This window comes from Humulus lupulus, chromosome 2, assembly GCF_963169125.1.
Source record: "Humulus lupulus chromosome 2, drHumLupu1.1, whole genome shotgun sequence".
Lineage (NCBI taxonomy): Eukaryota > Viridiplantae > Streptophyta > Magnoliopsida > Rosales > Cannabaceae > Humulus > Humulus lupulus.
In genome coordinates this window covers 14,046,626-14,118,139 of record NC_084794.1, presented here as the reverse complement: position 1 = coordinate 14,118,139, position 71,514 = coordinate 14,046,626, and the positions used below count along the sequence as shown (strand labels likewise).

General features: G+C 33.8%; 7 protein-coding genes and 2 long non-coding RNA genes across 13 annotated transcripts in view; 4 read left to right on the top strand and 5 right to left on the bottom strand.

The window, feature by feature from the left end:
- Nucleotides 1-3,138, top strand: part of LOC133813940 (uncharacterized) — a 3,229-nt gene extending 91 nt beyond the window's left edge. The window contains exons 1-4 of the mRNA XM_062246967.1: nt 1-2,290; nt 2,365-2,464; nt 2,553-2,864; nt 3,043-3,138. The exon at nt 1-2,290 is cut by the window's left edge and continues 91 nt beyond it. Coding sequence (XP_062102951.1) covers nt 1-2,290; nt 2,365-2,464; nt 2,553-2,864; nt 3,043-3,138 — 2,798 coding nt within the window. The remainder of the gene's footprint in view (nt 2,291-2,364; nt 2,465-2,552; nt 2,865-3,042) is intronic.
- LOC133817343 (uncharacterized) lies at nt 2,738-5,155 on the top strand. Its single transcript, XM_062249838.1, has 7 exons — nt 2,738-3,179; nt 3,377-3,716; nt 3,796-4,026; nt 4,108-4,200; nt 4,278-4,394; nt 4,479-4,953; nt 5,043-5,155. The coding sequence occupies exons 1-6, from the start codon at nt 3,148-3,150 to the stop codon at nt 4,728-4,730; spliced, it is 1,065 nt and encodes a 354-aa protein (XP_062105822.1). The 5' UTR covers nt 2,738-3,147; the 3' UTR covers nt 4,731-4,953; nt 5,043-5,155.
- Nucleotides 5,103-6,820, top strand: LOC133817342 (uncharacterized). The gene is made up of 6 exons (XM_062249837.1): nt 5,103-5,294; nt 5,372-5,715; nt 5,796-5,966; nt 6,044-6,148; nt 6,232-6,400; nt 6,488-6,820. Exons 1-6 carry the CDS (start codon nt 5,103-5,105, stop codon nt 6,578-6,580), a joined length of 1,074 nt encoding a protein of 357 aa, XP_062105821.1. The 3' UTR covers nt 6,581-6,820.
- A 31,147-nt stretch (nt 6,821-37,967) lies between these two features.
- LOC133815851 (uncharacterized) lies at nt 37,968-39,694 on the bottom strand. Its single transcript, XR_009884862.1, has 3 exons — nt 39,599-39,694; nt 38,769-38,805; nt 37,968-38,312 (listed from the first exon to the last, which is right to left on the bottom strand). It is a non-coding gene; the product is annotated as an uncharacterized LOC133815851 (long non-coding RNA).
- Nucleotides 39,695-41,424: 1,730 nt separating this feature from the next.
- LOC133813939 (probable pectinesterase/pectinesterase inhibitor 20) lies at nt 41,425-42,221 on the bottom strand. The gene has a single exon (XM_062246966.1). The coding sequence runs from the start codon at nt 42,219-42,221 to the stop codon at nt 41,490-41,492; it is 732 nt and encodes a 243-aa protein (XP_062102950.1). The 3' UTR covers nt 41,425-41,489.
- A 55-nt stretch (nt 42,222-42,276) lies between these two features.
- On the bottom strand, nt 42,277-43,702 carry LOC133813938 (probable pectinesterase/pectinesterase inhibitor 7). Its single transcript, XM_062246965.1, has 2 exons — nt 42,366-43,702; nt 42,277-42,291 (listed from the first exon to the last, which is right to left on the bottom strand). Exons 1-2 carry the CDS (start codon nt 43,422-43,424, stop codon nt 42,277-42,279), a joined length of 1,074 nt encoding a protein of 357 aa, XP_062102949.1. The 5' UTR covers nt 43,425-43,702.
- Nucleotides 43,703-44,114: 412 nt separating this feature from the next.
- Nucleotides 44,115-47,462, top strand: LOC133815850 (uncharacterized). The gene is made up of 7 exons (XR_009884861.1): nt 44,115-44,448; nt 44,527-44,585; nt 46,246-46,299; nt 46,384-46,591; nt 46,696-46,788; nt 46,871-46,975; nt 47,054-47,462. It is a non-coding gene; the product is annotated as an uncharacterized LOC133815850 (long non-coding RNA).
- A 937-nt stretch (nt 47,463-48,399) lies between these two features.
- On the bottom strand, nt 48,400-50,816 carry LOC133815849 (uncharacterized). The gene is made up of 4 exons (XM_062248636.1): nt 50,726-50,816; nt 50,413-50,553; nt 50,013-50,189; nt 48,400-49,051 (listed from the first exon to the last, which is right to left on the bottom strand). The coding sequence occupies exons 1-4, from the start codon at nt 50,773-50,775 to the stop codon at nt 48,739-48,741; spliced, it is 681 nt and encodes a 226-aa protein (XP_062104620.1). The 5' UTR covers nt 50,776-50,816; the 3' UTR covers nt 48,400-48,738.
- Nucleotides 50,817-53,573: 2,757 nt separating this feature from the next.
- Nucleotides 53,574-58,055, bottom strand: LOC133817340 (pentatricopeptide repeat-containing protein At4g31850, chloroplastic-like). 5 transcript variants are annotated; one of them, XM_062249835.1, is made up of 6 exons: nt 57,866-58,054; nt 55,572-57,646; nt 55,113-55,398; nt 54,661-54,718; nt 54,092-54,233; nt 53,574-54,006 (listed from the first exon to the last, which is right to left on the bottom strand). In XM_062249835.1, exon 2 carries the CDS (start codon nt 57,528-57,530, stop codon nt 55,632-55,634), a length of 1,899 nt encoding a protein of 632 aa, XP_062105819.1. In that variant the 5' UTR covers nt 57,531-57,646; nt 57,866-58,054; the 3' UTR covers nt 53,574-54,006; nt 54,092-54,233; nt 54,661-54,718; nt 55,113-55,398; nt 55,572-55,631. The 5 variants fall into 5 exon arrangements, with proteins under 5 accessions (XP_062105819.1, XP_062105820.1, XP_062105816.1 ...); XM_062249836.1 differs by having other exon boundaries at nt 57,905-58,046; XM_062249832.1 differs by having other exon boundaries at nt 55,572-58,055.
- Between the last annotated feature and the right edge of the window lie 13,459 nt (nt 58,056-71,514).

Here is a 71,514-nt window from a genome sequence, read left to right as displayed (position 1 = left end):
ATGTTCCTAATGAAAGAAAGCAATTTGATCAAGTATTTGATGACCCTATAGAGATGGTGAGAGATGCAGATGAACGTTTTGTTGATAAGCCTGAAGAATTTTTGAAATTTTTAGAAGATGCGGAGAAACCAATATTCTCAGGGGCACCTTTGTCAAAATTGGTTGTTTTAGTAAAACTATACAACTTAAAAGCTGGTAGTGGTTGGAGTGACACAAGTTTCACAAAGTTATTAACTTTATTAAAAGAAATTTTACCAAAAGACAATGAATTGCCTTCCTCGCTTTATGAAGCAAAAAAAACATTGTGCACATTAGGAATGGAGTATAGCAAGATTCACGCTTGTCCAAATGATTGCATTCTATATCGAAATCAATATGAGAGTGCAACTGAGTGCCCTGTATGTAAAACATCTAGATGGAAAAAAAATAAGAACAACAAAGAATGTAAGAAAGGGATTCCAGCAAAAGTATTGTGGTATTTGCCGCCAATACCTAGGTTTATACGTTTGTTTCGAAATCCTGAACATGCCGAAAGTCTGCGATGGCATGAGGATGGAAGGATCAAAGATGACAAATTGCGCCATCCAGCTGATTCCCCAGCTTGGAAAGAGGTGGATGAACTATGGCCTCAAATAAGAGAAGATCCTAGAAACCTTCGACTTGGTCTTTCTGCTGATGGCATCAATCCATTCAGCAATATGAGCTCATCTTACAGTTGTTGGCCAGTGATTCTATGTATTTACAATCTTCCTCCTTTGTTGTGTATGAAAAGAAGATTCACAATGTTAACTTTGTTGATATCAGGTCCCAAGCAATCCGGAAATGATATAGATATCTATTTAGCACCATTGATAGATGACTTGAAGGTGTTGTGGAACGGAATTGATTGTTATGATTCTTTTAAAAAAGAAAATTTTATACTTAGAGGTGTACTCTTATGGACAATCAATGATTTTCCTGCTTATGGTAATTTATCAGGATGTTTTGTGAAAGGATATAAAGGATGTCCAATATGCGGTGAACAAACAAGCGCCACAAGATTAGAACATTGTAGGAAGATGTGTTATATGGGTCATAGAAGGTTTCTACCAGAAAAGCATTATTACCGAAAGCAAAAATTAGCATTTAATGGTGAGCAAGAGTTGCGAGAAGCGCCTACACCAATGACTGGAGAAGCTATCTACGAAGAGATTCATTTTGTTGAAAATAAATTTGGTAAGCCTGTGGAAAAGGTCGATGAAAATGTAGAGACAAAGGGGAAAAAGAAAGGCAAATGTAAAACAAACATCAAACGAAAGCGCAATAAGAAAGACCAATTAGCCGAAGATTCAAAGAATACTACATGTTGGAAAAAGAAGTCAATTTTCTTTGAATTGGAGTATTGGAGACATTTGTTAGTAAGACATAATCTTGACGTCATGCACATTGAGAAAAACATATGTGATAGTTTGATCGGAACCTTACTTAATATTCCTGGGAAAACTAAGGACAGTATCTATGCTCGTAAAGACCTTGTGTTAATGTCTGAATCAAAAAAAGATTTGGCACCTGAAACAGGTGAAAGAAGAACATATTTACCTCCTGCTTGTTACACCTTGAAGAAAGATGAGAAGCGTAAACTTTGTGAAACTTTGGCAAATGTTAAGGTTCCAGATGGGTATTCATCAAATATTCGTAATTTAGTATCTTTGAAAGATTGTAGACTAATCAGTCTTAAATCTCATGATTGTCATGTATTAATGCAACAGTTACTTCCAATTGCTATTCGGGGATCACTAAACAAACATGTTAGAAATGCTATAATACGAATGTGTTTGTTTTTTAATGCCATATGTTGTAAGGTTGTTGATGTGTCTAAGTTAGACAAGATTCAAATAGAAATTGCCAAGACCTTGTGCTTATTTGAGCAATACTTTCCTCCATCTTTTTTTGATATCATGGTTCATTTGGCGGTGCATCTTGTTAGAGAAGTAAAACTATGTGGGCCTGTATGTTTTCGTTGGATGTATCCATTTGAAAGATTGATGAAAGTTTACAAAGGTTATGTTAGAAATCGAAATCGTCCAGAGGGTTGTATAGTTGAGGCTTACATAGCAGAAGAAGCGGTTGAATTTTGTACTGAGTATATTACTGATGCAGAAGCGATTGGTATTCCCAGAAAGACAATGAGTGAAGATGTTATTGGAAGAGGCATCAACAATGGAAGGCTCACCTTAATCAAAAAAGAAGACTGGGATGTTGCTCATCGAAATGTTCTAGAGAATACAATTGAAGTTCAAGCTTACATAGAGTAAGTATTAATATAATGTGAAATGATATCTTAGCAATGATTTATTGTCATAATAACAATATTCTTAATTTCAGAGAACACTTGGAATATCTTCATCGTGAGAATCGAAGTAAATCAAGAAAGTGGATTCAAGATTACCACCATCGAACTTTTCATCAATGGTTTCGTGATAGGGTAGCTTATTATAATTACTTCAATATAATTATACTTAGATTTTAAAAATAACTATTTCAAAATCTATAATTTATTTTACATTATGCAGATTCAATCTGAATTGAGTATGGAGTTTCACAAAGTATCTGAAAACTTAAGATGGATTTCATTAGGTCCGACTACAATGGCAATTAAGCATGATGGATTTTTCGTAAATGGTTATAGATTTAGTACAAAAGCTCGTGATGATGTTAGAGTGACACAAAATAGCAGTGTATGTATTGTTGCAAAAACTCTTCAATTTGCTTCAGCTCGTGATAAGAAACCATTTTATGGAGATATGAAATTTTATGGAGTCATTGAAGAAATATGGGAGCTTGATTATCGTGATTTTAGGATGGCAATGTTTAAATGCAATTGGGTAGAAGACAAGTATGTTATATCAGATGAGTTAGGATGTACTTTAGTGGATCTCAATAAAATAAGCCATAAGGAAGAATCATTTATATTAGCAAGTCAAGCAAAACAAGTATTCTATATTCAAGATCCATCAGATTCAAGATGGTCAATTGTACTTGCATCACAACCAAAATTCATAGGTGATGATGATGATGATGATTATGAGATTGGCGAACTTCAAACTTTTGAGAAAGAAATTGGAGATATCAATGAATTTGAGGGAATTGAATCAATAGTTGGACCATATGTTCGAAGAGATTGTGATGGAATTTGGATTGTAAGTTTGTATTTAAAATATATTTTCTTTTATCATTAGCACACTTGGTGCGTAATTGAGACTAAAAGCCTTAATAACAAGAGATCCTAGGTTCGAACCTTCGAACCTGAGTCTCACCCTAGTGGCTTTGTATTTAAAATATTCTTATCAATTGTTTATTTTATGTACTAATCTTTATACTTGTTTTTTCTTAATAGGATCATGGACCATCATGAAGAGCATCCCGAAGAGGAACTTGAAGACAATGCAGACGAAGGTATCAATTTAGAAGAGGCTGGTAATGAAGATCTTACAACAAAGAAGAAGAAAAGTAGGCAGACTAAGGGGATAGTGCGATTGGCAAAAATAATTGCTGACAAGATCAAAGGGATTAAGATAAATTTAAGGTTTAACAAGAGAGGGCAATCAATTAGAACTCCGGAGAGAGCGTTACAATGCTATTTGGGGATGCAAGCAAAGTCAATGGTGTCAATTACATATGATAATTGGCATGATGTTCCTGCTGCAACTTTAGAGAATATTTGGAAAGATGTAAATGTAAGGTTTATAGATTGAAGGTAATCTTTTAAACTTGTATATTATTATTTACACTGACTTGTATTGTTAAACTTTGTAGCTAGCTTTTCATCTTAATGAGGGAATGAGAAAGGAAGTGATGAGTTCAGTAGGCATCAAGTGGAGGACATTCAAAACATTTTTGACTAGAAGATTTGTAGCTCCTTACCTTAACAACCAAGATTTATTGGAAGCAAATCCCACTGCATTAGATGTGCCTCCAAAAAGATATAACATTCCTGAGGAGGAATGGAAAAACTTCGTCACCAAAAGAAAAAGTAAAGAATTTCAAGTAAGTGTACAATACTAAGTTTCAATTTTTTTTATTCATATATTAATTTATTGAAAAGTTAAATTATTCCAATTGAATTAGGAATTTAGTAAAAAACAAAAAGAGAGGCGTGCTGCTTTGGAGTATCCTCATCGTTCATCACGACACAGTTATAAAGAAATAGAAATTGACCTTGTAAGTGAGCTTTTACTATTGATTTTAATTTTTGTAGTGGTTTAATATATAACTAATTGAGTTTTATTTTGTTATAGCAAACTAAACTAGGCACAGATGAGCCAATAGATCGATCTATACTTTGGAAGGAGGCAAGGAAAGATGCATCAGGAAATTATGTAAATGAACGTGACAAGCTTATAGGAGATGCCATTGTATGTTGTAAACTATGTGAACTTGGATTTTTTTTTATCCTTCATTATATTGTATTACTAAATTTATGAAATTAAATATTGCAGGATGACCTTCTAGATAAGAGAAATGAGGGGACACTTGTAGAAGTTGGGACAAACGATATATTGACACAAGTGTTAGGAACAAAGGAGCATCCTGGTAGAGTAAGAGGCCAAAGTCGTGGAGTTACACAAAGAGACTACTTTTTGAAGCCAGCAGGAGGTTTTAGTGGACTTCAACAATATCAATTTCAATTTCAGCAACACCAACCGCAAAAATACTTAGATGACTTTAAAAAGTTTAAAACAATCCTTTGAGCAAAGACTACGTAGTCAAGCTGAACAATTTGAAGTAGAACGAAAACGAGAAAGAGAAGAACGAGAACAAGAACGAGAGTTATTTTTGACAAAGTTTACAGAATTAGCAAACAAAATTTCATCATTAAAAGGAAGTGAAGTGAGTTTGCCTACGATAGTTTCACGAACAAGTGAGACCCCTACGCCAATGGAGGTGGTAAATGAGTCTTTAGTTTCATCAAAGGTATTTTATTCTTCACCTATTCATATTATTATTTTAGAAAATATCTATTATAACATAAATATTATTTTGTCCTCGTCTTGAGCTTGTAGGATAATCAGAAGTCTAGATTATTGACAGAAAATGGTGATACTGTTGCTATTGGACAAATAATGGCAACAAGCGGAAAAATTCATTGTGTTGACTTAAGAAAGGGTAACTATCGTGTGCAAGTGGATGAATGCTGCAATGATGAGGCTAAACTTATTTTTCCTATTGGAGATGAGATTTCTTTAGTACGTCATGCTGTCGGCCACTATGTTGAGTGGCCATCTCATCTGATCATTCCTTACGATTCAGATTTGGTAAGACATTGACAAGAAACTATATTTAGTGATTAAATTATTTTTCATGACTAACATGTGTTACTTTCATGTTGAAGCTACCTAAGAAGACAAAGAAGCAAAAAAAGAATGGTTCACCAATACCTAATGCCCCAATGACACAAGAGAAATCTCATCCTTCCCAAAAACTTCCTAGTCAAAATGAAGTAGTGTCAATTAAAGCTAGTGCCCCGATACTCTTCAAGATTCCTAGTGGGGTTCCTCGCTTTCTCAAGTGTCTATTAACTACCGTGAAGTATGTGGAGCCAAGTTTCATGATCAAAATTACGATGGATTTTGAGATATTCGGCCATGAGAATGATTTATATATCTCACAAGAAGATATAGTCCATGTTGGCTTAATGGAAGAGATTGGAGCATCATGTGTATCGTTATATATCAGGTATCAAAGATTTTTAAAATAATTATAAGTTTGTTCATAACTTATTTTATAAATTTAACAGAGATATATTTTTTATGTAGGATTTTATACTTCCAATTAGTGAAAAGAGAGATCAGTCACTTTTTTCGTTTTGTTGAGCCAATTTGGTTATCAAATGTTGGATCCACTGAAGAAGAACGAGTTGAATGGGTATCAAAGCGCATGCTTGATTCAAATCCGGGTCAGATGTGGTTGTTGCCATATCATAAGGGGTAAGTTTTTTACTTTTAGTATTTTGTTAGTGAATATATATAATATTAATAATGAAATATTTTTGTGTTTTTGTTAGAAAGCATTGGATGCTTATAATAATTGATTTTGATCGCCAATTGTGCTATTTCCTGGATTCTCTTCACAATTTTCCACCAGATGAAATCAAATCTCTCATTTCTCGGTAAAAATCTAACCAATTAACTGCATACTCTTTAATTCATTTAAAATTAAGAACATCTAAATGTTTATGTTATTATTATTTAGTGTCTTTCAACATTTACGCACAAATAATGCAAAAACTAAGGAAGTCGCTTGGAGAACAATTAAGTGTCCTCGTCAACCATTACAATCAGTACAATGTGGGTTCTATGTTATGAGGATGATGAAGGACTTCGTGACAAATGAGTTTTCAATGCGTTGGCTAACTAGTAATGTAAGTGAAAATATTCATAATTAAAGTTCTAGCTTTACCTTAAGATTAAATATATTAATTCAACTCATGCAATGAATTTTGTTTTAGTGTGGCGGGAAGAACTATTACACAAAGGATGAGATCAATGAAGTACGTGAAGAATGGGCACAATGCGTCATGGATTTGATGAGTACTACATAGGTCCACTCACTTTTGTTAACTTAGACTTTTAATGAGATATACTTACAATGTTAACTTAGACTTTCTTGAAGATATACACACTTTTGTTGCCTAACTATAGTTTACAATGCTTATGTGAGTCATTTTGTAATTAACTTAAGACTCGTTATTTTAGATACTTAGTTCAAATTCTAGTATTTTATATTATTGTGATATATGTTTTGTTTTGTTCAGTTTGTTTGTATAAAAAAACATGATTTGTTTTGGACATAATACACTTTTTAAGAGAAAAAAAACACCATAAGTCGGTTCTACTAAAACTGACAATAGATGTCTACACCATAAGTCGGCTGTGAACTGACATATCATGTTTTACACCAGAGGTCGGTGTACAACCGACCTACCATGTCTTACACCAGAGGTCAATTTGCAACCGACGTACCATGTCTTACACCAGATGTCAGTTTTCCACCGACGTACCATGTCTTACACCAGATGTCGGTTTGGCGCCAACTGACCTACCATGTTTTTACATCATAAGTCACTGCATGGGAAGTCAGTTCCCAACCGACTTATGAACATTCAGATGTCAGTTTTTAACCGACTTATCATGTAATTTTTGTAGTAGTGATCCTACAATCCAAATTGGAGAAACCATCCGAACTTTTCATGGAGACAAAAACAACCTCAAATGAATCAAGGGCACCAATAAAACACGCAAAACCAAACTCATGCCCCACAAAATCAATCATATCCTCAACAAAGGAAACCTTCCTTAGAAGATACTTTACAACAATTTATGCAATCCACTCAACAAATCCTAGAAAATCAATCTCAATCAATTACCAAACTCGAGACACAAGTAGGACAACTCACTATTGCTTTAGCAGATAAAGAAAAAGGAACATTCCCTAGTCAACCTATCCCTAATCCAAAAGGTCAATATGAGATTGGAAAGTCTAGTCATAAAGGAGAAATCAAATCAATTTCAACTCTTAAGTCCAGAAAGAACATTGTCAAACTCAATTACATACCCGAGGTTGAAAAAGAAAAAGAAAAGAGTCAGCCTTCTAGTTCTAATGCCAATGATTCTTCAAACAAGGAAACTCCAATCCATCCTTTCAGTCCAAAAGTCTCATTCCCACAAAGATTACTTCCAATTAAAAAATACGGTCAATATAATGAAATCTTAGAAGTTTTTAAACAAGTTAGTATCAATATCCCTTTCATAGAAGACATTAAACAAATTCCCGCCCACTCAAAATTTTGAAAGGATCTTTGTCCTGTTAAAAGAAACACTAATGTTCCTAAAAAGATGTTTTTAAACTGAACAAGCTAGTTCTATTATTCAATATAAGAGTCTTGTTAAATATAAAGATCCTGGGTGTCCCACAATTTCATGCATGATTGGTGATCATTTTATTAACAAGGTTTTACTTAATTTGGGTGCTAGTGTGAATTTATTGCCTTATTCTGTTTATAAGCAACTTGGTCTTGGTTGTAGAGTCCAAGAACTTTACTTAACTAGTTAGATAGTAGTAGCAATAGTAATAGTAGTAGTATTTTTATGACTGTGGATTTTGGTTCAGACCGAGATTTAATTGGACACTCATAGTAACACTTGTAGATTTTCTAAGTTTAACCTATAGCTTAAGAATATTAATTTTAACCTAAGGTTTGATTATTATGACTGATATTGATGATGATATTTATTATACTATAAGGTTTAGATAGACCTAATAAGAAAGTAACACTTGTCATGTGTATGTTTAATGATAATTAAGTATTTTTGAGGAATAAGTTTATTAAGAGTAATATTTGAATATCCTAGGGTCTGTCAGCAGCTTTGAAAACGTTAGAGGACTTAGTCAAGGTTGTTTACTCAATTCAAATTAAGCTTAAAATGTGCAATTTCGTGTTTAAATATTCTGCGTATGCCGATATATCGCAGCTATAAAGGGCGATATATCGCAATACGGGGATACAAAAAACACGTAACTTCGCACGAGCACCTCGACAAGCCTCGGGCATGCTGTCCCAGGCGATATATTGCCTACAAGGGGTGATATATCGGCTCCCTTAGTATAATTTTGAAATTTTTTGAAAACATTCCCATTTTAATCTTTAACCTCTTGATAAGTCCAGCATCTTTCTGACCGAGTCTTCAGCCTCTGCTGAACGATAATTCAAATATTTTTCACTTAAAAAGCCATTATTTTATTCAAGTTAAATGAAGATCTTTTCATCCTTAAGCTCTATAAATAGGACCTAGTACCCAGCCATTTATTCATTCATCAAGCTAAGTTCAGAGGCTGCAAGTTGCTAGGTTATTTTGAGAGTGTAAACACTTAGGTTGGGGATTATAAGCTTGATCATTATAAGCTTACCAAACACTTGGGAAGTAAGGTTTATAGCACATTTTGATTCAAGGTTTAGATTGGTCATAGAAGCATTCAAGGTATTCCAAACTCTAGTTCATTTTGGTATTGATTTCATTAAGTTCCTATAGTTTTCTACTCAGCACCCTAACTTTATTCTTTATTCTTGGATAGGAAATCTAAGATCTGAACATAAGGTTTTTGGTAAGTATATTCTTAATGATATAGTTCTTTCATCACTTTCATCTTTTGTAGAGTCCAAGAACTTTACTTAGCTAATTGTTTAGTAGTATTATAGTATGTTTAGTGTTATCATTGTTACTTTGGATTTTCGGTTCAGACCGGGAGTTATTTGGACACTCATAGTAGTACTTATAGATTTTCTAAGTTTAACCTATAGTTTAAGAATATTAAGTATAACCTAAGGTTTGATTAATGTGTCTGATATTAAGGATTATATTATTATATTATAAGGTTTAGACATCAACCAATAGGATTTTAAGCACATGTTTTGAATGGTAATTAAGGATTAAGTATTTTTTGAGGATTAAATTAAATAAGGGTAAAAGTTTGAATGTATAGGGTCAGTCAGCAGCTTTGAGCACGTTGAGGGCTTAGTCAAGGCTGTTTACTCCATTCAAACTCAGCTAAAAATGTGTAAATTCGTGTTTAAATATTCAGCGTATGCCGATATATCGCAGCTATAGGGGGCGATATGTCGCAGCACGTAGATACGGAAAACACGAATCGATGCACGGTCGCCTCGGGAACAAAGGTCCAGGCGATATATCGCCTATAGGGGGCGATATATCGCCTCCACCAGCATGAATTCAAATACATTTGAATTCTTTTCCCTTCAGCCATTCAAACTCCTTCAACAGTCCAGCATCTTCTGAACGAGTCTTCAGCCTCTGCTGAACGATTATTCAAATGATTTTCACCTAAAAAGCCATTATTTTTATTCAAGTAAAATCAAGATATTTTCATTCCCAAACTCTATAAATAGGACCTAGTACCCAGCCATTATTCACCATTTGCTCTAAGTTCAGAGGCTGCTAGTGTTAAGTGAGTGTGAGAGTGTAAACACTTGGTTTGGGGAAAAACTATAAGCTTAAACATCATAAGCTTATCAAACACTTTGGGAAGTAAGTGAGTGCTATAGTATTTCGGTGGATGTTAGATTGATCTTGCAATCTTTGAGGTAAACCCAAAACTCTAGTTCTTTTCTGTATTTTATGTTATTTCCTTTCTCAAAACCTTCTACTCAGTCCCCTAACCTTATTCTTATTTTGGTTAGGGAATCCAAGCTTTTAAGCATATAAGTTGGTAAGTATGTTTTCTATGGTTTAGTCTTTCCATCTCTTTCACTTCATCTCCTTTCTTTAGACTTACTCTTTTTTTTATGGTTTTAGGAGTGTTCCAACAATCCCAACTCAGTCCATAATCTCGGTAACTTTGGTAAGGAAAATAGGCTAGAATCTACATGTTTATGATTATGCTATTTTATGTGTTATGTTTTCATATGTTATATGTTATTGATGTGTATGTTGTAGGCTTGGGCATATGCCTATTTGACTAACAAGACCCCAAAAGGATTGTGGGCATAAGCCTATTTAGCTGGTAGGACCCCACTAATCTCATGGGCATAAGCTTGTTTAGTCTATGGGACCCCAAGTAATAATGGCCATTATAATAAGTGAATTATGTGTTATGATATGTCTTTATGTTTTCTTATGAAATTATGTATATGACTATGTGTTAGGTTTTCCTTGCTGGGCATTAGGCTCACTCCTTTCTGTTTATGTGCAGGAAAATAAGTTTAGAGGCGGTAAGATTCGTGACGCTTGGAGGATGTGTATCGATGATGAATGGAGTCAAGGGGCCGAGCGTTATTCGATTCGAGGATATAGTCTCCTTTTATGTTTTTATGGTTTTTATGTGTATTTTCCGCATTATTATGTAATGTCTTTTATTTTAAATCTTGTTTTGTTTTAAAGACAATGGGATCCCAAAATCCTTCTTAGTATTCTGTTTATTTGTAAATAACTCTTATTTTCAAGTTACTCAATAAATTATGGTATTTTCGTAAAAATGTAAGTTTTATGTATAGTTTCGATAATGGTCCAGTTAGTTTAGATTAGTGGGTCATTACATCTTTCTTTTCTTTAGTATACTCAACCTTTCATTTATGGTTTTTAGGAGTGTTTCCAAAGTCCCAAACCTGTTCTCATATCCCGGTACTTTTGGTAAGGAAAATAGGATAGGATTCTATATGTTATGTTATGTGTTATCTTATGATTATGTGTTATGTTAACCTATGATTTATGTGATGTTATGTATGTTTGTAGACTTGGGCATATGACCTGTACAACTAACAAGCCCCAATAAATTTATGGGCATATGACTTGCTTAGCTAGTAAGCCCCACAAATCTAATGGGCATATGACTTGTTTAGTTTATGGGACCCCAAGTAATAATGGCCATTATAGTATGTGTGACATATGTTTATGATATGTTTATTATATGTTACATTATGAATTTTATGTATATGATTTATGTGTTAGATTTTTCCTTGCTGGGCAGGCTCACTCCTTTCTGTTTATATGTGCAGGAAAATAGCTTTGGTGGTGGGAAATGTTCTTGGTAGCTTGGGGATGTGTATTGAGGCGGAATGGAATCGAAGGACCGAGAGTTCGATTCGAGGATGAAGTTTCTTTAATTATGGTTTTATATGTATTTTCCGCACTTTATTATGTAATCAATTTTATTTACAATTATGTTATGTTTTTCTTTTAAAACAATGGGATCCCATATCCTACTTTACGTTTTGTGTAGTTTAAAATTTGTTTTTACAAGTTTTTAATGAAGTAATGATTATTTCACTTGTAAGTTTTATTAAAGATTAGTGTCTATGTATAGTTGTCGTTAATGGTCCAAAGTCTAGAGTAGTTGGGTCATTACATTGGTGAACTAAAACCTACCTCTATAAATTTTCAATTAGACAACCGTTCTGTGAAAATTCCTAGAGGCATTATAGAGGATGTTTTGATAAAAGTTGACAAATTTTACTTTCCTGTTGACTTCATTGTTCTTGATACTCAACCCGTGGAAAATATGCATGCTCAAATTCCTATCATTTCAGATAGACCATTCTTAGCTACATCTAATGCAATCATAAATTGTCGTAATGGTGTTTTGAAATTATCTTTTGGAAATATGACTGTTGAATTGAATGTATTTAATGTTGTTAAGTCTGTTGAGTGTGAGGAAGTGTATGAAGTTAACATGATAGATAATAATTGTGAAGATGATGGAAATGACTTACTTGTTTTATGTGAAAAATACTTTGGTATGAACTTCAATGTTGATGACTCTAATGATGATGTGAATTCTTTGCTAGAGTCTATACCCTTAAATGAAACCAAAGTTGAACATTTTTCATCCTTAGATCACGTTCAATCAATTTTCAATTCTCTAAAATTAGACCTTAAACCTTTGCCAGAAAATTAAAAATATGCTTTTCTAGGAGAGTCTGAAACCCTACCTGTTATCATAGCATCCGCTTTAGATAAAGAACAAGAAAATAAATTATTAGATGTCCTTAGAAAACATAAAAAAGTCATAGGTTGAACCTGTAACGACCCAACTATTCTAGACCTTGGACCATTAATAACTACTATACTAATCTTAAGAAAATGTACATATGAAAACACCATAACTTTATTATGTAAAGAACATGTTTAAATACATAAATATTTCACTTAGGATATGGGATCCCATTGTTTTGAAAATAAAACAAAACATAACTTAAATAAATTGGTTACAAAATTAAGTGCAAAAAAATAATACATAGAAATCATAACTAAAAGACTAAAAAAAAACTTCATCCTCTAATCGAACGCTCAGTCCATCAATTCCATCCTGCCTTAATACACATCCCCAAGCTGCCAAGAATCTTTCCGCCACCATAACTATTTTCCTGCACATATAAAACATAAAGGAATGAGCCTAATGCCCAGCAAGGAAAATCTACTACAAGCATGAAACATAATCATACACATAACTATAAGCTATAAACATATAACATATATCTATAAAGATGTACATCATATAAGACTATACTATTAATGGCCATTAAAACATGTGATAAACCATCTACGTCCCCTTTCTAATATCTGAGGTAGGTTAGATGACATGGTAGGTTTATGATAACCCATCTACGTCCCCTGTCTAATATCTGAGGTAGGGTAAATCATAACCATGAAACATAAGAAAACATAACATAACATACTATAGCATAACTTATCATAACATATCAACATAACATATAAGCATATAAAACTATCCTATTTTCCTTACCAATATACCGGGATGATGAGAACAAAGTCGGGATTTTGGAACACTCCTAAAACCATTAATATAGAGAGGTGAGTTTTCTAAAAGAAAGAGATGAAGAGGAATGAACTAAACCATCGAGAAGATACTTACCAACAAGAATCTTACATTCAAGATCTTAGATGCCTAACCAAGAATAGAGAAGATTGAGTTAGGATTTGAGTAGAGAAGAACTATAAGAATCTATACAGAAAGGAACTAGAATTAGGAATACCTCGAATGCTTCTATGACTGAACTATACCTCGAAATTGAAATACACTATAACCTTACTTCCCAAGTATTTATTAAGCTTATAATGATTAAGCTTATAACCCCAACCCAAGTGTTTATCACTCTATAGTCTCACTAGCACCTGGAAGGCTCTGATTAATGCTTGAAGAATGAATGAAAAGGCTTGGTGCTAGGTCCTATTTATAGAGTTCTAGGAATAAAAATCTTCTTTTTGGCTTTGAATAAAAATAATGAATTTAATTGAAAATATTTGAATATCCTTCAGCCAAAGGCTTAGGACTTGGTCAAATTGTTCAGAGATATTTAAGGAGTCAAAGCTTGATTTTTAAAACAAAATAATAAAACACAAATAGAATCCTAATTTCTAACTCCCTAAATCTCGTAACTCTAAACTACCCTGCAGTAAAATCCACATATCTGAAGTTTTAGGACTCCGATTTAAACTCTCTTTATACTGTTAGAAAGCTAATTAAATTATCTACAACTTTTTAGAAATACTATTTTTCGAAATTCATAACATAACTGGGTCAAAAATAGGTCGGAAGTTACAGTACCCTAAAGTTACGAAAAATCTATTTAATTATCTAAATAACAACCTAATCCACAAATAAATAAAATTGTGATAAATGTCATGCTCCTAACAAATTCTGGTGAAGACTAAGTCTTATATTTCCCTTATTTTATCATTAAAATAATAATTCCTTAATAATCATACATATCACAAGTGTCATATTCCTATTGGCTCTATCTAAACCTTAGGAATAATCAATGCTCATGACAAGTGTCATATTCTTATTAGCTCTATCTAAACCTTAGGTTATAATAATTATCATATTAATAACCAGAAATATTAATCAAACCTTATGTTATAATTAATATTCTTAAACTATAGGTTAAACTTATAAAATCCATAACTATTGCTAGAAGTTTCCAACTAAGTCCTGGTTTGAACCAAAATCCACAGTCATGAACATACTATAACTAATACTAGCTATTACTACTACTACTATCTAACTAGCTAAGTAAATTCTGGGACTCTACAGGACCATTGGAGACATTAAAGGAATTATCTCATCCATATGTATGCATAGAATCCATCTAGAAGAGAATGCTAAAACCTCTCAGGAATGTCAAAGAAGGTTAATTCCAAATATGAAAGAAGTGGTTAGAGAAGAGGTCATAAAATTATTAGACGTAGGTATCATTTACCCTATTTCTGATAATCAATGGGTTAATCTAGTTCAAGTTGTACCTAAGAAGTCTGGGATCACAGTTGTTGAAAATGAGAAAAATAAATTAATCCCTACTAGAGTACAAACGGGGTGGAGAGTGTGCATAGACTATAGAAACCTGAATAATGTTACTAGAAAAGATCATTTTCCATTACCCTTTATTGATCAAATGCTTGAACGTTTAACTGGCCATGCATATTATTGCTTTCTTGATGGGTATTCGGGATATAACCAAATCCCTATTTCTCCAGAAGATCAAGAAAAGACTACTTTTACATGCCCTTTTGGAACTTTTGCCTATCGTCGCATGCCTTTTGGATTATGCAATGCACCTGCGACTTTTCAAAGGTGTATGATTTCAATTTTTTCTAACATGGTTGAAAGATTTCATGAAGTGTTTATGGATGATTTTTCTGTGTTTGGTTCCTCCTTTGATGAATGTTTGCACCATCTTTCACTTGTTTTGATTCGTTGCAAAGAGAAAAACCTTGTTCTTAACTGGGAAAAATGTCATTTTAAGGTTAAAAAATGAATTGTTTTAGGTCATGTAATCTCATTTGAAGGAATAGAGGTTGATAAAGCTAAAGTTGATCTTATTTCAAAACTTCCCCCACCTAAAACTGTGAAAGAAATTAGATCATTCTTAGGCCATGCCGGTTTCTATAGAAGATTTATAAAAGACTTTAGCAAAATTTCTTGGCCTTTATGCCATTTATTTGGAAGAGATAATGCTTTTTTCTTTGATAATAATTTCCATGTTGCCTTTGAAAAACTAAAAAATTTGTTGACTACTACACCCATTATTCGATCCTCTGATTGGAAAATACCTTTTGAAATAATTGTTAGGAAAGATTAGATTGCCTCAATGGAAATGGGTAAGAATATTACAACTCTATGCAATAATATTACAAATAAATAATGATTGATTAAAAGAGTGTTACAACTCTATAACTGAAAATACAAATAAATATAGAGAAAGAAGAAGAAGAGGATTGAAATAGAAAATACAACTTTTGACAAAAAGATACAAATAAACTTGAGGTAGTAAAAAGAAAGATGTAGATGAGATTACAACTCTTAAGCAAAGATACAAGTAAATATAGCAAGAATGATAAGAAGAAAATAAGAACAAGAACAAAATAATAAGGTACTCTCACTCACACAACCAAAGTGAAGAGTATTGGGGATCACCAACTTGAACAAGGTTTGAAACCTTTGTCCAAAAGCTTATTTCCCCCTAACTCAAGCACTAAGGGATCTCTCTCAGATTTTGGAAATGCTTTCTGGAATTATCAAGCCTTAAGGTGTTTCTAGTCAAGTGCTCTAATGGATAGAAATGTTGTGTCTTTCAAGTGAGCTATATGCTCCTATTTATAGAGTTTAGAGACACCCTTTGAATTTCAAATTCCACCAACCCCCATGGCTATTACCAATGTTTAATTGGATTAATATGGAATTAAAAATGAGATTTGGGAGTTATTTGGGTTTTTTGAGCCGTTCAACAAAGATTGAAAAAACTGAAAGAAAAAAATGGTCAGTTTTGGTCTGTGGCCGCGGCCACTACTCTCTGTCCCACTGGCCGCGGCCACTGACCATTTTCAGCACTTAAAAATGTGTTGTTTTTTCCAAACGGTTCCTCCCAAATGATTTTGTAACTCCCAAAACACATTATTGGGGTTAAAATCATATCTCTAACAGTCATTTCACATATGGCTTTATGAAATTCATCTCAATATTGTGTAACGCCAAATTTACACAATAAAGGGTAATATTTGGAAGTTATAAATTTGTAACACCAAATATGTTACATTATTTGGATATATTTCATATATCTAAATATTGTAACTCTCTATTATATGTTACAATATGTGACACTCTTTGTCACATTTATTTAATCTAAAACATTATATTATAATATAATATAATATTACATTATATTATAAAATAATATAATATTTCATTATATTATATTATAAAATAATATAACAATAATGTGTGATGCTTCTGATTATGCTATAGGTGTTGTCTTAGGACAAAGACTTTACAAAATACCTCATGTAATTTACTATGCTAGAAAAACTTTAAATGACGCTCAATTAAATTATTCCACAACCGAGAAAGAATTGCTTGTTGTTGTTTTTGCATTAGAGAAATTCAGATCTCATTTGTTAGGGTCTAAAATTATTGTTTATTCTGATCATGCTGCATTAAAATATCTCATATCGAAAAAAGATGCCAAGTCTCGTTTGATCCGTTGGATCCTACTTTTACAAGAATTCGACTTAGAAATACGTGATAAAAAGGGATCTGAAAATGTTGTTTCTGATCATTTATCTAGACTAGTTGTTGAAACTATACATGACTCCACTCCTATCACTGAAACTTTTCCTGATGAACAATTGATGCATATTTCTTCCTTGCCTTGGTATGCTGATATTGTTAATTATTTGGTCACTAAAGAAATACCATCTCATTGGTCTAAGCATGATAAATTTTAATTTTATTCTGAGGTGATTTTTTTTTTTTTGGATGATCCGTACTTGTTTAAATATTTCCCTGATCAAATAATTAGAAAATGCCTTCCAAATAATGATCAATCTAAAATCATATCTTTTTTACACGATCATGCATGTGGAGGACATTTTAGTGGTAAGAAAACAGCTGCTAAAGTTTTACAATGTAGTTTTTATTGGCTTACTATCTTTCATGATACATATGTTTATTGTAAAGCTTGTGAACATTGCCAAAAGTTAGGAAGTTTAAATAAAGAAACATGATGCCTTTAAATCCTATTCTTATTATTGACAAATTTGATGTTTGGGACATTAATTTTATGGGACCATTTCCTAATTCTTTTGGTAATCTTTATATTCTTGTTGGAGTTGATTTTGTGTCTAAATGGGTTGAAGCTATGGCATGCCACACTAATGACCACAAAGTTGTGCTTCGGTTTTTGAAAGAAAATATATTTTCCTGTTTTGGTTCACCACGTGCTATCATTAGTGATAACGGTAAACACTTTTGTAATAAGCCATTTGAACATTTGATGAAACAATATGGCATTACACATAAAGTCTCAACACCATATCACCCACAAAGTGGTGGTCAAGTTGAAGTGTCTAATAGGGAAGTTAAGCACATTTTAGAAAAAACTGTGAATCCAACTAGGAAAGATTGATCCTTAAGACTCACTGATGCATTATGGGCGTATCGTACCGCGTACAAAACGCCCATTGGCATGTCACTCTACAGACTTATGTATGGGAAGGCATGCCACTTACATGTTGAGTTAGAACATAGAGCCTTTTGGGCAATTAAGCAGTTAAACTTTACTTTAGACAAGGCAGGTGAGAAAAGAAAACATCAATTGAATGAGCTAGACGAAATTAGAAATGATGCATATGATTATTCAAAAAAATATAAGGAACGTATGAAATTTTACCATGACAAAAATATTTTGAGAAAAGATTTTTCTCCAGGTCAGAAAGTCCTTTTATACAACTCTCATTTGCATTTATTCCCGGGAAAGTTACGCTCTAGGTGGTCCGATCCATACATTGTTCGTATTGTTTTTCCACATGGAGCTATTGAAATTGAAAATCCTAAAAATGGTGATATATTTAAAGTTAATAGATAAAAATTAAAACCATTTTTAGAACTAAAAACCGATGAAGTGGATGAGATCCTCCTTATGAGGACCTTGTTTACCGAGCTCTTTGATTCCTATTGATCTTGATAACTTGTGTTTTATTTGTTTTGTTGTTTTATGTGTGATTTAATTTTTGTTTGTTGTTTATTTTACTCTCTTGGCAATGCACCATATCAAGGTATAACTATTCTAAATTCTAGCCTCTTTTACTTTTCAAATTATAATGGTGTTTTAACACATTGAGAACAATGTTTAAATTAAGTTTGGGGGTATCAAGTTTTTATGGTTATTATCATTAAGGAGAGTATATTTTATTGTGTTTATGTTGTTGTGTTGTTTTTATTGTTTATGGTTTGTGTTAATTTTTGTTTTATTGTGTTTTGTGTGGTTTGTTTGAAAAAAAAACTTTATCAATTTGTGTGTTGTTTTATAAATATATATATATATATATTGTTGTCTTGTAAAAAAAAATCAAAATTTTTCATTTTCATAAAACGTCAAAAAAAAAATGGTGATATTTTTTCATTTTCAATGATAAAAATCTTGATTAAGTTTGAATTTAATTCTCTCAAAAATATGAATAATTTTTAAGCTTTGTCTTTAATTATTGGGTCAATTTTGCTTGTAACAAAAATTACATTTTTCATAACAAGAACACTTTTTCCTATAATTTTAAGTGAAAAATAATTTTAATGAAAATCTTTTTTTTTAAAAAAAGCAAAATGGACAATTTAATTAATTACATAAGCTTAACTTTTATTCATAATAATTTTTTAGAATTATTTTCATTGTGCAATTTTTGAGAAAATCCTTTTTATATCACCAATAAATAAATAAAAAATGTGTTTTAATTTTCTTTTGCTTGAGGACTAGGAAAACTTTAAGTTTTGGTGTGTGATAACTCTACAAAATAGAGTTATTTTACCACATTTTTTATACTAATTGTTGCTTAGTCTTTGAGTTTTTAAGTAATTTATTAAGTTTTTAAGTAATTTTTAATTTATTAGTCTTATTGTATTTTTTTTTTAGATTTTTATATGTTTTTATAGATATTTTATTATAATATATTGTAGTTTAATTATTTGAAATTAATATTGTTAAGTTAGGAGTAAAAAGATACAATTTTGAGCTTAAATATTTAAGTAAATTAAGTTTTAATTAATATTTTCATGGAACTTATATTGTATATTTTATTATTAAAAATATTTAGTTTTAATTTACTTTATGTTATTTTTGTAGAGAATTTGTTACATTTTTTTTTATCTTGAAAAGCAAGAATAATTAAGGAAAAGAAATGGCATTTTCAAGGAAAGAAAGGAAAAAATTGGCAATAGTAATGCACCCAGCCAGCCCGCAGGAAGCCCAGCCCGCCTCTGCTTTGCCTCAGCTGCCTCTCACCCAGCCATACACCACGTGGGCCCGCTCCTGCCCAACAGCCTAGCCCTTCGGCCCACCACGCCAACTGCTGCTCGTAGGCCCATATCGCAGCCAACCTTCCTCAGCTGCCAGCATGCCAGCCACCACAGGCCCAAGCACCAAAAGCTCCTCCCTGCCTTCACCCAACCGAAGCCTCCAACTTCTCTCCACACGGCCCAACCTGAAGTAGCCACACCCAGCCGCCTGGGCCAGCCACACCTGCAGCCTTGCTGTCAGCCTAGCACAAATGTGTGTACAATTCTTCTTGAGCCCAACAAATGCCTAAATGTCCTTCTGTCCCCTATGTCCAAAAATGTCAACTTTTACCCAAACTTTTCTACACATTTTACCCAAAATCATCATTACACCCTAAAATTTACCCCTATTTGCTATATTATTATTAATTTAATCAATTTAATTAATTTAAATTGATTATTTTAATACTCTCATTTTGGCTATAAATAGGGAATTTTCAAGACCATTTTGGGGAGTGCTTATTTTAGGAGGTTTTACACTTAAATTTCTACACTTTCAAGACCCTCCATTCTCTTCATCTTTTTCTTCTTTTTGGTCATTTTTCTATGAGTTTTTAGAGGAAAAATTTGGGGGTTCCTCCTCCAAATTTTCCTATTTATATTTGTAATTTTTAGGTTTGTAATTTCTATTCTAGTTATGAGTTTCTAATCTTTTTGAGATTATTAAGGTGATGATGAAACAACATGTAACTAGATAGTATTTATGTTGTGTGTTGATTTCCCATTTTGTGCAATAAAGTTTATGTAATGACCCAACTACTCTAGACTTTGGACCATTAATGAAAACTACACGTAGACCCTAATCCTTAATAGAACTTACAAGTGAAAAGAACATAACTTTATTAAAACGTGTAAAAACAAATGTTAAACTTACATAAAATTTAAGTTAGGATATGGGATCTCATTGTTTTAAAATCAAAACATAACATAATTGTATTTAAAAGAGATTACATAAATAAGTGCGGAAAAATACACATAAACCATAAATAAAGACTTCATCCTCGAATCGAAACTCTCGGCTCTTTGAATCCATTCCGCCTCAATACACATTCCCCAAGCTTCCAAGAACCTTTCCCGCCACTAAAGTTATTTTCATGCACATATAAACAAAAAGGAGTGAGCCTAATGCCCAGCAAGGAAAATCTAACACATAACCATATACATAAATTTCATAAAGAAACATAAAACATATCATAACACTTATGTCACATACATACTATAATGGCCATTATTACTTGGGGTCCCATAAACTAAACAAGTCATATGCCCATTAGATTAGTGGGGCTTGCTAGCTAAGAAAGTCATATGCCCATAATCTATTTGGGGCTTGTTAGTTGTACAGGTCATATGCCCAAGTCTACAAGCATACTTAACATAGCATTTTTCATAACACATATTCATAAGATAACATATAAAATCATATAACACATAAACCCTATCCTATTTTCCTTACCAAAATAACCGGGATATGAGAACTGATTTGGGACCTTGGAACACTCCTAAAAACCATTTATAATAGGGTGAGTATATTGAAGAAAAGGGATGAAAGTGATGAAGGAACTATACTATCAAAATATACTTACCAAAAACCTTGTGCTCAAGAACTTAGATTTCCTAACCAAGAATAAGAATAAGGTTAGAATACTAAGTAGAAGACTATGAGAACTTTAAAGAAAATAATACAGAAATGGACTAGAGTTTGGGATACCTTGAGTACTTCTATGACCAATCTAAACCTTGAACCGAAATGTGAATAGAACCTTACTTCCCAAGTGTTTGGTAAGCTTATAATGATCAAGCTTATAATTCCCAACCCAAGTGTTTACACTCTCACACTAACCTAGCAACTTGCAGCCTCTGAACTTAGCTTAATAGATGAATAAATGGCTGGGTACTAGGTCCTATTTATAGAGTTTAGGAATGAAAAGATCTTCATTTAACTTGAATAAAAATAATGGCTTTTTAAATGAAAATCATTTGAATTATCGTTCAGTAAAGGCTGAAGACTTGTTCAGACAGATGCTGGACTTATCAAGAGGTTAAGGATTTGAATGAGAACATTTTTTTAAACTTTCAAAAACTCACTGAAGGAGCTGATATATCACCCCTTGTAGGCGATATATCGCCTGGGCCAGCATGCCCGAGGCAATCGTACAACGTTTCGTGTTTTTCGTATCCCCGTACTGCGATATATCGCCCCCTATAGCTGCGATATATCGGCATACGCTGAATATTTAAACACGAAATTACACATTTTTAGCTTAATTTGAATTGAGTAAACAGCCTTGACTAAGCCCTCTAACGTTTTCAAAGCTGCTGACTGACCCTAGGGTATTCAAATTTTAACATTAATAAATTTATTCCTCAAAATACTTAATCATTATTAAACCTATACATGACATGTGCTATTATCTTATTGGATCTTATCTAAACCTTATAATATAACAATTATTACTGTAGAGTCCAAGAACTTTACTTAGCTAAGATAGATAATAGTATGATAGTATGTTTAGTATTATCATTGTTACTGTGGATTTTTGGTTCAGACCGGGAGTTATTTGGACACTCATAGTAGTACTTATAGATTTTCTAAGTTTAATCTATAGTTTAAGAATATTAAGTATAACCTAAGGTTTGATTAATGTGACTGATATTAAGGATTATATTATTATATTATAAGGTTTAGACATCAACCAATAGGATTTTAAGCACATGTGTTGAATGGTAATTAAGGATTAAGATTTTTGAGGATTAAATATAATAAGGAGTAAAGTTTGAATGTTATAGGGTCAGTCAGCAGCTTTGAGTACGTTGAGGGCTTAGTCAAGGCTGTTTACTCCATTCAAACTTAGCTAAAAATGTGTAAATTCGTGTTTAAATATTCAGCGTGTGCCGATATATCGCAGCTATAGGGGGCGATATGTCGCAGCACGTAGATACGGAAAACACGAAACGATGCACGGTCGCCTCGGGCATACTGGCCCAGGCGATATATCGCCTACAGGGGGCGATATATCGCCTCCTTCAGCATGGATTCAAACTCTTTTGAATTCATTTCCTTTCAGCCATTCAAACTCCTTCAACAGTCCAGCATCTTCTGAACGAGTCTTCAGCCTCTGCTGAACGATTATTCAAATGATTTTCACCTAAAAAGCCATTATTTTTATTCAAGTAAAATCAAGATATTTTCATTCCCAAACTCTATAAATAGGACCTAGTACCCAGCCATTATTCACCATTTGCTCTAAGTTCAGAGGCTGCTAGTGTTAAGTGAGTGTGAGAGTGTAAACACTTGGTTTGGGGAAAAACTATAAGCTTAAACATCATAAGCTTATCAAACACTTTGGGAAGTGAGTTCTATAGTATTTCGGTAAAGGTTAGAGTGATCTTGCAATCTTTGAGGTAAACCCAAAACTCTAGTTCCTTTCTGTATTTTATGTAATTTCTTTTCTTCTACTCAGTCCCCTAACCTTATTCTTATTTTGGTTAGGGAATCCAAGCTCTTAAGCATATAAGTTGGTAAGTATGTTTTTATGGTTTAGTCTTTCCATCTCTTTCATTTCATCTCCTTTCTTTAGACTCACTCTTTCTTATGGTTTTAGGAGTGTTCCAAAAGTCCCAACTCAGTCCATAATCCCGGTAACTTTGGTAAGGAAAATAGGCTAGAATTAATATGTTATGTGCTTATGTTATCTATATGTTTATGTTATTAAAAGTGTTATGATATGTATATGTGTATGTAGGCTTGGGCATATGACCCATATGACTAACAAGACCCCAAATGGGTTATGGGCATATGACCTACTTAGCTAGTAGGACCCCATTAATCCCATGGGCATATGCTTGTTTAGTCTATGGGACCCCAAGTAATAATGGCCATTATAATAAGTGTATTATGTGTTATGATATGTCTTTACGTTATTATGACATTATGTTTATGTTTATGACTATGTGTTAGATTTTCCTTGCTGGGCATTAGGCTCATTCCTTTCTGTTTATGTGCAGGAAATAAGCTTTAGAGGCGGAAAGATTCGTGACGCTTAGAGGATGTGTATCGATGGTGAATGGAGTCAAGGGGCCGAGCGTTATTCGATTCGAGGATGTAGTCTTCTTTATGTTTTTATGGTTTCAAATGTATTTTTCCGCATTTTCTATGTAACTCTTTTTAGTTTTTAAGTTATTTTTGTTTTAAAGACAATGGGTACCCATATCCTACTTATTTTATGAAAGTAACCTTTGTTTCCATAAGTTTTCAATAAAATTATGGTATTTCCGCAAAAATGTAAGTTTTATGTATAGATTCGTTAATGGTCCAAGTAGTCTAGATTAGTGGGTCGTTACAGTTGGTATCAGAGCAAACGGTTCCTTCGCATGAACTTCTCTTCGATACACATGCTCAAAGCTCCGAATCGGACCGCCAAGTAAGTGTTTAAGTTACAAGTTACAAGTTACTTTGTCTATGTGTATAGCTAACGACTTTAGTGTTTATGTCTCAGTTAAGAATGAATGGAGCTTTAAGCAATGAGGATATCCGAGCCATTAAGGCTTTAAAAAGAATAAGGGAGCCAAGAAACACCGTAGGAGCACTAGAAAAGATCACTCGAAGATTGATCTTGTTCCACAAAGAGATAGGTCACCTTCAAGAGTCTAAGCAAATCATGATGAGAGCTGCAGAACAATATGTCCTAGTAATTAGGCTTTTAAAAGATTTTCCTTCAGCAATTTTAACTTTAGAAGAAATATGGGAGAATATAAATAATGATGATGACTTACAAGCAGCCCCAAGATATTATTCTCTCATACTTAAGTTCACCTATGATTTAGAGTTTCAATTCACTAATGAGCAACAACATAGGATCTTCTTAAATCTTCCCCGAGGAAATTTTGAGGCTCAAGACAATGATGATTATAAGGAGATAGATAATGATATGCTAGATGAAGGATCGGATGTAGAAGATCCCGATTTTTAGAATAGCTAGTTTTTCATTGTTTGTTTTGTTTATTTCTTTATTTATGATTGTAATAAGTGAAAATCTTTTTCCAAATTGATCTCATGTATGAGTTTGATTTTTTTTTCGCAATCATAATGAGTAATAAATAAAATGAATAATGACTAAGTTCAGTGAAGGTGGATACAAATCAATGAACCAAGTTTCCTTATTGAGAGTTAGGGGGCCTTAGTAGTGGGAACGACTTTACTGATCCCAGCCCTCCCTCAATATTGTTAACTTTGGAACAAAGATAAGTTTCGAGCCTGAGAATTAAGTCATATAGGATGATTAGAAACACACTTAGAAAATAAAGATGACTTGTTTTTCTAAGTATAGAAACCCACTCTAATAATAAATAAAGACCTATATAATTTTTCATAAGAAGTCATAATAAATAGGTCCGAGATATGTTTGTTTTAGAATAAGTTTTTGCCTTAGAGCCTATTAGGGTAAGTTCTAACAAGTTCTCGACTGTTAGAACTTTTGGTGAAGATGTCGCTCCGAAGATCTGCACGCACCAACGGAAACGCCTCCAGCGTTGTTCCAACGACCAATGATGCCCTCCAGTTCGCAGAAGAGGAGTGCGTGCTACTACTAGCCGCAACGCGCCGACACCATCAGCTGACAACACCGCGGAAATCGCTAGACGGCGACAACAAGTCGAGGAACTCTTGCAGCAACAACGTCAACAGGCGCAGCCTCAGCCTCCGCCGCAACCGCAGCCGCAGCTACAACAAATGGCCCTAGCACCCCAACAAGTTGGTCCATATGGGGGATGGCCAGTGATGAACTACGCGCCACATCTAGTAACGAATATGGAGTCAGTGTATGAAAGGTTCCGCAAGCAGCACGCTCCAAACTTCGAAGGGACTATAGACCCCTTTGAGGCATAAGAGTGGCTAAGGAATGTGAAGCCAATTCTTACGCGCATGAACCTCAGTAATGCGAACCGCATATCCTGCGTCTCGTCATTACTAAGGAAGGATGCCAGAATATGGTGGGACTTAGTTCAGCAGACTAACGATGTCACCACCATAATATGGACAAGATTTGTGGAGCCGTTCCACAAGAAGTATTACACCTCGGCAGTCATCGCTAATGGTAGAAGAATATGCTCGTCAGTTCAACAGATTAGTCAAGTTTGCACCAGAGTTGGTCCCAACCGACTTTACGAGATTGACCAAGTTCGTCGGAGGACTTAGACCAAAGATGGAATTAGGGGTTAAGCTAGCAGACCTGGAAACTACAACAAAAAGGATTCAGAGGAATGCTAAGAGGGATTAAACGATGGTTCCAGACCAAAGTCTTTGCATTGACCCAAGGAGGAACCCATGCTAGTAACAAGCATTTATAGGTCAGATCCTATCCTCAATAGTTTATGTATCGCTATATTGGTAGCAGTATACTCGTATATCTCGTTAGGAATGATAGAAAAACTAGACAAACCTAGTGAAAGATTTAGAACTAGGTTTGTAACCGAGTTGCCTTCGGGCAAAGTAGTTCTATCATCACGAATAGTACGAGGCTTACCGATCAAGATTGAGGACATAGGACTAGAAGGAGATCTGATAGAGCTAGTAATCAAGGACTTCGACGTAATAATAAGCATGGATTGGCTAGCACGGCATGGCGCAACGATCGACAGCAAACGCAAGAAGGTGATGTTCGAGACTCCTGACGGCCAGAGACGATGCTTCATGGGACAAGCTTCAAGACTACGCACACCGTTAGTGTCATCTCTCAAAGCTCAGAGAATGATGGAGAAAGGATGCCAAGCATTCTTAGCCAGCATCACGAATGTAGAGAAGGAGACATCACTCAAAGTTGGAGATGTTCGGGTTATACAAGAATTTCCAGAAGTTTTCCCCGATGACTTGCCAGGATTGCCGCCAAATCGAGAAATAGACTTCACGATAGAATTAGTACCCGGCACCGAGCCTATCTCTAAGGCACCATACCGGATGGCACCTACGGAACTCAAGGAGTTAAAGACACAGCCACAAGAACTCCTAGACTTGGGTTTCATTAGGCCAAGCCATTCACCATGGGTAACTCCGGTACTATTCGTGAAGAAGAAGGACGGAAGTATGCGCATGTGCATAGACTACCGTGAGCTGAATAAAGTGAACAAATACCCGCTACTTCGGATTGATGATTTGTTTGATCAACTCCGAGGCGCGACTGTATTCAATTTACGGTCCGGGTATCATCAGCTCAAGGTAAAGGGAGAAGATATTCCTAAGACAACCTTTAGGACTCGTTATGGACGTTACGAGTTCTTGGTTATGTCTTTGGGTCTTACTAACGCACCAGCCGCGTTTATGGACTTAATGAATAGGGTCTTCAAAGACTATTTGGATAAATTCGTCGTTGTGTTCATCAGCAATATCTTAGTATACTCCAAGGATGAAGTAGAGCACGAAGAACATTGAGGATGATTTTGACGCGATCAAACGAGCATCAACTTTACGCCAAGTTCAAAGAAATGCGAATTTTGGCTTTCGCAAGTGGCGTTCCTCGGGCACATCATATCAAAAGACGGAGTTGCAGTAGATCCATCGAAGGTAGAGGCCATGAAGGATTGGCCTAGACCAAAGAACGCGTCAGAAGTAAGAAGCTTCTTAGGGCTAGCAGGTTACTATAGAAAGTTGTAGAGGGCTTTTTCTAAGATAGCCACTCCACACACCAACCTGACCCGGAAGCAACAAAAGTTTAACTGGAACGATAAGTGTGAAGAAAGCTTCCAGTTGCTTAAAGATAAGCCTTGCTCAACACCAGTACTTAGTGTACCGACACCCGACGATAAGTTCGTTGTCTAATGCGATGCATCAAAGCTAGGATTGGGAAGCGTGCTGATGCAAAAACGACAAAGTGATAGCCTACGCCTCACGTCAGTTGAAGAAGTATGAACAACGCTATCCAACTCACGATATGGAGTTGGCAGCGGTGGTCGTTGCAAATCTGGCACCATTATCTTTACGGAGGACGGTGCGAGATTTATACGGACCACAAGAGTTTAAAATACTTCTTTACACAGAAGGAGCTCAACATGAGGCAGCGCAGGTGGTTAGAGTTAGTAAAGGATTACAACTGTGAAATCCTATACCACCCAGGGAAAACGAATGTAGTTGCCGATGCACTCAGCCGGAAAAAACTATGGGAATTTAGCAGCCTTATCCGGGATAGAAAAGCCACTACAGCAGGAGCTTATCAGTGCTGGAATAGAAATGGTTGTAGGCAAGCTGGCTAACTTGTCTATCCAATCGAATCTGCTAGAAGACATACGGAATGGTCAGAGACATGATGATTCACTAGCAACGCACATGGATGCAGTCAGAGAAGGCAAGACTACAGATTTCTCAAAATCCAGTCAAGGTTTATTGAGATATAAGGATCGGGCATGCGTGCCAGACGATCAAAGTATTAAGAAGACGATCCTAGAAGAAGCGCACAACACCCCATACTCGGTTCATCCAGGGTCTACCAAGATGACTCATGACATCAAGGCAGTCTATTGGTGGCCAGGGATGAAGAAGAACATAGCGGAGTATGTATCTAAGTGTCTGGTATGTCAGCAAGTGAAGGCGGAGCATCAGCGGCCTGCAGGATTATTGCAACCGCTTAGCATACCAGAATGGAAGTGGAATGATATAGCCATGGATTTTGTGACGGGGCTACCAAAGACGAACAAGCAGCATGATTCCGCTTGGATAGTAATAGATAGACTAACCAAGTCGGCTCATTTTCTGCCTGTTCGAACGTCATGCACGGCAGACCAATATGCAACATCTACATCCAAGAGATTGTACGATTGCATGGAATCCCCAAGACGATAGTGTCAGATAGAGGATCAGTATTTACGTCAAGATTTTGGAGAAGCTTACAACAAGCTATGGGTACTAAGTTAACCCTTAGTACAGCTTTCCATCCTCAGACAGATGGGCAGTCTGAGCGTACGATTCAGATCTTAGAGGATATGCTACGCGCTTGTATACTTGATTTCGGAGGATCGTGGAACAAGTACTTACCGCTGATCGAGTTCTCGTACAACAACAGCTACCAGTCGACGATCGAGATGGCACCTTATGAGTTGCTATATGGAAGAAGGTGCCGATCACCGTTGCACTGGGAAGAGGTAGGAGAAAGGAAGCTTCTAAGGCCCGAAGCTGTTAGACAAGCTCAAGAAGCAGTAGCGCTTATTAGACAGCGTATGCTTGCAGCTCAAAGCCGACAGAAAAGCTATGCGGATACCAAGCGATGCGATGTGGAATTCCAAGTTGGAGATCAAGTCTTCTTGAAGATATCTCCTATGAAAGGCGTCAAGCGGTTCGGGAAGAAAGGCAAGCTTAGTCCCCGATTCATAGGTCCTTTTAGATATTGGACAAAGTGGGAACAGTTGCGTATAGACTAGCCCTACCGCCAGCACTAGCTGATAGTCACAACGTCTTCCACATCTCAATGATACGCAAATATGTGTCAGACCCATCTCACGTCCTCAAGTACGATACAATAGCACTCCAGAAAGACTTAAGTTATGAGGAACAACCGGTTAGCATCCTAGATAGAGGGATGAAGTAGTTACGGTTTAAGAGCTTTCCTATAGTCAAAGTCCTATGGAGCAATAGTTTTGAATGCGAGGCAACGTGGGAGTTGGAGGAGGACATGCAAGGCCGGTATCCGGAGTTATGTGATAAGTAAATTTCGAGGACGAAATTCTTTTTAGTAGGGGAGAATTGTAGAGTCCAAGAACTTTACTTAGCTAAGATAGATAATAGTATGATAGTATGTTTAGTATTATCATTGTTACTGTGGATTTTTGGTTCAGACCGGGAGTTATTTGGACACTCATAGTAGTACTTATAGATTTTCTAAGTTTAATCTATAGTTTAAGAATATTAAGTATAACCTAAGGTTTGATTAATGTGACTGATATTAAGGATTATATTATTATATTATAAGGTTTAGACATCAACCAATAGGATTTTAAGCACATGTTTTGAATGGTAATTAAGGATTAAGATTTTTGAGGATTAAATATAATAAGGAGTAAAGTTTGAATGTTATAGGGTCAGTCAGCAGCTTTGAGTACGTTGAGGGCTTAGTCAAGGCTGTTTACTCCATTCAAACTTAGCTAAAAATGTGTAAATTCGTGTTTAAATATTCAGCGTGTGCCGATATATCGCAGCTATAGGGGCGATATGTCGCAGCACGTAGATACGGAAAACACGAAACGATGCACGGTCGCCTCGGGCATACTGGCCCAGGCGATATATCGCCTACAGGGGGCGATATATCGCCTCCTTCAGCATGGATTCAAACTCTTTTGAATTCATTTCCTTTCAGCCATTCAAACTCCTTCAACAGTCCAGCATCTTCTGAACGAGTCTTCAGCCTCTGCTGAACGATTATTCAAATGATTTTCACCTAAAAAGCCATTATTTTTATTCAAGTAAAATCAAGATATTTTCATTCCCAAACTCTATAAATAGGACCTAGTACCCAGCCATTATTCACCATTTGCTCTAAGTTCAGAGGCTGCTAGTGTTAAGTGAGTGTGAGAGTGTAAACACTTGGTTTGGGGAAAAACTATAAGCTTAAACATCATAAGCTTATCAAACACTTTGGGAAGTGAGTTCTATAGTATTTCGGTAAAGGTTAGAGTGATCTTGCAATCTTTGAGGTAAACCCAAAACTCTAGTTCCTTTCTGTATTTTATGTAATTTCTTTTCTTCTACTCAGTCCCCTAACCTTATTCTTATTTTGGTTAGGGAATCCAAGCTCTTAAGCATATAAGTTGGTAAGTATGTTTTTATGGTTTAGTCTTTCCATCTCTTTCATTTCATCTCCTTTCTTTAGACTCACTCTTTCTTATGGTTTTAGGAGTGTTCCAAAAGTCCCAACTCAGTCCATAATCCCAGTAACTTTGGTAAGGAAAATAGGCTAGAATTAATATGTTATGTGCTTATGTTATCTATATGTTTATGTTATTAAAAGTGTTATGATATGTATATGTGTATGTAGGCTTGGGCATATGACCCATATGACTAACAAGACCCCAAATGGGTTATGGGCATATGACCTACTTAGCTAGTAGGACCCCATTAATCCCATGGGCATATGCTTGTTTAGTCTATGGGACCCCAAGTAATAATGGCCATTATAATAAGTGTATTATGTGTTATGATATGTCTTTACGTTATTATGACATTATGTTTATGTTTATGACTATGTGTTAGATTTTCCTTGCTGGGCATTAGGCTCATTCCTTTCTGTTTATGTGCAGGAAATAAGCTTTAGAGGCGGAAAGATTCGTGACGCTTAGAGGATGTGTATCGATGGTGAATGGAGTCAAGGGGCCGAGCGTTATTCGATTCGAGGATGTAGTCTTCTTTATGTTTTTATGGTTTCAAATGTATTTTTCCGCATTTTCTATGTAACTCTTTTTAGTTTTTAAGTTATTTTTGTTTTAAAGACAATGGGTACCCATATCCTACTTATTTTATGAAAGTAACCTTTGTTTCCATAAGTTTTCAATAAAATTATGGTATTTCCGCAAAAATGTAAGTTTTATGTATAGATTCGTTAATGGTCCAAGTAGTCTAGATTAGTGGGTCGTTACAATTACCCTCAATATCAGTCATATTAATCAAACCTTAGGTTAAAATTAATATTCATAAACTATAGGTTAAACTTAGAAAATCTACAAGTGTTACTATGAGTGTCCAAATGAATCCCGGTCTGTACCAAAAATCCACAGTCATAATGATCATACTATTATTACTATTATACTACTATCTAACTTAGCTAAGTAAAGTTCTTGGACTCTACAGTTTATGGATTTTCTTCTTCAAATATTTTCTTTCATCTTAAATATCTTATTTTTTTTTATTGTTATAACATATTTACACTTTGTTCTTCATTAGTGCAAAATCATAATATTCTTTTATTAAGGTGTGCCATTAAATTGTGCACATCAAATGCTTAGAACAAAAATATTATGTTTTGCCTTATAAATAATATTAATTGATTTATTTGTTATTTCATTAGATTGATTTACATTAAATACTTTGAAATTATAATTTTAAAAGTGAAGATAAATCCTACAATTCTATGATAATCTGTGCTTAAAAAGAATATCTAAATTGAATTAGGTGATAGTTTGATTAATTTCTACTATTAAAACTTGGGAATCAATATACTTATAGATATTATTAAACTTATATTTTGTGGATTGATAACTCTACAAAATAGAGTTATTTTACCACATTTTTTATGTTAATTGTTGCTTAGTCTTTGAGTTTTTAAGTAATTTTGCATTTATTAGTCTTATTGTAATTTTCTAGATTTTTATATGTATTTATAGATATTTTATTATAATATGTTGTAAATTATTTGTATTATTGTTGTTATGTTAGAAGTAAAAAGATGTACTTTTGAGCTTAATTGTTTAAGTAAATTACTTTGTAATTAATATTTTTCATTGAAAAGATTTAATTATGATTATTTTGTAGAAAATTTGTTGCATTTTTGCTCTTGGAAAGAAAGAAAAATGAAGGAAATGTGGCATTTTTAAAGAAAAGAAAGGAGAAAAAAAATGGCAAATCTGAAGTGTTAAGTTCCCTCTCAGCCAGGCCCACCGAAGCTGCCCCAGCTCCTTCCCACCACTGGGCGCTTGCCCTCTTCAGCCATCAGGCCCAATCCACCTACGAGCCCAACTTCCTCCAGCATCTCCTTGGCCCAACAGCTTCCCAGCCCAACGCCTGGCTCACTTCCCAGCCAATGGGCCCGCCAGCTGAAGCTCCGGCAAGCCCACACCAGCCCCTTTGTGCTTTTTGAGCCCAACAAATGCCCCAATGTCCCATTGTCCCATTATGTCCAAATTTTTTATCCCACTTTCTTACATTTTTCACCACAAAATCATCATTACACCTAAAATTTACCCATATTTGTCATACTATTCTTCATTTCAAATTTAATTTAATTAATTTAAATTGATTATTTTAAACACTTTTTTTGCTATAAATAAGGGATTTGGAGTGCTTATTTTGGAGGAGGTTACACTAAAATTTCTACACTTTCAAGACCCTCCATTCTCTTCATCTTTTTCTTCTTTTTGGTCATATTTTCTATGAGTTTTAGAGGAAAAATTTGGGAGTTCCTCCTCCAAATTTTCCTATTTATGTTTGTAATTTTTTTATTTGTAATTTCTATTCTAGTTATGAGTTTCTAATCTTTTTAAGATTATTAAGGTAATGATGAAACAATATGTAACTAGATAGTCTTTATGTTGTATGTTGATTTCCCATTTTGTACAATAAAGTTTATGGATTTTCTTCTTCAAATATTTTCTTTCATCTTAAATATCTTGTATTTTTTATTGTTAGAGCATATTTACACTTTGTTCTTCATTAGTGCAAAAACATAATAATCTTTTATTAAGGAGTGTCATTAAATTGTGCACATCAAATGCTTAGAACAAAAATATTATGTTTTTCCTTATAAATAATATTCATTGATTTATTTGTTATTTCATTAGATTGATTTACATTAAATGCTTTGAAATTATACTTTTTGAAAAGTGAAGAAAAATCCCATCTTTTTAGAAGAAATTTGTACTTAAAATTATAAATCTATTTGGAAAATGATAGTTTGACTTATTTTAACTATCACTAAAACTTGGGAATCAATATACTAATAAGTATTATTAAACTTACATTTTGTGGATTCTAGTATCTTAATAATCTTTCTTTTAACACTTATTTTCAAATCATTATTGGTTTATGTTTATTCTCTTAAATAGTTTTATTTTCAATCTTTTATTTTATGTTCATAACATTAAAATTCATCAATATTTGGAGCTAGGTTATAATTTATTAATTTTGGTATAAAATAGTTTTCTTTTCAATTTTAAACAACTAATTTGGGTTCGACATCCTTGCTTACACGATCACTATTCTATATGAACGATTCGTACGCTTGCGAGTTATAAATTTTTAAAACATACCTGTTATGGGTCCATCATGGATTCTATTATCTTAATAATCTTTCTCTTACAACTTGTTTACAATTCCTATCTTATTTATTTTTCTTTCTTTATTATCTTTCATTTTTATTTTCTTGATACAAAAACCTCATCAATCTTTGGAGCTAGGTTAGAATTTATTAATTTTGATTTAAAATAGTTTTCTTTTTTATTTTAGAAAACTCCTTTGGGTTCGACATCCTCGCTTACACGATCACTATTCTATATAAACGATTCGTGCACTTGCGATATAAATATTTAAAACATACTTGTTTTTGGTCCATCACTTCCCCATGAAGTTCCAACACCAGTCTTCTCATTCTACCAGTTTGTCTACTCCTTCAAAATTGTATTATGTCAATAATTGTCAAATGAGCTCTTGTAATGTATCGTCTTCAAGTACTTTTTCCTTATGGCATAGTAAACTCGGACATCCCTCTACCTGGATTGTCAAAAGCATAATGAACTCTTGTAATATTTCTGACAGCAATAAAACTTTTTCAGATTTCTGTGATGCTTTTTGTAAAGGAAAAATTCATAAATTTCCATTTCCCCATTCTGATACTAAGTATACCAAACCACTCTAACTAATTCACTCGGATCTTTGGGGTCCACCCCCCACTCTCTCTTCCAATGGATATAAGTATTACATCCATTTTATAGATGCCTACTCTGAGTATACATGGGTTTTCCTTCTTAAATCCAAAGCTGAAGCTTTACCTACTTTCATCAACTTTAAAACACAAGTTAAAAAAGAATTTGAGTGTTCCATTAAGGCTATTCAGTCCGATTGGGGAGGTGAGTACCAAGCCTTCAAGTCCTATCTTTTAGAACATGGTACTCATCATAGGCTTTCTTGCCCAACACCACACCAACAAAATGGTGTTGCTGAAAGGAAACACAGACACTTAGTTGAAATAGCCCTTACTCTTCTTGCCCATGCTTCAATACCTTTGAAGTATTGGGATGAAGCTTTAACAGCCTCCACCTTTCTCATTAATAGATTTCCCTCACTAGTTATTCAACACTATACTCCTCTTCAACTCATGTATCACAGAAAACCCGACTACTCTTAGTTAAGTGTGTTTGGTTGTGCTTATTATCCCAATATCAAACCTTACAATAAACATAAGCTTGAGTTTAGGTCTGTCCAATGTACTTTTCTGGGGTATAGTCTCCAACACAAAGGGTATAAATGCTTTTCATCGAATGGTAGAGTCTATATTTCAAGGGATGTGTTGTTCAATGAGTTTTCCTTTCCCTTTTTCACACTTTTCGTTTCTACTCCTATTGTCGTGTCTCATGGCACTTCTTCTACTACTTCTTTGTCTGCTCTCATTCCTACTGTGTCTTTTCCATCCACCATGTCCACTTCATCATCTTCCACTCATTCCCCAACGCATTCCACTATTTCCTTACCTCACGCTACTATCTCCTCCATTCTTATTGTCTTGGCTGACCCATCTATTCCACCACCTTCGTCTGTTTCCACTCCATCCTCCATTGTCCAACTAATATCCATTCCTCCTGTTTCAGCTGACTTACCAACATCATCTATCTCCACAGGCCCTACCAACACCCATACAATGACTACTCGGGCTAAAGCAGGGGTTTACAAGCCAAAAGTATTCATTGCATCCAAAGAACCCCTAACTTTAGGTGATGCATTGCATAATGTTCCTTGGAAATCTAGTATGCATGCTGAGTTTGATGCACTCCAACATAACGAAACTTGGTCCTTGGTTCCATTGCCTCAAGTGAGGAAGGATATTGGGTGCGAGTGGGTTTTTAAGCTCAAAGAGAATGTCGATGGTACTGTTTCCAAGCATAAAGCTAGGTTGGTTGCTAAGGGTTTTCTTCAACAATATGGCTTTGATTTCACCGAGACCTTTAGCCCTGTGGTAAAGCCTACTACAATCTGTATTATACTTACAATTGCTCTATCTAATAGCTGGTATATAAAGCAATTGGATGTTAACAATGCATTCTTGAATGGGGATCTTAATGAAGAGGTTTACATGGCACAACCTCCTGGTTTTGTGGAAGCAACTTCTCCTCTGGTGTGTAAACTTCATAAGGCTATTTATGGCCTTTGGCAAGCACCAAGAGCTTGGTTTGACAAGCTTCGTACTGCATTATTATCCTTTGGTTTTATTTTGTTAAAGCTGATGACTCTCTCTTTATTCGCTTCACTGGTCATCATATAACCTTTGTGTTAGTTTATGTTGATGATATTTTGGTTATAGTGAGTTCTCAAGATGTTATATCAGCTTTAATTTGTAGCCTACATGCTTCCTTTGCACTCAAAGATCTTGGTGATCTAGTTGCTTTCTTGGCATCCAAGTGCAATATACTACTGAAGGTCTCCACTTAAGTCAAACTAAGTACCTTATTGATCTCTTGTGCAAGGCTAAGATGCAGTATGCCAACTCGTTGCCCATGCCTATGTCTGGGGAGAAAAAATTTCTGCCTTTGGCAGTGGTCCACTTCCCGACCCTCATTACTATAGGAGCCTTGTGGGAGCTCTCCAATATGCCACTATTACACGCCCTGAAATCTCTTATGTTGTCAACGAAGTCTCTCAACATATGCAGTCTCCGCTTGAGTCTCATTGGAAAGTTGTGAAGAAAATCTTGCGATATCTCAAAGGGAATTTTGATTTCGGGTTGAGCCTTCAGAAGTCCTCTACTCTGCCTTTGACAACATTATGTGATGCAGATTGGGCGTCGGACTCGAATGACAGGTGCTCCACTTCTGGTTTCTGTGTTTATTTGGGTCTGAATCTTGTGTCTTAGGCATCTAAGAAGCAGTGCACTGTCTCCCGTTCAAGCACAAAAGCTGAGTGTCGTAGCCTAGCCAATGCTACTGCTGAAGTTGTATGGATTCAGTCACTTTTGTCTGAAATAAAACTTTCTCCGGCTTCTCCTCCAACGATATGGTGTGACAATCAGAGTACTGTCCTTCTTTCAGCCAATCCAGTAATGCATTCAAGGAGCAAACACATTGAGTTGGATTTGTATTTTTTTCGTGAGAGAATTTTGAACAAGCAACTCATTGTCAAACACACACCGGCTTATGATCAAGTTGCTGATATACTAACTAAAGCTTTGTCTAGCACTAGATTTTTGTTCTTACGGGACAAACTTAGAGTGGCTTCTTTATCCACACTAAGTTTGAGGGAGGGTGTTAGAAAAGTTGTTAGTTAGTCACAATTCTGTTAGTGTACAGTTGTAGTTGGTTATAGTTTTGTTACTCTTTCTCTATAGTTGGTTATAGTTTGGTTACCCTTTCTCTGTTTTAGGCTTGTATATATAGTTTATTCATCTGTAACTTATAATCAACACAACAGTTTATTCAATCTTGATTCTCTTTCTAATATCTCTCTATCAGCCGCTAATAGTCGCCGCTGATAATTTTTTAATCACGTGGAGACCATTAGCGGTGACACGTGTCGCCGCTAATATCCTTATATTTTAACTTTTGTGGGAAATTTTCCCCGTCCTTTTCAGGGTATTTTGACTTTATTAGCGGCGACATTTATCACTGCTAATAGTAAAAAAGTAGCCGCTAACACTTTTTTTTAGTCAAAAAAATATTCTGACTGATATTAGCAGCGACCACGTTTTCTCGCCACTGAAAAGTCGCCGCTAAAGAGAGTATTTCTTATAGTGTTGGTGGTTGCAAAAAGCAACTTGCCAACAACCCTATTCGTCTTTCATATTGGGATTAAAGAAACTGCTAAAAATTGGATATGTCCCAATCGAAGAGCAATGCGGACATCTTAACCAAGCCTTATCCATAGGACAACGTCTTGAAAAACAGGCTCCCCTGTTTTGCCTTCATCAAACATGAGTTTGAGGAGCGTGTTGAAGAAGATGATAAATTTAGTGATGTTTTATCTGCTTATATGGACTAAAATTGTAACGACCTCCTTTCTTAACATACATATATAGTGTAAAAACAAATTTTAACATAAATACGACAATACTGAAATTCTGAATTTACAAAAACTTTATTAAACAATACATAAATAATGTTTATAACCTCAAACCTCAAACCACACAATACTCACAACTAAATAAAAACTTTATCTTACATACAAATCTTAATACTTTTATAAATCATTTTCGTGGCGTTACTACACCTTAACGTAGAAATGAAAATGTATCCAACTGATAAATTGAAAAGCTTTATGTAAATTACAAAGTTCATGAAATACTTTTAAAGCTTTAAGTAAGTGATAAAGTTCACAAAATACTTTTAATGAAATATAATAAAACCAAGTTTCTTGTTTATTTATAAAATAACATAGCAGAACTCCACTCCCTTCAGGTCAGCCCCATATGTACAGTCATGTTGGCTCCACGTATACTCATCAACGATTTATATTTGGGGCCTCTTACCTACAATACAAAACATTAACTGATGAGCTAAAGCTCAGTAAGCAGAATAACTACCTCATATGCATTAAAATAAACATGCAACATGCTATGTATTCTCTTTCTTTCTTTCACTTTCCTTTCTTTTGGGCCCTAGAGGATGCTACTGCCGGCATTACATAGGGAATCACATTCCCACCTGAACATAAACATGATAATAGGGAATTTCCCGCATAAACATTCATCATATAGGGACGTACATCTCCCTCCTTAAATTTTTGGGACTTAGGTCTCCCAAGCAGCACCTCTACTTTAACATTTTCAATAACTTGTCTGTGAACATTAAGCGTGCTTATGCATAATATAACATTCTTGAAAATAACTTATGCATAAGAACAATATGACAGATTAACATATAAAGCATATAAATGCACATAAGACACATAAAATACTTGTATTGTAGATGAGGATTCTACTTACCTTGCGTCTTGATAAAACAACCGAAATTGTTAGCTTCCTGGTAAAAACACAAACTATTAACTTACATAAAATCTACATGATGTAATTTTAGTTTATAATTGTTGTTATTCTATTTTTCTTTTCTTCTTATTTTATTGTTTATTTTATGTCCAGACATAAGGTCATACTATAATTGTCCATGGCAAGATCCTGGTCTAAAAGTCGTGGTCATGGTCATGGTCATACGGAAATGTCCAGGTCATAGTATCAGTCCATAATAATAGGGAATAAGGTCATATAATAAAAATCCAAATAGTCCAAAGTGTGACCATAGCCTATATAAGTTTAGTATTATAAAGATACATAACAAAAATAGTTTATATTTCAATTTTGGCATTTGTAAAATATGACGACATGGTAAAATAATCCATATATAAATTTTAGCATTTTAATGGCATAGTAAAGTAATCTATATAAATTTTGGCATTATAATGGCATGGTAACATAATCCATATATAAATTTGGCATTATAGTAAAATAATCTATATATAAAATTTTTTTGTATTATAACGGCATAGTAAAATAATCTATATATAACTTTTGGCATTATAATGTCATAGTAAAATAATCTATATATAAATTTTGGCATTATAACGGCATAGTAAAATAATCTATATATAAATTTTGGCATTATAACGGCATAGTAAATTAATCTATATATAAATTTTTGCATTATAACGGCATAGTAAAATAATCTATATATAACTTTTGGCATTATAACGGCATAGTAAAATAATCTATACATATATAATAACTAAATAACTGAAAATAAAGGCTCGGCAAGAGCTTACCTAAAAGGTTTTCGTAGGCTAGCGTTATGGACAGAACTTCGCCTAGATCTCCGAGGTTTAGAACTTTAGAAGGATGTTAAGAAGATTTTTAGGTATAGAAAGAGAAAGGAAAATGAGGTTTTTGTGATTTCAAGATGAGTTTTGGAAGGGCTATTTATAGGAAAAACTTGGGATACTATTCTAATAAAATATTAAAAATAATAAGCATAGTGGAATAATAACATATTCAAAATATCAAGCATAGTAATTTGCTTAAGTCATCACTGTGTCACTACCGCATCAACATGTGGAACCCATCGGGTGGACCCCGCTGTGGGACCCATGTGGACCCTACTGTGGGACCCTTGCGGACCCCACTATGAATAGTACCCGGTGAATAGTAAAAAAAATGAAAATTTCTCAATCTTCTTATATTACTTAGTCCAGCATTTTTGACTCACAAACTTTTCTGAAAAAGTTTCTCTAACACCCATAAATTAATTATTCCCACATGTTGGTTACTTCAACAACTTAGAATTTGTTAAAATCCCATAATAGAAAACAACTATACCCCCAACGGTCATGATCACTATTCACTAACGGTCATAAACGGTTAGTTTTTGTCCTATAAATACTTGTTCCTTCAACCATTTATTTGCACAACTTCTTCACCTTTTAACCTTCTATAAAAATTCATCATCAAATCATGAATTTCTCTTTATTTTCAATAACTTTAGTGATTGTTTGCTTGTATTTAGCATCATTCTATGGGTATTATACTAATGAAATGCCCATGAATGTTATAGTTGCATATTCATTAGTTATTCTTCCACTTTACTTAATAGCTCTAACATTCGGTTAGCATTGTGATGCACTCAAAAATGAATAAAAAATATCTTCTCTTATCTTTCATAATTGTTATAATTTGTAAAAAGAAAATGGGAGTTACAAAAATGGTCTGTACTACGTACATGGATTCTAGGTAGGACAGAATTGCAACGTGCTAATTTCCTTTTCTTTTCTGTTTTGTTATTTTGTCTTTGGTATGATTTCAATCTAGAATGGGAGAACTCATTCTAGAATAGTACTGGCGTATAAATATGCAGCTCGATCAACTCCTCTTATTCATTGAGTTGGAAAAATATACAACAATACAAGTTTTAGGTCATGTCTCAGTCCATTTCTTTTAAATTTTGATAAATTTTTAATCAAACAAAATATTTACCAAAACTAGTAAAAGGGTAGGGTTTATATCAGCATTGAGTTCCCTCATATTCTAAAAAGTATTAGTTAGGTTCTTATACTTTATTTTGTATCATTTAAATATCTTCGGTTATAAACTAATTTACAAAATACGCAACAAAAAGTGTCTTATGATTCAGTTAATAACAACAACAAAAATTAAATCGATTTCTTCTACATATGCATTTTGAAAATTATTTTTCAACAAAAATGATATATGTGATACACAAACCCATTTAATAATTTGGGACCTAAGTGATACTTTTGTAAAGTTTGGCAACTACGCAGATATAAAACCTAGAAAGATAAGATGGCACAAACCAATAAAATAAATTAATTAAACGAGTAAACGATTTTTTATTTAAAAAAAAATGAGTAAACGATTAATGAAAATATATATATAGTAATGACCATAAAAAGGAAAATTTGATAGCAATTCTCAATAAAATAATATTCATTGTATAGTCTTACCATTAACTGTTGACCACATGAAGTCTCATAGTATGATACATAATGAATAATATTATTTATTAAATAGTGAGATATAGTTTTAAACTGAACCACCACAAAATGAAGTGGTTCCTATAATGTAAAAAAAAAAAAAATTAAGTGGTTGCTTGCGATTCCACCCAATAATAATAATAATAATAATAATATAAACTTAAATGAACTAAACTAATCCTGCAGTATAAGGCACTCGCGTCTGCGGCAACCACAAATCACCATTTATAAATCTCGACACAGTAAAATCCTGAGCTTCCACGGCGTTGATGAGGTGAAATGCTGGCCACGTGACTCGCTTTGTAGTATATGAACCGCCACCCCAGTTATCAAACTCGGCCAAATACGAATTGCGTGTACCAAAATCACTGTCGTTCCATCTGTGCCAGCCAGCTGGGTCGATGAACTCGTCCATGAAGCATTCCATAAAAATGACTCGGCAGTAATCCCTCCACGGCCTCCCCAGATAAGTCTTGGTTTCTCTGCCTTCTAGGGCTCTAGCGTTAGAGGTGGCCAAGTCGGGGGTTGGTAAAATGTTGCAGTTTTGTATGGAGATGCCAGTGTTTTGGTTGCGGTCGGTTCGGCCATGGGTTGTGATGACAGTGAATTGGCCGGTGAGGGGCTTCCGGACATAGATGTTGCAGTTTTGAAGCACAGCGGAACCGTTGCCAAAGATGTAATCTATAGTTCCGTAAATATCACAGTCTCTGTAGAACTGGCGGTGAGTATGTATGTATAGGGTGTCTTGATACCCTTCGAAGCTGCAGCTGTAAAATGTCGAATAATCAGCACTGTTCCGTAATGCCACTGCCTGAGATTTGTTCGGCCCGGCCGTGTTTACGACTGTTAGGTTCGCGCCCAGAAAACCTTGACCTGCCAACACTGCCACGCAGGAAGTCATTTTTAAGGGGTTACAAGATTTTTTCAAAGGTAAAAAATGATAATTTTCTTTTTAATTAATGGGAAAGTGGCTTTCAAATCCAATCATTTTTTTTAAATTTAGTATAATTAACTAAAAAATTATATATTTTTTAATTATATATACTTGTATATACTTACAAAGAGTAGCAGAACTCCAAGTAGGCCATCCATCGGCGTGACTATGGTTCCCAGAGATTATAGTCTGGCCGATGCCATCTCCAAGCATGAACACGTTAGTCTTCTCCCTACCTACATCCACGTATTCTTCGTAAACGCCGGCTGTCACATACACCAAAAAGTAACCATCAGAAGCAGCAGCACGGCCATTATAATTATTAGGCGCCGCGTTAATGGCGTCTGTGATGTTGGTGAAGTCCCAACTCCCGTCCTTGCTCACTACAACGAAGTCGTTTATAGTAATTGACCCCTGCTCGTCTCCATTATGGTCAACACTCACCTTTACTCCTTTCAAAGCCGACTCCAAAATAGCCTGCCGGTTCGCCTTGTCCGATACTAGCCTGAACCTCGGCAAAGACGACGACCAGGCTTGTCTCGGCGGCAATGGTGGAGTAGTAGGCATAGTACTACTGTCCTTCTTATCTTTGGGAACCCAACCCTGAGTGCAGAGAGCGAGCGAGATGCTGTGAAGCTGAACGTCGTCGTTTATCATCTGCGACAGGTCGTTTTTTATGGTCTCAGCAGTAGGCGTGGATTCTAGTCCCTCTAAGCATGTGTAGAGATTGGTCAAGACCGCGCTGAGCGAGTCCCGTAGGTCTTCGGCTTGATTAATCGGAAGGAGCTGGTTGGCTGCGTTGACCATAACGACACAGCTTTCTAATAGGTTGACATTGGAAGAGACAAGCTCCTGGCAATCCTCGAGAGCTCGGATTGCCATGGGCTCTTGTGTGCAGTTGTGAGCTGAAGAACTAAGAATAATGCGCCTCTGAACCGAGTTACGAAATCTCTGAGACCTTACCAAGGATGTTTGGACCGAAAATCGGCCGTAGTGGTGAATATCATGGGTGGAAGTGTTATTGGGGAGCGTTTTGGTGCAGTAAGACGAATGCTGCGTGAGGCTGCATATGTCATCTATGGAGAAAGATATGCAGAAAGATGGGAGAAAAAGGAGAATAGTAATTGACGAAGACCAGAGTAGCAACTTTCTATTGGTAGTACTGCCCATGTTACGTTATATGGTAGCTTTTTTTTTTTTTTTTTTTTGAGGATATGATAGTGTGAGAGTTAGGTTAAGGTTTGGTTTATACTGATCAGAAAGGTATAAATACATGTATTATATATATACAAATATTTGATATCTTTAAAAAACAAAATTGTTATTTATCGCTATTATTCACATGTTAAATGCTTATTTTAAGGTATTTGTATAACTTCAACGTTGAACTACAAATGGAAAGCAAGAGTTAAAATTAATGTCCTACACGAAATGGAAGAGAGAACTGAATAAAATAGATCAACTTAGGTGATAACTTATCGGAAATAATAATTGTATTTGATAAAATTTATAATTGAAGTATGTTGACAAAAAATTATTAAAATAAAAAATATTACTTTTAAATATTTTTAATAATTTAATTTTTATTATTTTTTATTCTATTATCTGTTTCAAATATTTTTATTTGAATAATTTATATATTAAATAAATATATAAAACTATTAAATATTCTCCAATAAACTAAACTCTGAAGTTGGATCAAGTTTTAAATTCTAACTTTAACTTTAAATTAATATTAATAAATAGCAACTTATTAATATTACTCATAATAGATGGACATTTTTTTAAATGCCTATTTTAAATTTAGATTAATTTTAAGTGATTTTATAAGTAGGTGCAAAATATATTAAAAGAGAGTACACAACTAGCACTACAAAAAAAAGGTTCTATACCGAGAACACTATACCGACAACATGTCCTCGGTATAGACATTTCATATGCGCGGGACATTTTCGCGGTTTTGAATAGGTTTAGTTGCTATACCGAGAATCTATACCGAGAACATGTTCTCGGTAGAGGGTTTATAAATATACCCCACAGCCGCAAAGCCCCTTCTCCTTCCTCTCTGGTTTCTCTCGGTTTTCTCCGAGCCGTCCGCCTCCCTCCGCCATTTTCCTCCGTTTTCCTCCCAAAAAGCTCGGTTTTAAGCCTCAAAATTGCCAAGGGTGAAGGGATTTCTGTGTATTTGTTGAAGGTATGGTTTATTTATTCATTTTATATATATATATATTTATGAAATTGTATAATGATATTTTGTAGTTTTTGTTTGAAGGTTGGGTATTCGGTTTTTGTTGGACTAAAGAGATTGCTAGCAAGATATTGAAGGCATTGGTAAGTTTTTTTTAATTTTTCTGTATTTTTTTTAATTTTTTTTCAATTTTTGAATAATTTATGTTTTTTATATAAATAATATAATATTAATTTTAATAAAAATCTGAAATTATTATATTAGATAGAATGTATTTATTTTTAGGTTTTCAAAATAAGTATTAGTAAAAATGATATTAGGAATTAGAAAATTGTTATATCAGTAATTAGTATTTTTTTTAAAATAAATTCTATGTTGTTTTGGTGAATTTTATGTGTATTAAACATATTAGTAAATATATTAAATATTTGAGTGTTAATTTGAAAATTTTGGTGGTAATGTTAGTATGTTGTTGTTGTCAATTTTAATTTTTTTTGGTTATGTTAGTAGTAAAAATTCAAATTTTATGAATATTGATGATTAATTTGTTGTTGTTAATTTTTAGTAGAATTTTAATATTTTGGTTAGAAAATTGAATAATTAATAAAATTTAGACTAATAATTATAAATTATATAGTCGTTTAAAATGTATTTGTAATGCTCTCTGCATGATCTGGGTCTGGATATTTTTTATGTCTTATTTGCAGGATTTTAAATTTTGGGATAGATGAAAATATAGTCATTATGCTGCCGAATTTTTCTATAGAATTGTAAAATTTAGAGATATTGTGAATATTAGTAGAAGTACTCAATAAAATTTCTAATTTAATAAATAGTGAATTGATAAGTAAAATAATATATTTTAAAATTAAGATTAAAAAAAATTAACATTAACATTATGCAACTAAATTTTAATAAAAATAAACATTAATTAAATAATTTAAGTAATAATTAAATCCTAAAGTAAATAAATAAATTTTAAACAAATCTTAGAAATTTTGTTTAAATTAATAAAACTATTCAATAAAGCATAAGTAAAATATGTAATTTAATAAATACTAAATTAATATGTAAAAAAATAATATTTGTTAGTTCTGATTAAATAAAATTAACAAATATATTATTAGAAAACCATTATTAAAATTAAAAAAATTAAATTTAATATTTGTTAGTTTTAATCATTATTAAAATTAAAATTAAAAAAATATGTTTTTAATAATATTTGTTAGTTGTTTTTAATTTTTCTGTATTTTTTTTTTAATTTTTTCAATTTTTGAGTAATTTATGTTTTTTTTATATAAATAATATATTTTAAAATTAAGATTAAAAAAAATTAACATTAACATTATGCAACTAAATTTTAATAAAAATAAACATTAATTAAATAATTTAAGTAATAATTAAATCCTAAAGTAAATAAATAAATTTTAAACAAATCTTAGAAATTTTGTTTTAATTAATAAAACAATTCAATAAAGCATAAGTAAAATATGTAATTTAATAAATACCAAATTAATATGTCAAATTTAAATAATTTTAATAATATTTACATTGAAATATATTATAGTTAGATATCATAAAACAACATAATTAACTTCAAAGAGCATAAGACATTAAAAAAAAACATATTTAATTTTATTTGTTTTTTTCTTTGGTAATAAGAAATTATTACCAAAGATATAATAGTGTTATTATCACCTAGTGATAATATTATATTTTTTTAGTGTTCATCACAAGAAGCCTTAGACCCGTTTAGAGAGGGTGAGCATTGAAGACTCTTACATTTGCCTCTCTCTGAATTAGGACACACACGTGGATTAATTTGACCGTCAGATATCCCAGCTGATTGTGAACGAGGTAATACTTTACACATTGATATACTCCTTAAAATTTAACAATTAATCCATATTAATTTTAAAATATTGAATTTGCATACAATAGCGCCTCCAAATAAACGTGGACGCCATAAAGGATTGAACACGCGGGAAAAGAGGGAACAGTTGGGGCATCCTCTCCCTCTCGAGTGGGATGTGCGGGGGAGAACATATAAAGAGATCGGAGAGTACAGCTCAAATTTCTCAAGAGAGCTCGGATTACTTGTTCGACAGTACCAAATGCCTCGAAAGAAAGAATACTTGCACATTTGGAAGTAAGTAGTTTATGTATTTTCCGACGCCCAGAAATTACGGTATTAATTTCTTGCTAAAATTAACTATCTTAATTAAATATATTACTAACGATAACTTTTTGCAGAAACGTTCTGTGGTCAACAAGGAAAATAGAAGGAAACTGAAAGAGCTTAGCTATGGAGGTTCTCAGTCAATCCAAGCCCTACGCTATAAAAAGGTTAGTTAATTAATTATTTTTTAGTTTATTTTTCTTATTTACGTTTAATTATTAATTTTATAAAAATATATGTACGTGACAGCGCAATTTAGAGACTGGGCAACTTGAGTCCATCCCGGATAGCTAGATGGATACTCACCATAAATCAGGCACAGGGTGGGTGACAGAGACAGCCAAAAATACTTGGGTACGTTAAGTTTTTTTAAACATTTTTCAAATTTTTAATTGTTTCAAAATTTTAATTACATTATACATTGTATCACAGGAGGAATTGCGTGCATACCGCGACACACAGCAGACACAGGCAACTGATACTGAGAGTTCCACACCAGTTTCGAGTGCGCCTGAAGATGAAGACATATCTTTGGTACAAACTGTCTTCGGAAACGACGGGGCCACCAGAAAGGATATGGACGTATCCTTAACATAAGGGGCCGAACTCCATTTGATTTTCGTCCTTCACAAACTAGAGATGAAGAGTTGTCTGAGATGAGAGAGCGTCTTCGACAGTTAGAGGAGCATGTCCGGACTCATTGTATCACCCCGGGATCTCAATGTGCCCCACCACCACCCGATGATCCCGATGTTGGAGCACCGACTCAGTAGGACTTATGTATGAATTTTATTACAATTGACTATTACATTATCATGTTTAAGAAAATTCTTTATTTTGATTCAGCGAACATGCTCTTATGTTTTTATTTATATGTTTAATATAAGTGTTTTAAGTTTATTCTATTTTTTTATATTTAATTCAAAATAAATAAATAAATAAATAAGGGAATAACAAATATAAAAAAAAAAAATTGGGGAAAAGTCTATACCGAGGACATTGTCCTCGGTATATACCACTAAGATGTCGGTATATACCAATACGATGACAAATTGGGGATGGTTGTACCGAGGACTTTTGTCACTTTCTACCGAGGACAATGTCCTCGGTAAAACCTATACCGAGAACATTTTTAATGTCGTCGGTAGAAGTTTTGTTTTACCGACGCGGATGTACCGATAACTTTCTACCGACGACATTGTCTCGGTAGAGGTTATACCGAGGACATTTGGGCTTATACCGAGGACATTTGTTCTCGGTATAGGCCCTGATTTTTGTAGTGTAGTACTTTTAAAAAAAAAAAAAGTGCATGATTTCTCGCTCGGTATAAGAGTATGTTAATGCATAAATATTCTTTGGGAATATTATAGTTGTAAGTTAAGAAAATATGAAGAATGAAAGTACATCAAACAGAACTATGCTTCGTGCGTGACCTTTTTAATTAGTTATATGTTTTCTGGTGATACATACGTGCGTGCTTTTAGTTACTACTATTTTTCAATTTTTAGACCACAATTATTTTGATTTTCACTTAGGCATATCTAGCACTTCAAAAATACAGTGTGTATATATATATATAGTAATTAAACTTAGCATATTAATCCTGATCAAACATTTAATAAATTGCGAAACTTTAGCTCTTTCAGCACCTCTCATTTTAAAAGCAAAACAAGTATTACTTCCCAAGAAAAAAAAATCAAAATCCACAATTTTTGGAGCACATTGAAAGAAGAAGAGAGACTACATTGATATATTCTCTAAAATTATAGGACAATGCATGGAATAAAGTTAAACTCGTATTGATATTAATTCTTTTAGTATGGTCTTTGTTATATCTTCTTTAAAAACTATATATATTTATTAGATAAGAAAATAGAAACAATTAATTTTAATCAAAATCCCTCGTTGCCTCACAGTACGTACTGCTTCTTTCTTCGTGAAAACACGCCTTTAATTAATAGTGGTGGCAGCTATAACTTTCTCAGCTCAATAATCATTATTTTGGAGAAACTCTTTATGTGCTGTTAGACTAGATGAATAGCAATCAAGTAATTAAATGTTTCAAATTTCCCCATTTGCTTTTCCTTGGCTAGATATGAATTGTAGTAGTATGCGCCTCAATTATTAGTTGGTGCTGAAAGTGTAGACCTACAAACGGGACAGTGGTCACTTCTCTCCACCCACGGCACAATGCAGTCCTCATGAAACATGTGATCACAAGGAGTGAGCATCACTTGTTGTCCAACCCTAAAGTCCTCTAAGCAAACGGTGCAACTCTTTGTGTCTTCATTTCCATCACTTTCCTTTGGTGTGTACACGTCTCTCCTGATGAGATTCAGTGAGGGATTCCTACGACTGCTCCTTGCTTCTGCGTACGGCTCTGATCTTGGTTCCATTGCCCTCTGAGGATGGGCGGTCGGTGGTAGCCAACTGCATATATGGATGCAGAGTAGGTAAAAACTAAAATGTTATGATCAATCACTAAATAGCAACATAAGTTATCAGTAGTTTCAATGTCACTTCACTGCGTACTAATAATCAGAGCAAGAAAAGAAAAGAATAATAAAGGGCTCTAGATAGAAGTATATATAACATTGGCTAAAAGGGATATTGTATGCAATAGAATTCTATTGTATAATAGATAGTGGTATGTTACACACACTTGAACCAAAGCACGCGACAAATAAGCATACGCGTGCATACGTGAGCTTATATTGCGAAGGTGCAATATTAGTGCCCAACACCACAACAAGAAAGTGCATATCTTTATTGGTATAATTTAATACTAGGTCTCACATTCAAATTAATTATCATATGATGTCCTTGTTCACAAAAAACAACACTATTTAAAATTGATATCTTTCCTATGTTGTTTTTACTACAGTTGCCGAGTTAGTAATCTGCGCACGTGTGAAAACTACTACAGTTAATAGTGTGATGATTAATATCATTATTAACACATGCTATATAAAAATATGTGTGCGTGTATATGTAGCCCTTAACGTGAATAGATTTTTCCTCTGTTTCTGTGACAATATATATATATTTATGCGGTTATTATTTTATTGCTGTTTTTTACTTTAAATGGTGTAATCATAGCAGACTAATTGTATAAATTTAACACTCCATATGATATAGTTTAGTTGTGTCTATATATATAATTATAAATCGATTATACTTTTCACATTTTCCTTGCGAAGAAGATCATTAATTGTTGGCAGTGGTAGAGCCGGCCAGGATACATATTTGCAGTAGGGCAGAATAGATATAATAAAGGAAAACAACAACTTAATTTATATCAGGGGAATTAATAATAAGTTAATAAATATATATATATAATAAAAATAAAAGATAGATCGATTAGCTAGATTTGCAGTGTTGAATACCTTACCTGGCATATTGTGGTGACGATGTTTGCTGGACTGGCCAATTCCAGCGGATAATCGAGCCCGGCAGAGGGACACCACAACTACTATTCCCAGCCCGGCCAGTCTCCAATGCCGGCTGCTCAGTAGTGTCGAGGAATGCGTAGTGAGCCGAGGGAGCGAAGCTTGGTAGTAATGATGAACTTGAGAATGATAATCAACAATAATAGTTAAATGAACAGTTAATATATAATTACCAGCAAAACAAATAGCTATCTCTCAATCATTGTAGATATATTTGATAATATAAGCTATTATATTTGAACATTAACGTGTATGTATATGCATCGAATTTAACTGATGAATATATTCACATTATAAATCTCTTAATAATAATAATATGAACCGTGCTGCGTGCTTGAATACCTGGAATATGGTTGTCTCCTGAACTGCCTTGGAGGGGCCATGCTGCTCGTCCTAGGCCAGTGAGTCACCGACACCGACTGTTGCGTTTCGAATATTACGAATGGATCTGGGGAATTAGGAGAGCTTTGTAGTAATGGTGAACTGCATGCAATTGTAGATAAGGGAGAGAATTAAGAAAAACAATTCATTATGATAATAATAATAAGCCATTAATTTTAGTGTATGCAATGAAATTTAATCTATAATTATAAGACTCGCAGAACTAATAATTTTATCCCTCGAACAGGGAGATTATACTACAGATTATCAAGACCTGCTTTGGCCATGATGAATTACTGTCCTTCTCGACCAACGTGTTTCCATTGTACCCCTCTCTAGAATTAGAAACCTGCTAATTTCATATACAAAAGAATATAAACTAATTAATGTTACGATCTTATTAACTTTTATATAGGAAAAATTGACGTTGGAGGGGAAAAAAGTCAACGTAAAAACTAACTGTTTCAGACATAAACAACAAAAGGAATCTATATTCTCCTAGTTGCTCTTATCATCATAATAAAAGTATTAATTGAACAGGGATGGAATTTGATTCTTTGTGCTAGCTTGCTAGTCATGTATTCATTGATCTCAAATTAAGTTTTATATTCCTTTCTAGGAGAAGGAACCCACAACACAGTAAAACAACATATTAGCACTTACTCATTCATTCATTCACGGCGCCCCTTATTAACCACTCAATTTAACCGAAAATTCTTCTTTTCTTTTAGTTCGTTTGTTTTATTTTTGATCAATTTTAAAGAATTCTTATTGGTTTGGCTCAATAGAAACATGAGCCTGAAAAGGGTTGCTTTGAGAATCCAAATTCGAGAGCGCTGGATTCCTGCTTCTGTTCAGCATACTCTGTGGACTCTAATTTGTTTGTATTTGTTTTGTCATAATGAGAGATATTTAAACTTCAATATCTTTCACTTGGTTGAAAATATGAATTTGATAATTTCTATATAAAAATATATAAATCCTTTACACTGCTCTGTTTTCTGCTTTCATGTTTTAGCAAGTTGTTTTGGTTTTAATCCGCTCGTTAAGTTCTGAAAAGTACGATTCTTTATGCACTTGAGATTGAGAAATTCTCGAGAAATTGTCTTCTTTTTGGTGCTACTCCATCTAATATACATAAATCGAAATTCGGCTTGGCATATATTTCTGAGAGAAACTAGAGACTCACCTCACACCGTCAAAATGCCACAAAATATAATTAAGGGAAAATATTCATTTGATACTCTTTCTTTTATCAAATACTTACGGATTTGCTACTTTGTATTTAAATTATCAATATTACCAAACTACATTTATATATAATTAAATAATTAAATTTTAATTTGAAACTCGTATCATATAACTGATGAGAACTTGGTTATATTGATAATATTTTATTGTTCAAATTTAAGTTCAAGATATCAAATATTTAAAATTTCAAATTACAAAATACCAAAGAAATATTATTAAAAATATAGAGTATTAAATTCGTATTTCAATAAAACACAAGATACCAAATAATTATATATCCTATAATTAATAGAGCATGAGTATCAAATCCATCTACAAATTTACACCTTAACGCTTCAGCATTAGGATCCTCACTGTTGGCTTTGGCAAGAACGATTAAGAAACTGATACCATGCATAAGAAACAGTGCCATACAAAAGCCCTATGAACCAATTATTTGAAAACAACATAGCCTTGCAAAAGAAAATAAGAAAATCACATAAGTTCATTCAACCAAATTGCAAAAGCTGTGAAGACAACATAGATACAATAAACTACACCGAGCTTTTATTAAAGCTTTCATGAGTACCACTCAAAAGCACAAACCCTTTCTACAAACTGTAAAATCCTCTTAAATGCCAAATTAAGAGACAAAAATATTTTAATTATTTTCTTATTTTTCTGTGATAAAAACGTGTATGAGCTAGCTTATATTGCTGTGTTTAAGCTGGAGAAAATCATAGTTTATTTTCCTTTTAATTCTTCATTATATTTAAATGGAAAATCTCCAAAAAAGATAAGTTTTGTTGTAAAACGTTCCAACTTGATCCTTGTCTATTTATTCCTAAATTTCAGGGATAAGAAATCAAACAAGTGATTGAAATCTTGGTCCTCACGAGTTTGAACCTATACTGAATTATGTTCAGGAATATTTAATCTTGAAACATCATAATTAGATATGCATTGACAAAATTTGTATCTAATCTTGCAGGATTTATGTTGTACGAGATTTTTTAAGATTTCAAATATTCTCATTTAATTTTTGATATCTTTGAAAATATGACAGCAGTGGGTTTTCTCGTCTATAAATAAGAGACCATTAGCTTTTTGAAATGTTATCTCTTCTATTCTCTAGTTTCATAATATATCATAAGTGAGAAGAGTTTTTCATTTTGTGTTCTTTGAAAGGAATTCATTGGTATAGTTTCACTTTCACTAGTTGTTATAGTTTCACTTTCACTAGTTGTTTTTGGTATAGTATTAGTGACACACTACCTTCGGAAGAAAATACATCCAGGACTCACTTTGGGATGAAGTGAGCATTCATCAACAAGCAAGAATGAATTTTGAACTCTTAGTGAATTTACAAAGATTAGATCAAATGGAGTGAATACTTTTAAATTGCAGCGCAGCAAATAATAAGAGGGAGTGTATTTTTGCTTAAGTCAAACCTGTTTGTGATACTTTATTAATCAATTTTCTTCTCTGGGTCTACGCCTCCACGCCCTTGGACTAGTAGTATTGGCAAGGATACTAAAATCACATAAAAAATGATATCTATCTTTAAGTTTTCTCTACTTATTATGTGTATATTCTGATTTCTGATTTATCAGAGTATTGTTCTGTTTAAACAAATTTTAAATTACGACTTTACAAAACGGACTTTCACAAACCATGACTTCCCTAAACAGAGAATGGTTGAATTATAATATTTAATTTAAAGCCAACTAATAGGAGCATTGTTATCAATAAAAAAAATTCTTATAACAGAATGTATATATATGAGATGCACAATCAGCAGAAAACGTGATACTTTTTTCTAGAGTGAAAAAAAATATTTTTTAAAAAGTAATTTGCAATGTGAAACTCAAAGAAAATTGGTACGAAGCACAGAACATTATATCACACCTACACAGTGATAGATATGTATATAAGAAAAAAACAAAGCCAACAAGGAGGACCAAGTGACTTCAGGTTGTCAAAGGATAGTTCAGTCCCAATTTGTTACCTGGGTTTTCTTGTACATATGACTGTGATAGCAAAGCCAATACATTGAACCACTTCCAGGCTCTTTGCCACCAGAAAGCTCAAAGGTAACTTGGTTGCTATATATACATTAAAAACATGCAATAAAATTCTATTTCTTTCTTTCTCTCTCTCTCCCTCCATCTTTCTGATTTTGTTTCTTTCTGAAGACATGCACACATAAAAGCAAAGTCATCTGCATGGAAAAAACAGAGGAACTTATATATGATTGTTCAGAGTTGAATTCTTTTAATTTGTACATATCGAATCTCCACCAGCTGAAAAAGCTTGATTTGCTCCCTGCAGAAGATAAATAAAACAATTTAAGAACTAAACCAAAATCTAATACTAACTTATAAATCACATGTTTATTCAATATAATTACCATATAACTAGTAAAACCAATTCAAGTCTGAGTGCAATTTGATAGAAGGACCAAAGCAGTGATTGCTGAACAGGAGTTGTCGCAGCATCAAGGGAAAGGTCGATCTTGGAGTCACCATAACTTCATCTCAACTTCAACTGCGCTATAATAATTATCACAATAAACAAAAATATATATTAAAACAAATAGAGACCGAATTGGGAACATCAAATTAGTTCTATTTTTCAAACTTTAGATTTCACAGTCAACATCTAAACTGCTTTTTTATATCGCTCATCTTCCAATATTCCTACTGTCATGATATCTAGTTAATAGAACATAGCCCTATTATCTATAATTGATTATAGACACAAGATTGATAGACCTGAGAACTCCAAGAGTTGGATCAGATTATAAAGTTTCAAATTGTGCCTAAGAATCAATCATAGCAAAATCAAAATGAGATGAGAATCAATTCAATTTCTCAAATCTAAATGAGAGCAAATAACAGAGAATGCTCAAATCTGATATCAAAAAGTAAATTATATCATAGACAAGCAACTTAGAATTAAATGGGGTCATAATACTACCTGCAAAGTTACTGCACTCTTGCTCATACCATAGCCAACTCCAACCAAATGAAAGAACCTTTAAAACAAATAGATTAAATAATGTTTGTTCAGTGTAAGAATAAACATCACTATCAAAATGTAAATGCAACATGGAAAAAGCATTATATCAAATTCCAGATATGCTTCTTAATGTAAAACAATTTTCGAGCAATGCTACCAAGCAAGTGTCGTGCCTTTTAGCATTCTCTTTTACATTTGGGGACAGCAGCAGCACAGAGGGATGTGAAAAATCCATATGCTGCTGATTTGGTGAAAATATTAAAATTACTCCTTAGAATCCAATACCTAAAAAACATAAGCTGCTGATTTAGGTGAAATCCACAATAAAAATTATAACATAAACCCAAAAAAAGAAAATAAGTCAGAGAATAAAAGCTACAGAGTGAGATAGAGAGAGAGCTAAAATTTACCAATATTGGAGAGAGAATGACTCCAAGAAAGAGTGCGAATATGAGACAGCCGACCAGACAAGACAGATCACCGGAGGAGGATGCTGGAGAAGCTGCTAAGCCAATGAGAGTTATTGCGTTAATGAGATAGAGCTTAGAGTTCTCAAAGAGAGAGGATCCTTCAGCCTCTTTAGAACTCAAATATTTAATCAAAAGTACATATGCAACCCTTCACCACTGAACTTGTCGGAGTTCCAATATGCATATGAACAGATAATCACTTAGCCATCCCTCCAACCATTTGGTCCTGAAAATGGTAAGTTCATAGAACAATCTGAAATAAGATCTTTCTTAAAGGAAAATCTACATCCAAACACAGTTTCAGAGAAGAAAGTGTTCATTGAGTAGAACATACTGAAATCATAGGCAAAAATCTCTAAATCTAAGTGTTGTAAATAAAGTTATTCGAAGGGCTTATACCTTCAAGAAAATTCCAAGAAATGTCTATTGATCCATTTGTATTTAAATGAAACGAAGTACTCAAGTTCGAATAGGAAGTTGTTTAAACGTCTCTTCATTCGGGTTGCAGCCATCAACTATCATTTTCTCATAAACTGCATAAGCATGATCTGGATTCCCTGACAAGCTGCAGGCTCGAATGAGAGCATTGTAGGTGGAAACATTAGGTTCAAAACCCTTATGTTGTAGCTCTTCATACATACTCACTGCTTGCTCAACCATTCCCACAATCCCAAGACTGAGAATTAGATTGTTGTACGTGCAAAGATCAGGAAGAATTCCTCTGCTCTGCATTTCAGTGTATAGAGATAAAGCTTCTTCTACCCTCCTTGATCTTCCAAGTGCGTAAATCAAATGGTTATAGCAAATTATATCAGGACTAAGGCCAGTCTTCTTTAGTTCTTCAAAGTAATACACAGCATCATCAATTTTTCCTAAACGGCATAAAGGTTCCAGTAGAATTGTGTAAGTCTTCAAGTCTGGTGTTATTCCTTCTTTAACCATTCTTTTAAACAACTGACAGGCAGTTTCCACATCTCCTGTTTTCCCAAACCCATTTATAAGAATATTGAAAATCACAAAGTTAGGTTTGCATCCATATTCTGCCATCTCCTCAAAGAAAAGCATTGCTTCTTCATGTCTTCCCGACTTACAAAGTCCATCAATGAGTGGGCTGTATGTATGAGGAATGGGGGAAAAATCACAACCTACATGATCATAGTAAAAATCGATAGCTGCATCCACACTATTAAATTTCGCTAAACCGAAAATGAGAATACTATATGTAACTGAATTGGGCTTGACACTCAAGGATTTCATCTTACTGAAAAGTTTTAGAGCCTTATCCAATCTACCTGCCTTTGATAGTCCCCCAATCAAAGTGTTGTAAGTAAGAAGATTTGGTGAGATCCCTTTCTCCTTCATGACACCCAGAGTATCAAATGCTTTATCAACATTGTCTGCTTTGCATAAAGCTTTAATAAGAATGGTGAATGTAACCACATCATGAGCAAAACCATCAGCTTCCATTTCATCCCAAATTTCTTTGAATGTTTCCAGCTCTCCACAATAACTTAATTTGTCCAACAAAGTAATGTAAGTTACACGATTAGGTTTGTGAGTGTTGCTAGCTTTCATCTTTACAAACAAAGCCTTTGCAATATCAAGTTTACCAGCTTTACAGAGAGCATCAATGAGAACAGTATAAGTAATAACATTTGGCCCGCATCCCTCTTTGTCCATTCTCTTGAATACATCATAAGCCTCATCAATTTTCCCGGCCCTTCCAAGAATTCTAATGCATATGGTAAATATATGAGTATCAGGCCTCAATCCCAAATGTTCCATCTCTTTTAACAGACCCATTACAGTTTGAGAATCCCTGCAATTTCCAAACGCTACCATAAGTCCTGAATAAGTCTTCAAGCCTGGCTTCATTCCTTCTATGACCATTCTGTTGTAAACCTCCAACGCCTCCCTACAAAACTTTGACTGGAGAAGAAAATAAATCAACCCATTATACGAACATGCATTCAAAACAAACCCAGCTTTTCTCATCTTCTCAAGCGCAGTTGGTGCTTCTCGAATTCCACCCCTGATGTCAAGACTTTTAAATATAGCAAGATAAGTGTTCAAATTTAGGTAAACGAATTTCTTTTGCATGAAATCAAAAACAGCAGTCATATCCTCCACCCTCTTATAAGTCATCAAGACTTCAAGCATGTAATTGCAGGTTTCAGTGGTGTGAACAACATAAGGTAACCCAGCAACAACCATAAAATATGAAAAAGCATAATTTGGGTCCGTCGTAGACTTAAGAACCCTCATAACCTCATCTGAAAATGTCACAACTTTATTCTTCTCCTTTGCCCATTCCTCCCCTTCCTCTGGGGTTTTCATAACAAACCCACATAAGCCCATTCGTTTTCTCCTCAATGTCAACCTACTTCCCAAGTACCCATAAGCACAAACCTTTAAATTCCCAAAGTTTCTTTCTTTAAATGACTCTCTATGACACGAAACAGCTCCTACAGTCTCTGCAAAAGCACAAATGTAACTGAAACTACTACAATACGTAGCCGGAGAGCAAACTGCTGACAGACCCATAAAAAGAACTAGCAATCGAACAGAACAAAATCAGTAAAGATAGCAACTTCCAGACACTTGCGAAAAGTCTCAATGCACCGTTAATGTTCGACAAATTGCTCCTGAGATAACAAAATGCTATACATATAACAAAAGGGGCAGGCACTTACAGGTGAGGTAGAGAGAGAAGAGAGAAAAGAGAGGCGGACCTCAAAGCTTGGAAGCCTTGATACGCTGGAGGCAGGAGTAGTGACTTAGTTACGGCAATCCAGAAGAGAGAGAGAGAGCTGAGGAATTTTATAACGTTTTACCAACTTTTATATCTCTTCTTATTTATTGAGTGTTGCTAGCTAAAATGTTAAACAACACATTGGGTGGCAGCCATGATTCTCTAGTTATACTCATCCTACTTATTTGAATATTAGGCACTAACAATTCTCTTATTTATTCAGAAAAAAACATATATTTTCTTATTTTTGTCATTTATTTATAATGAGTAATTAAATGTTGTATTTGTTAATATATTTTCTTTTATACATGGTGATGAACTAGAAGATGAAAAATTTAATTTTTCTTAATACTGTTTGGAAATAATATTTAAACATATGAAGGTACATTAGAATTATAAGATTTGAATATTTAAATAGTTTTTCTTATGTTTCATATTTGTATCAAGTGTTGTTGCAATGCTGTGAATGAGGCTGATGCTAATCTCAAGGACACAACAATTTTGTACTCAAACATGGTATGTCCCAAGTAATTAATTTGACCTCGCAATTTTTTTTATCTCGATAAAATACCCAAACTTCCTTTCTGTAGATTCAATGCTCATTACACACACCACTGTTTATTTTCATTCTTTTGTTAATAGTTTATTTTAGCGTTTTTTTAAAGCAAAAATGGTAGCTAATGTTGAAAAGTCTCCACCTACTTTATAAGTCTCTAAAATCTCCTAGAATTGTTATATAATATCTAGATGTTTCTAGCATTTTGGGTCAAGCTCATTGTAATATTAATTGCTTAAAAATTATCTAAAAAAATGTCAGAGTTTTGTAGAAGCTTCCAAAGTTTTTTTGGTAAGAAAAATTGCTAGAATTTTCTGGTATATTATAATCGGTTAATATAGCCAACTTCGAGTAGTATATATAAGGGACTTGGTCCCTTGCATGTGTGTCCCAAACAGTGCGAGTTAAAGTGAGTTTTAAGTATATAAATATATCTCAAATAAGTGTGAGCAAGTGTGTGTTAAGTGTTATATAAATATGTCTAAAATGAGTGTGGGAGAGAAATTATATATTGTGTGCTCAAAAGTAAGCGTGTAAATGCTTGGTGTGCGTCGTGCTCAAGTGTTGTGTCTAAGTCTTGGTGTAATTATGTTTTATCTAATAATGTACTTACATTGATTTTGACATGTTGTGGTGTTCAACAAGTGATATCAGAGCCAAGTCGAATAATTTAATGAGTTTCTTGGAAAGATCGAGTATGGTTTAGTACTATATAGCTTGTTGTCAAAATCAAGCTTGCTTGGTAAAGATGGAATTTTAGCCAAGCCACGATAGGTGACCTTTCAAGTGTTTAGTGGTATTAATAAACTTAACAATATTCGAAATTACAACACGCGACCGATGCATATGGAGGCAAATCTCCAAAGTCAAGACTTGTGAGAAATCGTTGGAGGTAATAAGGTCACACTACCAGAGGATGTTGCCACTCTAAAGAAATGAAAGATTAGAGCTGGCAAAACAATGGTTGTTATTCAATTCACAATATCGAAGATGAAATGTTGGAGCATGTTACATAAAATTGATAACGCAAGTATACGTATCGTTTCAAGTAATAAAGTGCAAAAGCACGAGTATCATCCCACGAAAATTGAATTACTAAGTACCAATAGCTAATTCTTAATCTCTATTTGGCTAAAGAAAGATTGTCGATAAGAGTAAACTAAAACATAACATAAAAACTACGAAACAAAAATAATTAAAAACTATAAACTCTAAGCAAATAACGATGAAGATAATTAATCAATGGATGAAAATTCGTTGATTAATTACTTTCACCGATGTGTTTTTTGCACAAGCAAAAGTAAATTTTATGTTAAGTACTTTTATATGTTTTAAGATGTAAAATCCTATTATTGGCTAACATTTTTAAATAAATATATTTTATTATTTAAATGGTATTTTTTGAAATTATATATTGGGCATTTAAGTGTGAATGTGTCTCATTTTAGTAAGAATCAATTTTTTACTAAATGCATTTTATATATAGTCAAGTTTCCTTAAATATTTATGGTGACCTTGTCTATAATGAGTATGTGTATTAAAGAATTATTCTCTGTATATTTTTCCTTGATTTATCTCTCTAAAATAAGGAAATATGAAGCTTGTGCCCAAAGGAAGGAAATTTTGAAATGAACTTAGCTGGGTTTTAAGACCAAGTTCGTCCATTTCTAATACTACAGAATGGTTGTCTGTCACATCTGGAAATTCCTGCAGTAAATGAAATGAGAAGTTATTTTGAGTAACTTCTCGATTTGTTCTGATTTAGGTCATTAAAGAGATTGGGTGGCTTAGGGGTTTCTAGAACTCTATAAATGCTAGACCTAAGCAGCAGCCATTCTTAATCTTCACCATTTCTAGCGCTTTATGCTTTTGAAGAGTTATTTTATTTGTAAAGAGTAGTTCTTGTTATATTATCTCTTTGTTTGTTTGTTTGTTTGTGCATTGTGTTGTTTATTCTTGAACAGGTTATAAAGCTTGTGTACGTCACATACAAGTCTTCGGGAGAAGATTTCCATAAGCCTTACTTCAGGATGAAATAAGCACTCATCAAGATCATAAGGGATTTTGTGCTCTTGGTGATTGTCAAAATCATATTATTAAAGTGGAGTACTTCAAGGTTGTGACAAAGTTTTAGAGGGAGTCTATACTTGTATAAATCAATTGTTTTTTGTACTCTTGAGACTTTACTAATTGATTTTATCTCTGGGCATGGCCCCGTGGACTAGGTTTTCTGATTCATCGGCAATCTGTCTTGATACATCATAATATCTGTCGGTTCAAACAATTGTTTAACTATTCTGCATTAATTAAATTTTTTGTTAAATTCAGTTGGTAATCTTAAAAAATGGGATTTCAATTGGTATCAGAGTGGTTCACTAAACTTTTAGTGAGATCTTGTGTTTTTCCATCCGTTTATTTGTATTTATGTTTGCAACATGTCGTTTTTTGCAGAAGGAAGTTCTATAACTCGACCACCATTGCTTAATGATTCAAATTATCCTTACTGGAAAGTTAGGATGAAAGCCTTCATCAAATCTCAAGATGAGAAGGCATGGAGAATTATTTTGAGAGGCTGGTCAGCACCAATAGAAGTTGATGAAAAAACTGGAGAAACAACGGTAAAATTTGAGTTAAATTGGTCAACAACTGATGATTTACTATCTAGTTACAATAACAAGGCCTTGCATGCCTTATTCAATGGTGTTGGCGAAGGATATATTAAACTCATATTCTCTTGTGATTCGGCCAAAGAAGCTTGGTAAATTCTTCAAACTCAATTTGAAGGAGCAGTTGATGTCAAGCATTCTAGGTCCATTATGTTGCAAACAAAATTTGAGGATCTTAGTGTAATATCCAACATTTTCATAATACATTTATTTATTATAAATCAGAGTTTTAATACATAAAATGTACAAGTTTACAAATTTAAGAAATAGTAATGGAAAAATAGTGTTTAAAATATGATTTTATGTTTTTAATGAGATTAAAGAGAGAGAAACTTGAGTAGTCAAATATTGGACCCAAATGTCATATAATTTTAATTGGGGATTTTTATAAAATTAAGAAAGTTTTGCTAAAGGGCTTATTTGAAAAGAATTTTAGTATTTTGGGTCCAAGTGTAATTTTAAAAATAAATTTAAAAAAATAAGAAAAGAAAAGGCTTCAGCCTTTCTTTTTACCCGAGCCCCTCTCTCTCTCTCTCTCTCTCTCTCTCTCTCTCTCTCTCTCTCTCTCTCTCTCTCTCTCTCTCTCTCTCGCGTGCGTGCGTCTGCCCGACCACCGAACGTCCACCGGCGATCACCGTTTATAGCCACGCGCTGGACCGTTGGATTCAGAGGTCTCCGAACTATCGACCACGCGAGAATCTAGAGCTCACTCGCCGATTAAACACCTCAACTGGTCGATTTAAGTTTGGCCACCCCGCGACTTCAAAGTTGCGATTCGGCCACCTCGAGCATTCGTTTGCCAATCCGTCACCACCATCGTGTTCCTCGTGTTGTGGGCTTCAAAACCCAATAACTGGTTCCTACATCTACCATAGTTGGGTGGTGGGCCCACCACGAGCTACCGCGATCCACCGTAGACCAATGGTCGAAACTTAGTGTTCGAGGTTTTGAAGTACGTTTTGAAGTACGTTTTGAGTCTCAGAAAATCATCGTTTGACTTGTTGGGGAACCCGATCACTTTGGTATAATTTCTTTGACCTATATATTGTGATTTAATTGTGATTGATTAGAATAATTGTTATTATGTGTATTTATAGTATATAATTATATATTCTTGATATATGGAATATTTTTTCTGTAATTATACTGGCTGTCTGGGATTATATGTATTTTTTATACAGGTTTTAATTTTGGAATTGTCCACTTTATAGCCGTTGTGCTGTTCAATTTTCTAGAAAATATTAAATAAATTATAAAAATACATATTTAATTGATTTTCCATTAATATGGAAATTATTATGATTAATTAATTTTAATTATTATTGTTATTGTTTTGTTAAGTAAATCAAGAATATAGATTCATATATATATATATATATGAAAAGTGTGATTTATAGTAAACCTATCATTTAACCATTATTATTGTATATTAATATTTTTATTAATATTTGAATATTAAAATAATATCAAATATTAGTTTCTTACAGTTATTGATATTTGTAAGACCAGTGAATTTTGGAGAAAGTATATTTATTATATCACTGGAATTGATATTATGACTAATTAATAATAATATAAATATTTATATTTATATTATTATCATTATATTGATTATTACAATTTTATGTTAAAAATATGATTTCTTTTATAAAATGACTATTTGAATATATATATACATTCATATATGTATTGTTATTGGGGTATTTTGTTATTATTATTGAAATAAGTTTATTTATAGATGATAATTATTATTGTTGTTGTTTTTGTTATTATTATTATTATTATCATGAGAGTACATTATTAAATGAGCAATGTTTTATATGAAGAGTTATTTGTATTACGTTGATAATAATTATTATTATCATTCATATAGTTTATGGTATTGTTAATATACACTATCAATAGTGTATATTTACGATTTTGATAGAATTTAATAAATGATGTGCCTTGAATAGGATTTGTATGGATTTGATTGATTGACTCTTGCTGAGCAATTTTAAAATAAGCTAAGGACCTAAGGTAAGTAAATCTCACATTTTGTGCTTAAGTGTAAGATGCATGACTACATTGATTGTGTACATCTGATGAGTTAAGTATGGTATGATGATGATGCATATGATAAGTATGTGAAGAATGGTTATATGAACACCATAAGGGTGTTGTGTGATATGTAATTGATGAATTCCGTGATATGTGAAATATGTCTTACTTGGTTAAGAATTATGTGCAAGTATGTGTTCTTATGTTGATGGATATGTGGATTACTTTATGTTCATGATTTGTTATATGTTATGATATATGAAGCGTTTAAGTTCTTAGGCTGGAAACCTTAGACCTGAGCCATAGCTCTACGTTAAGGTATAACAACGCCACCAACCCAAAGCTTCATGTATTATGACTAAAGATGTTTTGAGTTATATGAGATGTGATACAATGCCTTGATTGAATACCATCAAACATGAATCATGAACATGAACATTGACATTTCAGCATCAGCATGTATGCATGGCATGTACAGTTACGTGATACATTATTATATGATATAAGACCATGCATATAAATATGAGGAAAATTGTGAAATGCCTTGAAATGGCTTATGTGAAGTGAACATTTTAATGACACAAGGCTTAAGCAAAGTGATAATAAGATGTTTAAAAAGGGTGCCACTGTTTTGATGAAGCAATCAAGTAAGTTCAGTAAAGAAGACGGAAGTCTATAGACTTATAGTGGCTGCCCACTAGTGTGGGCTAGGTCAGAGTTGACCATTCAGATATGTTTGCCATGTTTCCGTCTTTCTCCTCCATATGTGTAATAAGTATGGCAGCTATGGCAACGATGAAATGAGTGTTATGATAAGCTTAGCTGTGATGATGGCTAGCCGGAGGAGAACCCATGGGATTCTATATGATATGTGTAACAAGCCCTGCAGGCATTGGCCGAATCAAACAGTGTGCACAAGTGATATTGGGCCCATAAAAATGTGAAACTAAAAGAAATAGCATAAAAGTAAAGTTTGAAAGTGCATGAGCAATAAATGAAATGCATAAGTATATAAGTCAGCATATTAGTATATGTGCACTACAAACTCACGACATTCATGTGTATGTGTATGCATGAGATTTGCTTACTGAGCGTTAGCTCATTATGTTATTTTCCAACATTTTCCCAGGTGTGGCTTTAGCTATTGAGCAACTTGTGGAGCACGGACTCAGTAGCAATGCAATAATGGTTTAGAATTTTCATAGGGCTGCCTTAAATTTAAAGTATTCATACGTGTAATAATTTCTACTAATAAGTTTATATAAAAGTTTTAAATTTTTCTGTATTTCTTCGTATCATTTTATTTAATTCTTTTGGTCAAGTGCCTAACATACTCGTAAACTCTAGAATTACGAGTATGTGGCGAACGTACCCTACCTTAGGGACGTTACACTTAGGATGTTTGAGACTAAAACTCTTACTGAATTTTATGAAAGATTATCTGATATTGCTAACGAATTTTTTGCCTTAGGAGAAAAATTAGAAGAATCTGTTTTAGTTCAAAAAAAAAATTCGTGTCTTACTTGACAGGTTTAGCACCAAGCTAATGGTTATGGAGGAAGTCAAAGATTTGAATACTATGAAGGTAGAAGAACTAATGGGTTCACTTCGAACCTTTGAACTGAATCAGCAAATCAGACAAAAAGAAAAACCGACCAAGGTAAAAGAAAAAGAAAAATCTATTGCTTTGAATTTTTTTGAGAAGGTAAGTTCTGAGGATGAAGATGATGATGAGTTGGCCCTATTGACAAGAAATTTTCAAAAATCTATGAAAAAATTGGGCTACAAAAAGAATTTCTCTAAAGGTAATACATCTTCAAATCCCTATTTTCCTAATAATAAAAAATGTTTTCAATGCAGGGAATGTGAAGGATTTGGTCACATTCAATCAGAATGTGCAAATACATTGTAACGACCCAAATAATCTATACTTGGACCATTAGAAACTACTATACTAATTTTAAGAAAACTCACAAGTGAAATAATCATAACTTCATTAAAACTTGTAAAACAAATGTTAAACTATATAAAATTTAAAGTAGGATATGGGATCCCTTTATTTTTAAAATAAAAACATAACATAACTTTAAATAAATGGGTTACAAAATTAAGTGCGAAAAATACATATAAAGCATAATTTTTAAAAGACTACGAAGCGACTTCATCCTCGAATCGAACGCTCAATCCACCGATTCCATCCTGCCTCAATACACATCCCCAAGCTGCTAAGAACCTTTTCCGCCACCATAACTATTTTCCTGCACATATTAAACATAAAGGAGTGAGCCTAATGCCCAGCAAGGAAAATCTACTACAAGCATGAAACATAATCCTATACATAAACTATAAGTTATAAACATACAACATATATCTATAAAGGCGTACATCATATAAGACTATCCTATTAATGGCCATTAAAACATGTGATAAACCATCTACGTCCCCTTTCTAATATCTGAGGTAGGTTAGATCACATGGTAGGTTTATGATAACCCATCTACGTCCCCTGTCTAATATCTGAGGTAGGGTAAATCTTAACCTTGAAACATAAGAAAACATAACATAACATACTATAGCATAACTTATCATAACATATCAACATAACACATAAGCATATAAAACTATCCTATTTTCCTTACCAATATACCGGGATGATGAGAACAAAGTCGGGATTTTGGAACACTCTTAAATACCATAAAAGAGAGGTGAGTATGAAAAGAATAACTACACCATCGAAATGAGTATACTAAGGAATAGAGATGAAAAGAATAACTACACCATCGAAATGATACTTACCAACAAGATTCTTACGTTCAAGATCATAGATGCCTAACCAAGAATAGAGAATATGAGTTAGGTTTTGAGTAGAAAAACTATAAGACTTAAAGAAACAATACAGAAATGATCTAGAATTTGGAATACCTTGAATGCTTCTATGATCGAACTACACCTCGAACCGAAATATACTATAAACTTTACTTCCCAAGTGTTTATTAAGCTTATAATGATTAAGCTTATAACCCCAACCTAAGTGTTTAACACTCTAAAGTACTCCTAGTAGCTTGTAGGCTCTGAACTCAGCTTGATGAATGAAGAAATGGCTGGGTACTAGGTCCTATTTATAGAGTTCAAAAATGAAAAGATCTTCATTTAGCTTGAATAAAATAATGGCTTTTTAATTGAAAAATATTTGATTAATCGTTCAACAGAGGCTAAAGACTCGGTCAGAAAGATTCTGGACTTATCAAGAGGTTAAGGATTAAAATGAGCTCGGTTTCAAAATCATTCAAATTTTATGCTCATGGGCCGATATATCGCCTGGCTTCATATGCCCGAGGCTCGTCGAGGTTGCCGTGCGAAGCTACGTGTTTTTCGTATCCCCGTATGGCGATATATCGCCCCCTAGAGCTGCGATATATCGGCATACGCTGAAATATTATACACGTAATTACACTTTTTCAGCCTAATTTGAATTGAGTAAACAACCTTGACTAAGTCCTTTAACGATTTCAAAGCTGCTGGCAGGCCCTAGGATATTCAAATATTACTCTTAATAAACGTATTCCTAAAAAAAACTTAATTATTCATTAAACATACATATGACAAGTGTCATTACCTTAATGGGTCTATCTAAACCTTATAGTATAATAAATATCACCTTCATAATCAGTCATATTAATCAAACCTTAGGTTATAATTAATATTCTTAAACTATAGGTTAAACTTAGAAAATCTACAAGTGTTACTACGAGTGTCCAACTATGTCCCGACTTGAACCAAAATCCACAATCATAAAAATACTACAACTATCACTAGCTATTACTATTACTACTGCTATCTAACTAGCTAAGTAAAGTTCTTGGACTCTACATACCTTGAAAAGAAATAAAAAAAAGTATGAATGCTACTTGGAGTGACAATGACTCTGAAAGTAGTGTTGAAGAGAGAGAAAATGTTGCTTTAACATATGTACTCTCGAACTATCTCTCTTAACAAGTGATACTTCCTCTCGATGTGCTTTCCCCTCTTGTGACTCTGTGGTTCCTTTGAGTTAGCTACTGCCCCACTGTTGTCACAACATAGGACTAGTGGCTTATCCACATCTGGCACTACTTCCAGATCAGAATAGAACTTTTTAAGCCACACAGCCTCCTTAGCTGCTATATACTCGACTTCCATGGTGGAGTCTGCAATGCTGGTTTGTTTAATACTTCTCCAGACTACTGCTCCTCCTCCAAGAGTAAACATTGATCCAGAAGTCGATTTCTGACTATCTCTGTCTGATTGAAAATCAAAATCAGTGTAACCAGTGGGGTTCAGGCTCCACCTGAATTTACAAGCATATAATCTCTAGTATTTCTAAGATACTTGAGAATATTCTTCACTGCAATCCAATGACTCAATCTAGGATTGGATTGATAACGACTGACTATCTCTACTGCATAACAAATGTCAGGTCTTGTACACAACATGGCATACATTAGATTGCCTACCGCTGAGGCATAGGGATACTGTCTCATATCTTCCTCTTCCTGAGGTGTTTTGGGACACTGCTCCTTGGAAAGGAATACTCCAGAATGGGTTGGCATATCACCCTTTTTGGAGTTTTGCATATTAAAGTTTTCTAGCACCTTATCAATATAAGTTGCTTGAGACAGTGCCAAAGTTTTGTTCTGTCTATCTCTAAGAATTTTAATGCCCATAATATACTTGGCTTCTCCCAAATCTTTCATTTGGAATTGTTCAGCTAACCAGTTCTTTACCATTGATAATGATGTTACGCCATTGCCAATCAGTAATATATCATCAACGTAAAGAACGAGGAATACTACTACACCATATTTGATTTGTTTATAGACACAAGGTTTGCCAACGTTTTGTTCAAAACCAAACGTTTTAATTGTGTCATCAAATCTAAGATTCCAAGATCTAGAAGCTTGTTTGAGTCCATAGATGGACCTAAGAAGCTTGCAAACTTTTTGCTCTTGACCTTTTAATTTAAACCCTTCTGGTTGAGACATGTAAATGGTTTCCTCAAGGTAGCCATTCAAAAAGGCTGTTTTGACATCCATTTGCCAAATCTCATAATCCATGCACGCAGCAATGGACAAGAGTATACAAATGGATTTTAGCATGGCTACAGGAGAAAATGTTTCTTCATAATCAACCCATTCTTTCCGTGTGTAACCTTTGGCTACAAGCCTTGCTTTGAAAGTCTCTACTTTCCCATCCACTCATCTTTTCTTCTTGAATATCCATTGGCAACCAATGGGTTTGATATTCTCAGGTGGATCTTCAAGAACCCAGACAGAATTGGAATACATTGATTCCATTTCTTGGTTCATGGCTTCTTGCCAGTTGTCCTTGTCAGAATCATTCATTGCATCTTTAAATGTCAATGGATTGTCTTTGTTTGTGTCAGAAAAAGCATTTGAACTTCGTGTTCATAGCGTATGGGTTGCTTACTAACCCTCCCACTACGATGAGGTTCTCTACTATTCTAACTAGAACTACCAATTTCTTCTTGTTGTTTTTCATTGGTTGTTGTTGGTGAATTTGCAACTTCATTCGAGACCATATCCTCCAATACAACCTTACTGCAAGGTTTGTGGTTATTAACATAGTCATGTTCAAGAAAAGTTGCATTTGTCGATACAAATGTTTTATTTTCTTTTGGACTATAGAAAATTCCACCTCTAGTCTCTTTGGAATATCACACAAACATGCACACTTCAAAGTGTGATTCCAACTTCCCGGTCTTTCCTTTAAGCACATGTGCAGGACACCCCTAAATTCGAAAGTGGTGTAAACTAGGATTACAACCATTCCATAATTCCATGGGTGTCTTCTGGATAGACTTAGATGGAACAACATTCAATATGTATAGAGCACATTGAATCGCATAGCCCCAGAATGACAGTGGTAATGATGTGAAACTCATCATTGATCTAACCATATCTAATAATGTTCTATTCCGTCTTTCTGAAACATCATTTTGCTGTGGCGTTCCAGGTGCTGTGAGTTGGGATTGAATGCCATGCTCATGCAGATGGTCCTCGAATTCAAAATCCAAGTACTCTCCTCCTCGATCAGATCGAAGAACTTTTAGTGATTTACCTAATTGCTTTTCAGTCTCTGCTTGAAATTCTTTGAACTTTCCAAAAGTTTCAAATTTTCTTTGCATTAAGTATAGGTGACCATATCTTGAATAATCGTCAATGAGAGTGACGAAGTATTCATAACCTCCTCTTGCATGTACATTAAGTGGACCGCAAGCATCCGTATGTGCCAGCTGAAGTGGTTCTATAGCTCTTGAACCTTTAGTAGAGAAAGTTCTCTTGGTCATTTTGCCTTCTAGACAGGATTCGCAGACAGGGAGAGATCCAATAGATAGTTCTCTTAAAGGACCATCCTTTACAAGCCTATTAATTCTGTCTAGACCAATATGTCCCAATCCCAAGTGCCACATATATATTTCACTATCGGAATCAGTCTTTTGTCGTTTAATAGATCTAGGATTAGCTGTTTTAAATAATTCAGAATTATAAGCAGATTTCTCTTTAGCTTGAAATTTATAAAGCCCATCAATAGATTTTGCAGAACATATCTTAAAACTATATCTTGAAATAACAATCGAATTATTATTAAAAGAAATTTTAAAACCTTGTTCATGCAACATAGAAACAGAAATTAAGTTTCTAGAAAATCTAGGAATATAATAAACGTTCTCTAAAACAAGAAATTTATTCTTCTTAAATTCCAGACGGGCTGTTCCAACTGCTGCTGCAGAGACAATCTGACCACTGCCTACCCTCATAGTCACCTCTCCATCAGCAAGCTTCCTCGTTGAACTAAGAATCTATAGAGAAAAACAAACATGGTTAGTGGCTCCTGAATCTACTATCTAGGATGAGGAATTGTCTTCCACTAAACAAGTTTCTAACACAAGTAAATCAAATTTACCTTTCTTTTTCTCTTTCAGGTCAGTGAGATACCTTGGACAGTTTCTCTTCCATTGACCATCTACTTCACAATGAAAACAAGTCCCTTTAGGAGTCTTCTTTTTGGAGCTTTTGGTGTTCTTGTTCTCTTTGCCTTTTGATGACTTTTTAGGCTTCTTTGAATTCTTGTCTTTTTCTTTCTCCTTGTCCTTTCCATTCCATTTTTATCTTTTTGGTTTTAGCCTTTGAAAAGGATGGGTTAGAATTAGCAACATTTTTCTTCTCCTACTTTCTCAGAACATTTGTTAAGAGATTCATAAGTTTGCAATTCATTCAACAGCTGTGTCATGTTATATGATAATTTGTTCATGACATAGTTGGTTGTGAAACCTTTAAAAGCTGGAGAAAGTGATTAAAGTATAATACTTACTTGAGTCCTTTCATCAATGATTGCCCCATGGATAATGACATCGTGCATTATATTGATCATGTCTAATACATGTTCTCTGACAGAAACTCCTTTCTTCATTTTCTTGGTCATGTAGGATCTGGTGGCCTCATGCCTACACTGATCTGACTGCTTTCTGAGCACATCGCTCATACTCGCAAGCATATAACACTTTGCTTTGTTGTTTGATAAGATCCAATTATCAAACTTTTCCCTTGCAGTTTTGGCAGCACTAGCAGGAGGGACTTCAGGACATTCCTCAGTCAAGACAAATTTGTGATTCTCACATATTAATACAATGTTCAAGTTTGATTTCCATTTCATGCAGTTTTCACCAGTCAACTTTTCATTTGCAAGTAAAGAAGATACATGATTTGAGCTAGACATGATTGCTGAAAATAAATAAATAAACAAAAATGAATTTATGCATATAATAAATATCAGTATTTTTGGAAAAGTAAACATGATGCATGAATGCAACAATTAAAGAACACATAAAAAAGAATTACTAATTCCACGATTAATTAATTTGAACATTAATGGACCAGCTTTAGGGTAGGTCAGACTAATTCCAAATTAATTTTGAGACAATTCTCAAATTTATAAGTGAAAACTCAAATCAATATTTCTCTTTTGACTTATAAACAACCGCTTGTTTGGTCAAGAATACACTAGTCCTCTCGAAAGCCTAATATATCTTGTGAGTGTAACCCATTATTTTAGATCAATGACTTAACTCAAGAGTGTGCCTTAGGGTCAGTTAAACTTGAAATGCATCATTAAATCTTATTCTTAAAAAAAAGTTTGCCTTGAGAATAACACAGTCGGAAACCTTCCTTAGGGGGACACAAGCAATGGTGTCGCGAGGCCCTCTCCATGCTACCTCAATGCCAACTAACAATGGAGACCATGAGACTTATTGTCATAACTCCCTCTCCC

What these genes read in the sequence shown, in the direction of transcription:
- LOC133815849 (XM_062248636.1), bottom strand. Translation starts at nt 50,775, where the DNA reads ATGGAAACACGTTGGTCGAGAAGGACAGTAATTCATCATGGCCAAAGC. An exon ending in AGGAGACAACCATATTCCAG is followed by an intron (nt 50,190 to 50,412) that starts GTATTCAAGCAC and finishes ATCATTCTCAAG; the next exon opens with TTCATCATTACTACCAAGCT. An exon ending in TCGTCACCACAATATGCCAG is followed by an intron (nt 49,052 to 50,012) that starts GTAAGGTATTCA and finishes CCATATATGCAG; the next exon opens with TTGGCTACCACCGACCGCCC.
- LOC133817340 (XM_062249832.1), bottom strand. Translation starts at nt 57,716, where the DNA reads ATGGGTCTGTCAGCAGTTTGCTCTCCGGCTACGTATTGTAGTAGTTTC.
- LOC133813938 (XM_062246965.1), bottom strand. Translation starts at nt 43,424, where the DNA reads ATGGGCAGTACTACCAATAGAAAGTTGCTACTCTGGTCTTCGTCAATT.
- LOC133817343 (XM_062249838.1), top strand. Translation starts at nt 3,148, where the DNA reads ATGTTCGAAGAGATTGTGATGGAATTTGGATT. An exon ending in GAAAAAGTAAAGAATTTCAA is followed by an intron (nt 4,027 to 4,107) that starts GTAAGTGTACAA and finishes CAATTGAATTAG; the next exon opens with GAATTTAGTAAAAAACAAAA. An exon ending in AAGAAATAGAAATTGACCTT is followed by an intron (nt 4,201 to 4,277) that starts GTAAGTGAGCTT and finishes ATTTTGTTATAG; the next exon opens with CAAACTAAACTAGGCACAGA.
- LOC133813939 (XM_062246966.1), bottom strand. Translation starts at nt 42,221, where the DNA reads ATGACTTCCTGCGTGGCAGTGTTGGCAGGTCAAGGTTTTCTGGGCGCG.
- LOC133817342 (XM_062249837.1), top strand. Translation starts at nt 5,103, where the DNA reads ATGGCAACAAGCGGAAAAATTCATTGTGTTGACTTAAGAAAGGGTAAC. An exon ending in ATCAAATCTCTCATTTCTCG is followed by an intron (nt 6,149 to 6,231) that starts GTAAAAATCTAA and finishes ATTATTATTTAG; the next exon opens with TGTCTTTCAACATTTACGCA. An exon ending in TGCGTTGGCTAACTAGTAAT is followed by an intron (nt 6,401 to 6,487) that starts GTAAGTGAAAAT and finishes ATTTTGTTTTAG; the next exon opens with TGTGGCGGGAAGAACTATTA.